The following is a 72089-nucleotide window of genomic DNA, read 5'->3' as shown; positions in this document are numbered from 1 at the left end:
GTGCAGTTGATAGTGGCTTTAGGCTTGAAGAGTCTTTTTTTTGGGAGAATTATTAGAGCTTTTTTTTTTTTTTTTTTTTTCCAAGTAAAATACAAAGTTAAATAAGAACACAAGGAAAAAGAATAACATCCTGAGTTCTTTTTTTTGTCTTTTTTTTTTTTTCCTGTTTAGTCACTGCAACTGCATTCTGCACAGAGAATAACCAGTTGAAGAAGAGTTTACATTTTTTTTATCAGTAAATGAGTGTGGTCTATTGCTGTTATTTTGTCCAATATAGTTTTTTTTCCCCCTCTTATGAAGTCTTTGAGAACCATAAAGTCTCAAGTAATAAAGACAAGGAAAAGTATATATAAGCCATCAAAGATACCAATGTGACTCAACTCCTGTATTAATTGTTTCATCCACTTTTGTTTGTTTATTCGCCTGAAGTAGGACTATATAATTTTCTAACTATTTTAGTAAATAAAAATACAAGTAACTACTCTTGTACCCTTAGTTTCGTTAGATTGTAGATATGTTTTTTTAAACTTTACAACAACATCTCCAATAGAAAATACAGTGTAATATAATTTTTAAAAATAGTTAAGAGTTAGTATAATGTTTGAAGAATATCAGTAATGTTTTTATATAATTAAAAAGAATTAGTGAAAGGGATAGAAAAAGAAGGAAGTTATGTGCTATTTCACCGCATCTAGAAAATTAGTGTCAGTGGAGTTTAATCTGAAGATTTAGGTGAGCAAAGACTATTCCATGATCAAGTAAATTACGTATCAGTTAGGAATACATACAATATCAGACAAAGTCACTTTTCTACTACATATGAAAGATATTTAGGATTGAGAAAATTGGAACACATTCTTTCCTTTAATTTCGGCTGAAAAAAGCTCTTAACTAGTGGAGCATGTTTTAGGTTTGTTCCACAAATTATAACTAACTTATAACTTTTTTTTGTTCGACTAAAGTAAAAGAGATTAGCCGTAAATTAAAGATTTTAATTATATATATATATATATATATATATATATATATATATATATATTTATTTTATTATTATTATTATTATTATTATTATTATCAGTACCTTAGACGAAATCTCACGTTATAATAATATTATAATTAAATTATTTTGCTTATAGTATTTATTTTTTTTAACTTTTAATAAATATTAGATTTTAAAGATGATAAAAAAATGCAAAATTAACTATGAATTTTAAATTATAATTACTTAAAAACAATTTTTATGGATAAAATAAAATTATAAATGAAAAATTACTCCTGACAATGGGAACACATAATTTCCTTTATCTTTGATCGAAAATATCTTAATAAGGTGAGCAGATTTTGTTAAACACGTGTATTCTGTTTGACTTCCTCTCCGACATTGTCACAAAGATGACTTAGATACCCCTTGCCCCTCTCCCAAAAAAAAAAAAACAATCTCAACGTGGATTAAAAAAATCACCGAAGATTATTTTTTGGTAAATAATCATAATTTACTGTATTAGGAGCTTTTATGAAGGTATTTTGGATATTTTATATTGGTTAAGGATGTGACATAAATCACAATGACATAAAATGCCTATATATTTTATGACAGGTAAACACTCCACATAGAAAGTTTATTTTGTATGTCGAATGGTCAACATACATTATAATAAGGATATAATGAGATAAATTTTAATACATTGACACTCACATTTTATGATAAGTGTGACGTTACTCGTCATAAAATGTACACCTCTTATGACGGGTAATTTCATATTCGTTATAGAATATGTAAACTTTTTAATATTCTATTTGTTTATTGAATTTTTTAAAACCTGTACAACAAAAATACATATCAATCAGTTCAAAATAACATATTGTTGTTCAATTTAATACAAACCTATATAAAATATAATATTTATCATTTAAATAGAAACAATGTACAAATTAAACTACATAGCAAACTAAGAGAATTAACACTAAAAATAAGTTTAACAATAACTGTTATTAATAATAACAACGAACAATTACTATAATAATATATGAATGTCATCAAATAACAATGAATATAAATTAAACAAGCTAATGTACAAAAAAACCAAATATAGAAAAACATAAATCAACCCTCAATTTCCTCAAGAGCAAAAGATGTTTATCTTTTGCAAATATCTTCCATGTCTTCATGGGCAAATGGAGTTATATTTTTGAATGCTTACACAATTTATCCAAAATAGAGATAATTTAAACATTAGTCGATAATTAAACTTTTGCATAATCATTTAAAGTAATTAATTTGATTTAAAAATGTATTACTTCTATCCATGACTTTGTAATATTGTCGGTAATGATGGTGAGCATGTGTTTCATCACGTAATAGTTGCACTTATGATTACCAGCTTGGCATGGATTCATTTCATTTATAGAGCAAGCTTTTCGTCCCTTAACATCGTAGTCACTTAAGTTGTCATAGGCAAAAAATTCATTGATTGTGCAAAATAACATGGCACGCATGTTAAAAGTTGTTCCAAAAAATCTGTCAAACACATTAACTTTTTCCTCCCACAACATCCTCAAGTTGTCAACCAAGGGGCTTAGATAAATATCAATATCATTTCTTGGATGTCTTGGACCTAAATTCATCATAAATAACATCACATATTTATGATTCATGCACAACTACAGAGGTAAGTTGTAAATCACTACCAAGACAAGCCATGAACTACTTTTACTGCTTAGGTTACCATATGGATTCATTCCAAATCTTGAATCATTGCCAAAATCTTGAAACATGAAATCTATTTTTTTTTTCCATTGTAAAGAATCAGTTAGATGCCTTAATTGACCATCTTTCTTCCATTCAATTGCAAGTCCGCTAATGTTTTTGGCATCATGAACGTTGGCGAACATACGCTTTAATCTTAGAACAATAGGAAGATACCACAACACCTTCATTGGAAGACCTTTGCTCACCCCACTTTTAGAGTCTCATTCCTTCAGTTCGTAACGTGATAACCTACATTGTAGACATTAATGTAAGCTATCAAACTCTTTTTTGTACAAAACGCAATTGTTGGGACATGCACGATTTTTTTTTATACTCCATACCCATCGGACACAATATCTTCTTTGCATCATAATTATGTGTCAGTAATGTATTACCTTCAAGCATGTCATTTAGCAACTCAAGTAATTTTGTGAAGTTTTTATTAGTCCATCCATTTTTTGTCTTAAAATTGAATAATCTTAACACCACAAACTACCATGTAAAATTTGAGTAGTTTAGATACAAAGGTTTTTTCATATCATTGCACGAACTATCATACAAATATGTGTGTTTGAAAGAATTTGACCTAACATCACGAATCATGTCCCTTAGTCAATTGTCCATCTCTAAATTGACTTGTTCCTTTTATGTTTGACACACTTGTATGCGTGACATGTCTAACAATTCACCATGTCATGTCCATACTATGTAGCTTTTGAGAAACCCGTCACACAAAACTTATTCTCGCATAATGTCTATTGGCTGCCTTTGCAAATTAAAATGATTCACACAAGGACAGAGAACGTTTCATTACTGTCTATAACATTACTTTGCGTAAACTAAAGAAATTCTTCCACTCTATTCTTATATTCAACACTTGTTTGTAAACAATTCATCCAGCTTCGATCCATTATTGTGTTCATCTAACATAAACTATGTTAACCTCACTTTTTAATGCAAGGTGTGACCTTATCCATTAGAAAGATAATTCTTTATACTTGATTAATACATAAAGGAAAAATATCATACATTAAATTTGTCAAAATTTTGACAACATTACACATTAGTCTCCAGGTAAACAAAATGAAAGTAGTTACATCAAATTCACCACAGTCAAGTATGCATATATAGAATAACAAAAAATACAGTTAACCAAAATCTTATCAAATTTAAAATGAAACTTAACCTCTATGCATATATTAATCAATTATAAAAAATATGTATTTTTCCAAACTTTCCTAATAGATAATTCAAGATTCAATGTGATGATTATACATTAATTACGTAACTATTATATTCAATCTCAAAGGAAACTAAAGCTCACACACATTCGATCAATATTCCTAACAACTACAATATAACACTTTGAGATAACTACGTGTGCATTTATTATAATTAATACATTTATGCTAGTATGATTAAATAATATACAAATTGTTAGTTACACAATGTTAGGCAATAAGAATTTAAATAAAAATATATAAGATTAGTGTTATTAGTCCATTTAAAAAATATAGATTAAAAATAAAATTTATAATTAAAAAATAGTTTTGTTACACTATAAGCTAGTAATAATTAAATGAATACTTTAATTATTACTAATTTTATTTTTGTTGTGTTGAAATAGTTAATTACATTGTATATTATATTGTTAAATTTATATGAGTTTTAACTAAGAAAAATTATATGCTTAGTTATCTCAAAGTTTTTCACAAATCCTAATAACATGGAAGAACATCCACAACATAACCACAAACCCACATTGCATAAAACATAAACTAGAGTAATCATTGATGAGACGAGATGACATTGGAACGAGGTTGTTATGGAAGTGAGGTCACTATGGCGGGGACTACCTGAACAACATGGGAGAACACCCACAATATAACCACAAACCAACATTGCATAAAGCATAAACCAGAGTTCTCATTAAGAAGACAAGACAAACTTGGAATGAGGTTGTTGTGGAAGTGAGGTCGTTGTGATAGGGATATCTTGAACAACGTCGTTGCGACAAGGAATGGCTGAATGAGATCATCGAAAATCGTCAAGAGGAGGAATGCTTGTGCTCATTGGAAATCACCTTAGTCACAAAGAAAAAGACAAAAAAGTAGAAAGTGTGAACTAGGTTCGTGCTCTCAGTGATGTTATAATAAGACATTTTGTAGTAGGTGACGATTTATCCATCATAAAATATTTCTTTCTCTGATAGGTGAGTTAGAACCTGTCATACAAAGGTTAGAGCTAAAGGTTGACCAACACATTCTATGACGGTGTTGACTTACTCGTCATGGAACATTCTTTTTATGATAGGTAAGTTAACACTTGTCATAAAATGTTTTGACATATTTAGAAGTTTGTCATCATGCCACTTTCTATGTCATGTGAATCACACTCAACACAAAAAGTGGGTTAGCAAAACTTATTTTTGCACTATTATAGACAAGCAAGAAAAGGGGAAATTACAACTATAGAAACAACACTCCTATAGGATATGCTTAAGGGAGTGGTTTTAGAGCAAGTGGTGGTGAGTCCTATAATACTCTATTTTTGATAAAATATAATACAAGTATTTTTTCAATAATGTTGATATTTTATTTTTATTAATAGGAGTTGTTTAATATTTATTTAATTATTTGATATGTTTTGAAATATAATATAAGGTATTTTAATTAAAGGTTTTATTTTAATATTTTATTTAATTAATTGAGGGAAAGGGAACTAGTAACTAAAGTTAAGTGTTTTAACTAAATGAGAGTTAAGGATGGAAAGGGAACTAGTAACTAAAGTTAAGTGTTTTAACTAAATGAGAGTTAAGGAAGGTTAAAAATTTTAAAATGAGGTTTTGATCAATTTTCATACTTATTGTTATCTTCATGTGCGCGCTTGTGCTTTAGAAATTGGAAAACCTGAGGGAGAAGGAAACCACCCCAGAGTCTTGCATTCGTTATCTATTGTTTATCCAGGTAAAGGGGGAGTGAGAAACCTTGCCCTGAGTGTGGGAATGTATAAGATTGGCAACAATCTTGTCTTTGTTGTATGCCTATGTATGAAAGGTTTTTCCCAAAAGTGTTTGTTTTGTTTTTTCTTCTTCTTACACTTTCCTAATGACATGAATTGTTTGAATGATTGATCAATTGTATGTTTTAGATTGTAATTGTATGATTTGAGGTCTCTATAGGTTCCCATGGGAAATTTTAAGGGAACTTATGGTGATAGTTGTGTAAAGATATTGATTGTCTACGTAATTGAGTAATATGGAATGTTAATTGTATGATATAAAACATGTTTACCGATTGAATTATGTGTTGTTGGGCACCATTTGAGGCGCCTCGAATGTCATTGAGGCTAAGAGCAAAGTCTTCTCTTAGGGTCTTTCACGCCAAGCATAGGATGACCCTCATCGGTAGTGAAAGCTTTAGGGGGTTCCCTTTGAAACTTTCATTGGGTGTGAGTTGCTGACTCTCATCGAACGTGGACGTTCTATGGGCTCTTTATCGTGTTTTTGTTGGGCATGAACTCAGTCACACTAGGTGCAGTCTAAACAAAGACCAATGTGGTCCTCTAGAGGTATCATGTTGGGTGTAGGGTGTGTGTTATGCCCTGTTGGGTGTCGTCTTGCCTGAAAATTTCTTGTTATTGTTTTGTTAAATTCCATGTTGGAATTATTATATGGTGATGTTGATGCAGATATGAATAGATATCTATATATGAACATATACACATGAATGATGAGAAATGTGATGTAATGAATATGTGAAATGTGAAACTATGGAGCCATGTGAATGTAATCTACTGAGTCTACTTAGCACACATCATTTGCATAAAAGTATTTTTCTGGGGTACTATATGGATACACCGCTAGTGAAGGTCCCTTGTGTAAAAAATTGGAAATCAACCTTAAAAGTAGCTCAATTTGCAAGTCCTAGTCCTGCCCTCGTGAGCATAGAATGTATCTTGCATAGCTTGGGTTTTTCTAGACCCTGGTAATATGTTCTCTTAGTGATAGTGCACAAAAGGTGTGACCTAACATGTACTCCTAGGCTACTCTATGTGTATTGCTAGTGGCAATGCACAAGTGTGATGTTTTTACTAGTGCCACATGCATGATAATATGTAGTTGTGTCCATTGCATAATGCATTATAATGTCTCTGTTATGGGTTGGTATGCTATCACTGAACAAATATGATTAAGATGTTTATATGTGTATGTTATATCTTATTGTATGCATTGTTTGGGTTTGGCTAACTGGTTTGCATTCCTGCATCGTGAGTCAAAGTGAGATGTTTCTCACTTTCTTTCTTTTGTGTTTTTGTTCTTACATTTTTTGTAGGTGATCATCAACATGGTGTTGAGGATGTTGGTGATAAGACCTAGTCCTCAATGATGGTGTGCTCTAATAGGATATGTGACATCGGAATGTAGTTAGGATTTTCTTAATGTTATTTAGTTTAAGAACTTTTGTTTTAATTCCTTTTTAATTTTGCTTTTCCATTAAGTTTAGTTTATGTCAATAATGTGATTCTTTCTACTTGCATGGATTTTGAGTTTATTCATTATATCAAGGTTATTCAATTTTATATTATTTATGTGTTATGGTATGCAGGGTAGAATGTGTCACATTTAGTGGTATCAAAATCCAATTGATTCAAATCAGACGTGTATGTTATGTGTTTATAAGCATTTTCATGCATTCTCTAATTGTATATATGTTATGTTTGATGTGTTATTTAATTTGTTTGTTGTAGTGTGTCAAAGTTATGGCTAGTAGGAATGATTGTGTTATTGTTGACACTCTTCAAGTGTTAGAAAAAGCAATAGAGATTGACAAGGCTAGAGCTGTGCCTAGCTGGTTATAGCGATTTTAGCGTAACCATTCATCCTCTTTCAAGGGAGGGTTTAATTTGAAAGGCACGATGATCTAGTTGACCAATATTAAGAAGGTCTTTAAAGCTATGAAGTGTCCTACTACTCTAAAGGTGAATTTCACTACCTTCATGTTGACGTATGAGTCTTACATCTAGTGGGAAGGAGCTCTACAAAGGATGATGATTGAAGCAATGCTAGTTAGTTGGGATAACTTCAAAAGAATTTTCCTTGACAAGTATTTTTCTAATGATGTGAGGGGTTAGAAAAAGGTGAAATTCCTTGAGCTGAAGCAAAAAGATGGTACTGTTGCTAAATATGTTGCTAAGTTTGATGAGGTTGTGCTCTATTGCTCTTACTACTACGGTGAGGGGTGGTGAAAGGGCTAAGTACATCAAATTTTTGAGCGACCTTCATTATGAAATGAAGACAACAATCAACTATTAAGAGATCTACCACTACCTAATGTTCGTCAACAAGTGTGTGACTTGCGATCGTGACAACCGCTCATGTACTACTTTCTACAGGGGAGGTAGTCTTGTTTGTGATGGGAGATTTGGTGGTCAGAGTAGGAGTAAGCCTTACTCTCCTCTTTCTAAGTTTCAAGGGAATTGTGTCGAAGGCAGTGAAACAAGTTTGTTGTTGGAGGCTCTTTCGTGAGTGGTGCTGCTAGTGTAGGAGGCTCTATTTCTACACTTAATAGTAGAAGTAAGTAGTGTGGGCAGCATGGGTATGAGCACTACAACTATATCTTGACAAGGAGATCACATGTTTCAACTACAATGGAAAGGGTTTATTACTTAGTTTCTAAGTTACCGAGGCCACGCATAACTAGAGCGGGATCTAGTTCACAATCTAGATGTCCAAAGACTACTAGAAGATTATTTGATCTTAGTGATGTTGAAATTGCTTAGTCCGAGAATCTAATACAAGGTATTTGTTTCATAGTTGAGAATCTTTTTGTTGTATTGTTTGATTTTGGTGCAACCCATTCTTTTATTTCTCTTGCATCTATCCAAAAATTAAAATTTTTTGTGTCTTGCTTGAATTATGATATGGATGTGGAGACTCTCGTTGTTGGTCCCATAACTATTCTTAGTATTTGTCTTAAATTTCCAATTGTTATTTCTGAAAAGTAGTTTTTGATTGACCTTATATGTCTGTCCCTTAGTCAACTATATATCATTCTTGGAATGGACTAGTTATCTTCTAATCATGTCCTACTAAGCTAATTTGAAAAATCCATATCTTTAGGTGAGAGTAAGAGTGCATAATTTTTAAGTGCTAATAAGAGAAAAATGTGTTTAAAAGAAAATGATAGGGTATACATGATTCTTGCCTATTTGAAACTTGAGAAGGACAATGAGCTTAGTGAGATCCATTTAGTGAGTGAGTTTCTTGAGGTTTTCCCTAAGGACATGCCTAGTTTATCACCTAAGAGAGAAAGATCGAGTTTTCCATAAACTTAGTACCTGGTATTGCACTCATATGTATATCACCTTATAAGATGTCCCTTAAGAAGCTAGCTGAACTTAAGAAACAAATAAAAGAGATTTAGGAGAAACAATTTATTAGGCCTAGTGTGTCACCATGGGGAGCGCCTATGTTGTTAGTGAAGAAAAAGGATGAGAGCATGAGATTATGTGTAGACTACTACTAGCTTAACAAATTACCATTAAGAATAAATATCCTTTTCCTAGGATAGATGACCTAGAGGACCAACTGATAGAAAAGAATGGCTCAATCCAAGAGAGGGTGAATTGAATTTATTGACACTTAAAAATTTATCAAAGATTAGGATCTTAGCTTCTAAAACCAATTTCCAATGAAGTATATTGAACCTCTTAGTATATTGGAGGAACTCCTATATGCTTGTTTCACTAATCTTTAATCACCAAGTTTATGACAAAGTTATCATGTAATGCTTATATTCCAATTTAAACCATTTTAATCATACAAGAATACTAATCATAAGTACCCACTTTGACAGTCAATTAAAGATTGTTTAATGTAAAAGATAAGGATGAGAGAAGAATGCAAAGTTATTTACCCTAGTTCAGCCACTCCACATGTGACCTACATCCAGTCCTCAATCATAACCTGATCAAGATTTGTTTCATTATCTCAATGAAGAAGTTTTACAAACACCCCACACATGCAAACACTTTAACACACAAGATAGACCCTTTCTTGCACCCAAGAAAGTACTTCTTGTAAAAACTCACTACAAGAACTCCTTACCACTTGAGAAACCTACTCAAGATTTTTACCACATTACACAAAAAGATTTAAGTAACGAATTCACTTGAAAGTTTGAATAAATCAGACAATGAATTCTCGACAAATCTTAGTCTTTCTCTCCAATAATGTAGTGATGATGATGAATTTTCTAAAAATATTTCACAAAGTGTTTTACTTCTTGGTTTCATAAAGAAAACTCTCCAAGAAGATCACAAAGATCAAAATTATATCACAAAGTTTGCACAATATCACTTGCTTAAGTTTCTAAATGAGAGAACCATTTTTATAAAGTTTTTAGACTCAGATAATCGATTATTTTTAAGGATAATCGATTATTTTGTTCTTCATAATTTCTGGAAATCACTCAAGAATAAAATAATCGATTATTTTGTAGGATAATCGATTATTCCAAAGAACACATTCTGGGATAATCGATTATTTCACAAATAATCGATTATTATAGCAAGGTTTCTCAACTATTGAAAAATAAAGCAGAAATAATCGATTATAATTAGTAATAATTGATTATTTTGAGTTTGTTCTCAAAATTCGATTTCACACATCCAGAAACTCTCCAAGTTATTCTCAATCATCATCATATAACCACTCTTAGACAATTAGAATTAAGCAACATAACACATAAACTACTCCTATTACATTTTATATTCATTCATGGTCTTCATGTCTTCTCTTTTGTTCATTCGCGACCTTTGTTATCATCAACACACTTCAAAACTTGATTCACCATCCATGAATCTCAACACCAACTAGTTGGAGATTGTGTGTTCAGTAAGATAGATTTGAGATCAGATTACCACCAAATTCAAGTGAAGTTTAAGGATATCCCAAATATTGCTTTCAGGAAACACTATGGGCATTATGAGTATTTAGTTATAACTTTTGGTGTAACTAATGCACCCAGATTATTCATGGATTACATGAATAGGATCTTTCACCATAACTTGATAGGTTTGTAGTAGTCTTCATAGATGACATCTTCATATATTCTAAGACTAGGGAAGAACATATCAAGCATCTTAGGATAGTATTGTAAACCCTTAAGGATAAGTAGCTATATATGAAGTTTAGTGGAAAACACATAGAAGGGGAGTTGAATGTGTGTGAACGAAGGATTTTAAAAACGTTTTCGCAAATGAGCTTCTTTTCGTCTGAAAATAATATTTCAAGCACTTAGAGAATGTGCAAGATTTGTTAAAAGAAATTTTGCGTCTGAAGATTTATCGTCTGCTCGAAACTAGTTTCTTAAGTCAAACAAATATAATTTCGTCTAAATATTGTTTAGAAAATAAGTGGTACTAGATGAAGTCTTTCAGTGTAATATATCAATATAAGTAAAACTACGTTTGTAAATCAAATAACAATGCACATGGTTTTATACTGGTTCACTCGTCCTGAGCTACGTCCAGTCTCCTTCAACTGAAGGGTTCCACTAATCACAACGGATTATAAGTATTCTTAACTACTTCTGGTTCGTCAACTTCACTTGCTGACGCTAGTATTCTTGAACCACTTCTAGTTACTCGAGTATTCTCAACCACTCCTGGTTTGTCAACTTCACTCGTTGACACTAGTATTCTTAAACCACTTCTGGTTTCCCAAGTATTCTTTTGCTAGCCTCTTCAGGCTTTACAGACGATAGATGTTTTGAGTGTGTATGTAACTCTCATAGAGAGGATAGTATGGTTTCTACACTCACTAAGGTATTCAACCTTAGTTTTACAAGGTTATGTGTTTAGAGTGTGTATGTAACTCTCACAGAGAGGATGACATAGTTTCTACACTCACTAAGATAAACTATCTTAGTTTTACACTGATACTCAAATCTAAACAAGAAGAGATGTGAGTTTGTTTTGGCACTTGCTTTTGCTTATTGCTTGTTGCTTCTCTCCTCTATTCTTCTCTTCTCAGGTCTTGATATTTATAGCCTTGTGATAAATTTGCCCGTTGTTTGAATTTGAATGTGTCCGTTGAGATGGAGCTTTTCATTGGTGCAGATAATCATTTGTTCATAGCTACATATATCTTTTTCATTTAATGCGTTTGATCTTGCATTAAATGCTTGCTTACTGAATCTATGTTACGTGAAGTCCTTTGTGTAATTTGTCCCCTCTTACTTCTGACTTCAATCATGACCTAGGTATGCTTGTCCTTTTTTTGTCATTGTAGTTGTAGAGGCGTTGCCTTTTTCTGAAAAGTATATGTACTTGCCTTAACACACGCAACATTGACTTGTGAATACACGCTCTTTGATTTTTCTCTTTCTTTTCATATCTTTGATAACTCCGTGTGCTTTTCTTATGAATGGAGACGATATATGATCTTCTTTAATGTGACTAGTGGACTTTAGACGCCTTTCAACATGCTTGTGTCTGGAAATTTGAGTCTCCGTCTAAGAGTTATACTTTGACTTTTTCATTTCGTCTGATCAGTCGTGAAGGTGAATGACTTTTATTTCGTCTGGAATATTTCTTCGTCTTGTGTTATCCAATGACTGATGTTTGTTTTGTTTCATTTGATGTTTATTTGGTGCTAAACCAACTTTGACTTGGTCTAGTTTTGCTCTTGTTTATGATGCGCTCTAGGTTGTCCTTGACATATCTTCATTTGATATTCGTTATCATCTGGTGCATAATTCATGATCATTCTATCATTTGACTTGATTTGTCTGATCCTTGTTTTGTTCGACCATGCTTCATGCTCTAGTCTTGCCTGTTCTTATGTATATCTGAAATACTACTACACAGGTTAGTAATAACAATATGTATTATATTTGTCATATTCAAAACCTCGCTAGGAATTGCTTCGTCTGACTTAACAATATGCTAAGTTGTCTAAGTGTGAGTTTTGGTTGAATAGTGTTAGCTTCTTAGGTCATGTGATATATAAGGGAGGGATATCTAAGGTAAAAGTTATTTTAGAGTGGAAAGTACCTACATACGATTTTGAGATTAGGAGTTTCCTAGGGTTAACTAGGTATTATAGAAGGTTTATAGAAGGTTTTTCTAAGTTAGCCTTACCTCTAACCAAGTTGACTAGTGCACTTGTTTTAGTTTTACCTAGCTTTAGTGAGACCTTTGTAGTGTATTGTGATGTCTCTAAGATGAGTTTAGGAGGAGTACATACACAAAAGAGGAAGGTGGTAGCTATGCATCTAGGCAGTTGGAAACTTATAAACATAACTACCCTACCTATGATCTAGAGTTAAATGCCATAGTTTCTGTATTAAAGTTATGGAGGCATTACCTGTTTGGATCTAGGTTTGAGGTGTTTAGCTTAACATGGAGGAAAAACTTTAATGATAACTAAATTCATATTGGCATATTAAAGTTTTGCCTCTGCATGTAAACTTCAATTGTGAATGACATGAAATTAAGTTTTCTTTTGATTTAGTACTCTCTTCGGATATTCAATCACATTCTGTGTGATTTAAGTACTATTTTGTTGCATAGATAGTGTAGAGAGTGGTTTGTAAAATTCTACTTGTTGCCTTATTACCTACCACTTGAATCCTAGATTCAATTTGGAAAACTAACTCATAGAGCGAAGCAACAAATAAGTTAGTTAAAACTTTTTGTAGAACTCGTGTTCTTATGATTGAATGCCTAGTCACTTGAACAACTTATGTTTGAATTGTGTACTTTCCTTAACATTTCAAGGTTGCTGAATTTTATCTTTTTTCACGATAACAAATATCAACATATTTATATAGTTAAGATTTTAATAGGTTTGAAACTGTCTAAGTATAAAACACGTTATGAACATTGTTAATGGTTGATGTATGACAGTAAGGATGCTCTTTAATGATACATTTGCCTGTAGATTGGGTCATGGTTTTGAACAAGAGAAAATTGATTCCTGTGCAATAATTGTCATGGGTTATTATAAGTTGTTACTGTCAAAGTGGAATCGCTTGTATTAGTCCATGATAATTTTTTGTAATTTTGAGGAATGCTTTTGATCTTTGCATGTGATTTTCTGTCCAAAGGGGATGATTGTGTGTTTGGGTTAAAAGCTAAAAATGGATGGAGTTATTGGGGAATGCACTGGGTTAAAGGGATTTGTTTTCCCAAAGAGGACAATTTTTGAGTTCATTATGTGCCCATGTATTAACCCATACGAGATTTTGGCTAAGGTTGTGACCTTAGTTTGTGCATTTTGTCCAAAGGTGAGTGTAATATTAAATTGGCCTCACAATAATAATTTTCTCTTGTCCTACGATACATTCCAATGGATTCGTATTTTGTCTTAACTTGTGAGATGAGGTTATTAGAGAATACATTGAGCTAGGGGTTTGTCTACCCAAATGGTTCAATTTTCTAAGTTTAGTGTGTGTTCATGGATTAACCCATCTAAGGTTTTGACTAAAGTTGTGACCTTAGTTTGTGCATTTTGGTCAAAGGTGAATATGTTATTATATTGGTCTCATAATTTTAGCTTATTTCTCTTTTAAGTTATATCTTCTCCTTTGATATATTTTGATGCATTCATGTTTTGTCTTAACTATGCATTTCTAGGATGAGGTTATTGGAGAACATATTGTGAAAGGAATTTGTCTACCCACAAGGGATAATTTTCTAAACTCCTTGTGTGCTCACAAATCAACCCATCTAAGATTGTGATCTTAGTTTGTGCATTCTACCCAAAGGTGAATGTGCTATAATACTGGTTGCATTGACATCTTATTATATCCTTATTAACTTTTAGTGGGAGGATAATGGTTCCACAACATATGCTTTTGTGCCCCTAAATGAATCATATTTTGTGAAACATAGTTATAAGGGAATATTCATGTTAAAAAGAACTATTTTTTGAAGTAATCGTGAAATTAGTGGGAGATGTCTATTTGCTCTTTGAATCAAGATTTAAATTATTTTTGAAAGATATTTTTTTTTTACCTTAGAGAAATTTTATGGTAAATGTAGTGTCACATGGTTAATTTTGGGACATGCTATTTACGTTGTTTGGTTGGTGAATAACATGATGAGAACATGAGAAATATGAATTATTATGATGTGCTTGGTTAGTGAAAGTATGAATAATGTGTGCCTTCTCCTATATTGGTAAATATTATAATTTTGATTTTGGATATCTGGTGACATTTTCATGTAATATGTTTTTCATTTTATATTGTCATATATGTACGTGAAACATGATAAAAAAAAAATATTAAGCTTGGTGTCATTAGAACTGCTATATTGGTGGTTGACAACATGTTGGAGTTGAGAAATAATTATTTTTAAGCTTGGTGTCATTAGGATCGCTATGTCGATGGTCAACATTATGTTAGAGCTAAGGCATAATTCTTTTTAAGCTTAGTGTTAAGGCCACTACACCAATTGTTGACACCATGTTGGAGGTGATGCATAATTATTCTTAAGCTATAGTGTCATTAGAATTGTTATGTCGGTGGTCGATACCATGTTGGAGTTGAAACATAATTCTTTTTAAGCTCAGTGTTACCATGTTGGAGTTGATGCATAATTCTTTTTAAACTTGGTGTCGATGGGACCATTATGTTGATGGTTGACACAGTTGGAGCTGAGATATAATATTTTAAGCTTGGTGTCATTAAGACTGCTATGTTGGTGGTTGACACCATATTGAAGCTAAGACATATTATATTGAGCTTGATGTTATTTGGATCTCTATGTCGATGGTCGACCCCATGTTGAAGTTGAGAGAGATTTATTTTTTTAAGGCTTGGTACCATATAAGGACTATTATGCCTATAGTCGACAATACTTTGGAGTTGAGACATGATGGTAAAACAACGTAATTTCTCCAACTTTTTGGCATTGGAGAGAAATTGAGGATAAACAAAGAAAATAATAGTGTGACAATTTGATCACATTAACATGTCATTTTTTTGCTACACTCCACATTGATGACTCATCAACAGAATCAATAATATTTGTAATCATGGAAGGTGTTGCATCATAAGGGATGTAGTTGCCACTATGGTTCAATATTGCACGTCTTTTGTTGGATGGAGTTTTAATTAGGTGTTGTATATTGGAATCGTATATTTTCACTACAAGAAATGTTACATATAGTGATATACAAAAAAGTGTCACTATAGGTATAATATATGTAGGTATATATCTATTTGACATACAGTTACACATAATTTTAGTTTTAATTTTGAACGAGATTTAACAACATATTTTGTGTGTCACTATAGCCTATACCCACATTTTTTAACAATATATCAACAAATATTGTATTTATTGTGTAGGTAAAATTAATTTTTAGTGACATACATTGTGTCACTATAAGTTGTGTGTCACTATAAGGTGTGTGTCACTATATGACCATTTTCTTGTAATGTGTGGCCATAGTGAATTATTAGCCTGAAAGTCATTTTCAAAAATTTTCCTAAGTTATGAACTATACAATTGATTTTGTCCACGTGGGAGAATGTTGGAATTTCCTATAAATTATTGTGGACTACAATCAAATGTGAATTTTGATTTTCCAAAAATAGACTAATATTATGATCTATTTGATGATACTTAAACCTGCTAATAATAGGATCAAATATAACGAGCCTTGGCACCTAATTTTAATTTGTGTGAAAAACACTATTGACCTAATCTCAAGACCTGTTCTTACCGGAGATCTGCTGTAGAGATGATCCACCAAGTAAGATTGGTGAGTCTCCTTCACTGGTACGTTGATTCTCCAAGATGGGGGTGGTACCTACAAAAGAGACTCCGATGCTAAAGTTAGGGTTTGTATGAGTATATGTCTCGTATAAGTAATGCACGTACCTTAGTGTGAATTAGGGTTGCGTTGGGCCTTGGGCCTGAGATCAGTTATGATCTAATTAGATAGCGGATCTCGTCTGGACCGAGATCTCCTGAGATCAGGCATGATATGGTTGGATTGCAGATCTCGTCTAGACCGAGATCTCCGAATGCGTGTTCCGAGGTCATTCCACGCTGTGATGTGTCGCCACCCGCCGAAACGGACCTTGGCATTCGCGACGATGGTTGGACTCTTTTTAAGTTTTGAAAAATGATGGATTGTTAGAACGACTTATTCTCAAACTGAGACCTCATCGAACTAACAATTTTATTAAATGATTCACCAATCCATGTTAATCCCAAGCGGGACCCTCCATGGATTAGTGGTTTTCGCAAAAAGAAGGGTTCTTGGAGTCGCCACCAATGTTTTACTCAAAACATTGGAAAAAGGGATAAGGCAATTGATTTTCGCAAATCAACCTTGGCCATTACAACCAGAGTTGGGTAAGGGAGTCGGTTACGTGCGGGGAAGGTGTTAGCACCCCACAACGCCCCTTTCGGGTTCCCTATGACGGATTATTTCATAAATAACAGTGTAAAATTACTAAATTACCCCTATTTATTAGAAACGACTATAAACGAGATATCTACATGATGAAAAATGCAATGCAACAATCAGAAAGCAATAAAAGGAAGGATTTGAAAAAGAAACCTTTGAAGCGTGCTTTTATATATTCAAACAGACGTTAGAAGGCTTTTTGGCGCTCCTTCCCACTACACGCTTGCTCGCTCCTTCCCTAAAGATTAATTTTTACTATGGAAATCAAAAAGATTTCCCTTCGACTAGTTCGAATCCTCAAGCTAAATGCTCAGAACTCAAGAACTTTGTCGGATCGGCTCTCGGAGAGACTTCTAGGGCAGAACACTGCTCAAAAACCCCAGAATACTCAGCCAGAGGGTCCAAAAGTATGGAAAAAGTGTCCAAATGTGTGGAATGACGTCCAAATGACGTCCTATATATAGGAGTGAGGCGCAGTACGGCCTCTGACATCAATACGGCCCGTACTGAAGTTTTGAACTACAATACGGCCGTATTGAATTTAGTACGGCCGTACTAAAGTTCAAAAACTTCAGTACGGTCGTATTGGTTTCAGTACGGCCGTATTGTAGTTCAAATTGTTCAGTACGGCCGTACTGAACTTCTAGGAGGCCGTATTGAGCTCCAATCCTCCCACATCCTTATTTTAAGCTACTCTAAGACTTCTAAACCTATGAAGAATCATCCTAGGGTCTTCCAGGGTCTTCCAGGAGTCCTTTCGGCTGACTTTCCTTCGGTCTTCGAGAGTCTTCGAGTCTTATTTCCGACCTGGACAATTTTAGGGGTCTACAGCTGCCCCCCCTTTACTTAGTCAAACGGCTTTTTGGTGTACCGGTTGACAATAAAGAAGTTGACCCAATTGTCCGGGGAATAAGCCATCCTTCCGACTTGTAGTGTCTTCCGGTGGAAAATTGTTGAGTAGCCTCTCCAGGTTGAGTATTAGTCGTCGCCTCTCCAGGCTCGTGCATACCTCGGTGTTTTTGACAACCTCGGTAGCTGAGTACCGCCTCTCCAGGCTCTGCCTCCGTGTTTCTGATGACGTTAGCAGTTGCACACCTCCGTGTTTCTGACGACGTTGGTGGCTGAGTACCGCCTCTCCAGGCTCTGCCTCTGTGTTTCTGACGACATTGGCAGTTCCATACCTCCGTTGTTTCTGACGACGGGGTAGCTGAGTACCGCCTCTCCAGGCTCTGTCTCGGTGTTTCTGACAACCTTGACAGTTGCATACCTCCGTTGTTTCCGACGACGGGGTAGCTGAGTACCGCCTCTCCAGGCTCTGCCTCAGTGTTTCTGACAACCTTGGCAGCTGAGTTTGCCCTCTCCAGGGTCTGCGGTTTGCCCTCCCCAGGGTTGCATACCTCCGTGTTTCTGACGACGGGGTAGCTGAGTACCGCCTCTCCAGGCTCTGTCTCGGTGTTTCTAACAACCTTGACAGCTGAGTTTGCCCTCTCCAGGGTCTGCGGTTTGCCCTCCCTAGGGTTGCGTACCTCCGTGCTTCTAGTCACTTTGGTAGCGTGAGTTTGCCCTCTCCAGGGTCTGCGGTTTGCCCTCCCCAGGGTCTGCCTCCGTGTTTCTGACGACGTTGGCAGTGTGAGTTTGCCCTCTCCAGGGATTTGTGATGATTTTGTCTCCAGGTTGAGTATTAGTCGTCGCCTCTCCAGGCTCGTGCATACCTCGGTGTTTTTGACAACCTCGGTAGCTGAGTACCGCCTCTCCAGGCTCTGCCTCCGTGTTTCTGATGACGTTAGCAGTTGCACACCTCCGTGTTTCTGACGACGTTGGTGGCTGAGTACCGCCTCTCCAGGCTCTGCCTCTGTGTTTCTGACGACATTGGCAGTTCCATACCTCCGTTGTTTCTGACGACGGGGTAGCTGAGTACCGCCTCTCCAGGCTCTGTCTCGGTGTTTCTGACAACCTTGACAGTTGCATACCTCCGTTGTTTCCGACGACGGGGTAGCTGAGTACCGCCTCTCCAGGCTCTGCCTCAGTGTTTCTGACAACCTTGGCAGCTGAGTTTGCCCTCTCCAGGGTCTGCGGTTTGCCCTCCCCAGGGTTGCATACCTCCGTGTTTCTGACGACGGGGTAGCTGAGTACCGCCTCTCCAGGCTCTGTCTCGGTGTTTCTAACAACCTTGACAGCTGAGTTTGCCCTCTCCAGGGTCTGCGGTTTGCCCTCCCTAGGGTTGCGTACCTCCGTGCTTCTAGTCACTTTGGTAGCGTGAGTTTGCCCTCTCCAGGGTCTGCGGTTTGCCCTCCCCAGGGTCTGCCTCCGTGTTTCTGACGACGTTGGCAGTGTGAGTTTGCCCTCTCCAGGGATTTGTGATGATTTTGTCTCCACAGTCCACGATGCTGCTTCGACGATTGTTTTTGATTTTTGTGCCACTGAGGGCTGGATAACGCAGGGATCCGTCTAGGGGATGTGCAGTTACTCATAGGTTCTTGTGTCCCAACTTTCCATTGCGTAGTTGGTGCCCACTGGGGAATTTCTGATTCCTTGGGGGTGCAGACACAAAGATGCTCCTTTTGAGGTGAGCGATGCCTTATGATTGGCTGACGTCCTTTCGACGTTGGTGGAGTATCCCGGTTATCCTTATTCGGGTGACTCTTTTTGATTTTCTGGTTTTATTGCCTCTGCGTAGGCTGTTATCTGCTGGGGGATTCTATTGTGATGATTTTGTCTCCACAGTCCACGATGCTGCTTCGACGGTTGTTTTTGATTTTGGTGCCGCTGAGGGCTGGATAACGCAGGGATCCGTCTAGGGGATGTGCAGTTACTCATAGGTTCTTGTGTCCCAACTTTCCATTGCGTAGTTGGTGCCCACTGGGAAATTCTGATTCCGTGGGGATGCAGACACAAAGATGCTCTTCCTGAGGTGAGCGATGCCTTATGATTGGCTGACGTCCTTTCGACGTTGGTGGAGTATCCTGGTTATCCTTATTCGGGTGACTCTTTTGATTTTCTGGTTTTGTTGCCTCTGCGTAGGCTGTTATCCGCTGGGGGATTCTGTTGTGATGATTTTGTCTCCACAGTCCACGATGCTGCTTCGACGGTTGTTTTTTGATTTTGGTGTCGCTGAGGGCTGGATAACGCAGGGATCCGTCTAGGGGATGTGCAGTTACTCATAGGTTCTTGTGCCCCAACTTTCCATTGCGTAGTTGGTGCCCACTGGGAAATTCTGATTCCGTGGGGATGCAGACACAAAGATGCTCTTCCTGAGGTGAGCGATGCCTTATGATTGGCTGACGTCCTTTCGACGTTGGTGGAGTATCCCGGTTATCCTTATTCGGGTGACTCTTTTGATTTTCTGATTTTGTTGCCTTTGCGTAGGCTGTTATCCGCTGGGGGATTCTGTCGTATTGATCTTGATTGGCCTCTTCTGTTAGGCGGATTATCTTGATGTTCGGTGATTGGCTGAATGCCGAATTCCGCTTGGGGAATGATTATTGATCTTTTTTGGATTTTCTCTTTTTGAAGGAGTGCCTCTGAGTAGGCGAATTATCTTGATGTTTGGTGTTCGGCTGAGTGCCGGATTTCGCTTGGGGAATGGTTATTGATCTGTTCGGATTTTCTTTTTTTTGAAGGAGTGCCTCTGAGTAGGCGAATTATCTTGATGTTTGGTGTTCGGCTGAGTGCCGGATTCCGCTTGGGGAATGGTTGTTGATGTTTTTGATTTTTTTTTTTTTTGAAGGAGTGCCTCTGAGTAGGCGAATGGGGATTGAAGATCTTATGTATCCCAGAGTATTATTTAGAAAGCCTCTTCAGGCTTAGCTTCACTCGTCGCTCGAGTTGGAAAGCTATCTTCCACTGAGGAAGTCTGAGTCCTTTGACTCGGATATTTCGTTTGGATGATCATTGCTTCCATTGGGGGATCTTACTGATCTTGCTTTGATAGCTCTTACTGGGGATTTGGTCCAAGAGTGTGAGCTGAGATGTCTCTGGGGAGTATTATTTCGGCAAGCCTCTCCAGGCTCAGTTATTCTGTACGATTGGGGAGTATTATTTCGGTAAGCCTCTCCAGGCTCAGTTATTCTGTACGATTGGGGAGTATTATTTCGGCAAGCCTCTCCAGGCTCAGTTATTCTGTATGATGAGGGAGTATTATTTCGGCAAGCCTCTCCAGGCTCAGTTATTCTGTATGATGAGGGAGTATTATTTCGGCAAGCCTCTCCAGGCTCAGTTATTCTGTACGATGGGGGAGTATTATTTCGGCAAGCCTCTCCAGGCTCAGTTATTCTGTATGATGAGGGAGTATTATTTCGGCAAGCCTCTCCAGGCTCAGTTATTATGTATGATGCGGTTGATTTTCTGAATTTTTGCCTTTTTTGTCGTTTTTTGGCTTTTTCTGTTGACTGCTGTCATACACAAGCAATTTTTTTCTATTTTTCTATTTTATGCGATTGCCTCATGATAAGGTCTTTAAATGTGCAACTAAAGGCCAATACGGCTGTATCCATTTCAGTACGCCTGTATTGAGTTAAAAATTTGTTCATAACCCTAATTTTAGTACGGGCGTACTGAACATGGTACGGGCGCATTGTTTTTCTGAAGTTTGATTTTTTTTTGATTTTTGGTTTTTTCAATAAACAGAGAATAAGTGATCTTCCAGTACACCTATCATCTGTATGCATGTATGTGGTATGATGCACCTAATTCTATTTGATTTATTTTTTCAAAAGAATTAACCGATGCGTTTCTTTGCTTGGATTTTGCCATTCCTCTAGACGGGCTGTGCGCTGCCGATTTCTGTAACCGAGGAATGATGCGTGTTATATCGAGATTGGTGTCATCAACCAAGTGATCCTTCCCTTCCTTTAGAAGACATGTCAACCCTCCTATTGACCACTATATCTCCATGTTTCCACTAGATTATTCTAAAATCGTTTGGGACAAGAGAAAAGAAAGGAAAGATATTCTTTTTGTTCAAAAGTTTGTGTTTTAGAGGGGATTATTATTATTTTGAAAATGGTTTTTGTAAGAATGGCTGGCCAAGGTAGGCTCATGTGTTTAGGCTTGTTTGATTAAACACTTATGAAGTTAAGAAAGTCTTGTTATTTGACGTTGTGATTTGACAACTTAGATAACTTTCCTTGAACCTTTCTTTTTGAATTCGGTTCATGGTACCATCATGGGTTTCTTTTGCTTTTTTGATTGTCCTTATTTTTGCCTAAAACACCCCTTTGTGGCGTCTTAGCGGACCTTTGTTTTTGTTTATTTTTGCAACCCTAATTTTTGCCTAGGTCACCCTTTTGTGGGATTCCTAGCGGGTTCTTTGCTCTTATTTTTGCGCAGCCCCCTTTTTGGGTTTCCTGCCGAGCTTTTTGTTTTTAGGATTTCTTTTTTTATCCATGATGGCACCTGTCGAGGCCAAGGAAAGGTGCTCCAAGTTGTCACGCACACTTCCACATAAAAATGATGCGGGTTTATTGTTATTAAGACAATTTTAACCTCATTCATGCTTATTCAAACAGGGTTAAAAATAATGTGGTTTAGAATTTTATTATAAGCAAGAAAAGAAGCAGTAAGAATTAATGAAGAATGATTTTATTATAATTATAGTGGAAACATGTGCCCTATCGAGGCTCGGGGGTCGGGCTGTCCCCGAGGAGTAATCTCTAACAGTCATCAGGTCTATACATCCCTATCGGAAGGAGAAGAGCACTTGATGACGACGACCGGCCTTGACGCTTGTGAACCGGCCTTCCTAAAGATCTGGCTTAAAGAACGTCGAGAAGGATCTTGGTTCCTCTTCGTCCTTTGATCTTTATTAGGGTTGTATCCTAACCCTTGTTTCCCCGGATTATCCTTGATAGTGGGTAGCTCGGGAATTCCTTGGGAATCCTTGCCAAGTCCTTGTCCCGGCAAGTATCCGTTCTTGGTGAGCATATAGGCTACCTTCTTCATTTCTCGGGGAAACGTTTCAACATTGGCAATCTCCAATGCTTGGAAGGCGGTTTCTAGAGCTTCCTCTGCTGCATCCACGTAAGGTATGGTGGATGGCTTGCTGATGAGTATGTCATCTTCAGCTTGTACAGTCACCAGTTTGTCACCCACTATGAATTTGACTTTCTGGTGGAGCGTAGAGGGAACAGCTTTCGCATCATGAATCCAAGGTCGGCCGAGGAGACAGTTGTACGCGGGAGTAATGTCCATCACTTGAAATTCGACATTGAAGATGGTGGGTCCAATTTGGATTGGAAGATTGATTTCTCCCACCACTTCTCTTTTAGAACCGTCGAAAGCTCGGACGATCATGTTGCTCGGGCGCATTTGGATTCCCTTGATTGCCACTTGATCAAACGTTCTTTTTGGCATTACATTCAAGGAAGATCCGTTATCCACCAAGAATTTAGCGATGTGATACTCCTTGCACTTTACAGAGATGTGCAAGGGCTTGTTGTGATTCGGTCCCTCAGCGGGGATCTCTTCATCGGTGAAAGAGAGGTGATCACTAGCCGTGATGTGACTAACAATCCCCTCAAACTTGTCTTGGGAGATAGTGTGCGACACATATGCCTCGTTCAAGACTTTCAACAGAGCTTGTCGATGCGGTTCGGAGCTTAGGATCAACGACAACAGAGTGATCTTTGCTGGCGTCCTATGAAGTTGATCCACGATGGAGTACTCGCTCTGTCGGATATACTTTAACAGCTCATCAGTCTCCTCCTCGGATTCTTTATTTTCCTCGGTTTTCTCTTTTTCTTTTCCTTTATTCTTGGGATCTTTGTCATGAAGATCTTCGGGAGTGTAGATCCTGCCACTCCTAGTCATGCCCCCAAGTCCAGCGATGTTAGAGATATCGCTGTCGGCAGAAGAATGGATGTCGTATATCCACGGCACAGCCTTATTTGATTCGTAGGGAAAAGGTCTTGGATCAGTGATCCTTAACGGTGTCGGACCTTCCCCTTTATTCGTCTTGATTACCAACAACGGAGTTGATGTGTGTTCGCTTGGCGCGGTTGTTGGTTTGCATTTAATAACAAACGGCGTGCGATCCATTCTGAACATACGCATCGCTTAATCCTTTCTTTTTATTACTGTTATTAGTAAATTACTAGGAGGGATGTATGAAATGCAAACCTAGATCCCTCCATGATCTTTGATAAGAATGCATGATATGAGATGATGGCGTTGAATATGCATGCATTGTGTTTATTCAACTAAGCATTATCATGTTTTCAGGATGCTCCTAAGATGATGCATGATATTGCTTGGTTTGGATAAATACCTTTTTCTTTTTTTTGGATATTTTGTTTTTTGTATTTTTTTGGGTGAAAAGGGAAACTACCTATATGAATGTGATGAAGGTAGATGTTAACACCATGTAATGGAAGATTCTTATTCCTATTTATTCTTATTTTAAAAAGGAATGTTGTATGTTTAAAGAATGCAATGTATGCTCAAACAATGTCACATAAACAATGCACAAACAATTCACTCATCCACGAACAGTCACGAGCGAATCACGAGGTAGGGGTATCCTGCAGAAAAGTGCATATTCAAGGAGGTTCTAACTGTTCTCACTGGTCTGAGGCCCCCAAGGTGCCCCCATTATAGGGACCTAATTCCTCTCGTCGTAAGTCGATGGAAAGTTCCAACGCACTGTCGGACTCGAGTTCATGGTTATCACCTTGAGTGATGCTTTCCGACAACGGTCTACGGGCACCTATAGACCCATTCGACAACCGGCCGTACTAACATCCACTCCCTATGGCTTTCCACTCATGCCCCCGGGTATAGAGGGAACTGTTGTGTGCAAAGGTTTGTGTGCAGTTTGTATTTCAAACAATTGCAAAAATTTAAACATTCAACAGTTATTAAAAGCCACATAGATAAAACATATTATCATACAAGCGAGGGGTAATGAAGTAATTTTAAACTATTATTTTAGAAATAATCCATCACTAAATGGGACTGACTCTCGAGGCTTCCCCAGCTGAGTCGCCATCTGTCGCCACCCGCCGAAACGGACCTTGGCATTCGCGACGATGGTTGGACTCTTTTTAAGTTTTGAAAAATGATGGATTGTTAGAACGACTTATTCTCAAACTGAGACCTCATCGAACTAAAAATTTTATTAAATGATTCACCAATCCATGTTAATCCCAAGCGGGACCCTCCATGGATTAGTGGTTTTCGCAAAAAGAAGGGTTCTTGGAGTCGCCACCAATGTTTTACTCAAAACATTGGAAAAAGGGATAAGGCAATTGATTTTCGCAAATCAACCTTGGCCATTACAACCAGAGTTGGGTAAGGGAGTCGGTTACGTGCGGGGAAGGTGTTAGCACCCCACAACGCCCCTTTCGGGTTCCCTATGACGGATTATTTCATAAATAACAGTGTAAAATTACTAAATTACCCCTATTTATTAGAAACGACTATAAACGAGATATCTACATGATGAAAAATGCAATGCAAAAATCAGAAAGCAATAAAAGGAAGGATTTGAAAAAGAAACCTTTGAAGCGTGCTTTTATATATTCAAACAGACGTTAGGAGGCTTTTTGGCGCTCCTTCCCCCTACACGCTTGCTCGCTCCTTCCCTAAAGATTAATTTTTACTATGGAAATCAAAAAGATTTCCCTTCGACTAGTTCGAATCCTCAAGTTAAATGCTCAGAACTCAAGAACTTTGTCGGATCGGCTCTCGGAGAGACTTCTAGGGCAGAACACTGCTCAAAAACCCCAGAATACTCAGCCAGAGGGTCCAAAAGTATGGAAAAAGTGTCCAAATGTGTGGAATGACGTCCAAATGACGTCCTATATATAGGAGTGAGGCGCAGTACGGCCTCTGACATCAATACGGCCCGTACTGAAGTTTTGAACTACAGTACGGCCGTATTGAATTCAGTACGGCCGTACTGAAGTTCAAAAACTTCAGTACGGCCGTATTGGTTTCAGTACGGCCGTATTGTAGTTCAAATTTTTCAGTACGGCCGTACTGAACTTCTAGGAGGCCGTATTGAGCTCCAATCCTCCCACATCCTTATTTTAAGCTACTCTAAGACTTCTAAACCTATGAAGAATCATCCTAGGGTCTTCCAGGGTCTTCCAGGAGTCCTTTCGGCTGACTTTCCTTCGGTCTTCGAGAGTCTTCGAGTCTTATTTCCGACCCGGACAATTTTAGGGGTCTACATGATGCCGAGCTCGAGCTCGGCATGGCGGTACGGATAGTACACTAGCCCCCCGAGCTCCGAAGACCGTGGGTCGAGGAGTTTAAGACCAAGCTCGTTAGGGAGTAGTGACCTTTCACGTACGCCTGCTTGTTGAGATGCCATGTGTCATGACTGGTCATTTCCCGAAAACGTGCAAGTGGCATGTTAATGGGAGTGACGGTTATGTAATGATGGTTTGCATTTGTCATAATGGTTTTCAATTAATGTGTCGTCAGACGTGCCCCTTGGCTGACACGTGTCGTGACCGTTTTGAATTTGGAAAAAACCCTTTTCTCTCCCTTGCGCCTTTTCCCTCTTCACTTTACACATTTTTTGCTCTTTCAACTTCTTGTGCACGCTGCTTCTCTCATTTCCGTTTGCCTTCTTTATTTCCGTCGCCGTTCCCGACAACTGGGTTCCGCTCCTTCTCTATTGCTCTTTCTTTTATTGAAGGGGTACCAAGTACTTCTATTTCTCCGTTCTCTCTTCCTTCTCCAATCTTCTCCTTCTTCGAGTCTTTTTGTTTTCTTGATGGCTGGAGAGGGTGGTGCTGGGTCCTCTGCGCCTTCCAAGGGCAAGGGCAAGGCGCGGGGCAAGGCGGTGGCTTCCGGAACGGTCGCCGCCGAGAAAAAGAAGGTGGAGAACCCACCTAAGGACCTCATTCCAAGCATTCTTGGGTACGATTGGGTTCGGCGTGAGATGGGTGAAGCCCAGAGTGTGTTCCGATCTTTCCTTGAGGTCAATGCGATTTGGAAATCGCATAGAATCTGTGACCCTTCCTTCTCCCAAATGATCCGGCTCGAGCCTTGTCGGGCTGGAGAGGGCGTGTACATGGGGAAGTCTACGGACCCTCCCCATTTCTATGTCTTCCAATGTTTCTTTAGGGATTTAGGTGTCTGCCTTCTCTTCACACAATTCGAGTGTGACTTTTTGAATTTTATCAACTCAGCTCCTTGCCAGTTGCACCCCAACAGTTAGGGTTTTTTGAGGGCTTTCCAGGTTTTGTGTTCAACTCTAGGGATAGACGTGTCTCTTCCCGTCTTTCTTCATTTTTACCAGTTGAAGATAGGCGTTCCAACTTACGGCATATTGTCTTTGAGTGGGAGCAGGGATGGAGGTTTATTCACTCTCTTCTCCCAGTCGTATAAAAACTTTAAACAAGAGTTTTTCTGGGTTGCTCTTGTGGATGTCGACCCGCTGGAAGATGGGGCGTTTTACTTCGGCGGGTTGCCAAAATTCTCTTTCTATTGGTGCCCCAAACTGTCTAGGTTTCATGGGGTGGGCCAATTGAAACTGACGGCTTCGGAGGCGGCCGCCGTTGAGAACCTCGCAACGCTCCCTCGTCCGCTGGATTGCAAGCTCGTTCTGTCGCTTGCGAACTCAGCATACAAGGAGAGGGGCCTGAAGAGTGAGTATCTCGTCTTCTTTAAACTGTTAGGGTTTGCGAAACTTTCTTTGCTGATGTTTTTATTTGCTGTGTTTGCAGGCATAATGGGCAAAAATAAGTGGCGCGAGTTGAAGCACCACTACAATGTTGCCGAGATAGAGGTCCCGGAGCCTCAAGAGGAGGAGATCTCCCCCTTGAAGATCAACCGAAAAAGAAAGAGGGGCGAGAAAGAGGTCGGGGGAACCTCTGCCCCTCGCGGCACGGAGGAGGTGACTTCTAAGGCTGCGGATGCCGACGCAATCGACCTCACTGGGAGCCCTCCGTTTGGGGAGGTTCCCCAAGTGACTGTTGCGGGGACTGCTGAGCAGGTTGTTCCCTCTGCCGAGGTAAGTGTGTTGTTCGCTTTAACTTTTATTCTATGTTGATTTTGCTTGGTTTGTTGAGGTATTATCGCTTTGTGCAGGCAGGGATAGTTGCTGAGGTGGGGGCTCATGTTGCTAAGCAAGTCGCCCAGGCCGCCGCAGTTAGTACCTCGTTTTTCGTTTTTCTGGTACTTTTTATGTTGTTCTTTTGTCCTCTCATATGCTGTTCTTTTGTAGGTGGGGGATGTTGTTGAGACCCCGGCGGCTTCGAGCTCGGCGGTGCCCGAGGTAGGTGCCCCTATTGTTGAGCAGGGGACGTCGACTGCCGCTTCCGCTGCTGCTGAGGTTCGGGGCAAGGGGCCAAGTTTCAAGGTCCCTACGGTGACGCCTGCAACCTCTACACCGTCGTCAGGTCTGTCACAAGGGGCCTCCCAGAGCTGATATATTGTTCACCGCTTTGGGAAAGACCGTTCTGATGTGCGCCTGGACCACATGAGTGCCTCCGCCGACATGAATTCGCTGTGGAGTGCGGGGGTGACGCCGAGAGGTTCTTCCCCAAGGGCTCGCTGAGCTTGGAGGATCAAGAGATGATCGAGGAGGCCGGGCTCGTGGAGAGCTTTGATGCTGCTCAGGTCCTTCTACAGAGGGCTACGACCATTATGGACCATTGGAAGCATATGTGGTCCAAGCAGCAGGAGGATCTGGTTAAATTGAGGGGCTGAGTTCAACCCCTGAGGGACGAAAACAAGGTCCTGAAGGAGGAGAACAAGGTCCTTAGTGCTTCCCTCGGTGAAGCAAAATTGTAGGGTGCCGAGCTGCGAGCCGCGAGGGGGGATCTTGCGAGGGTGCAGAAGTCACTGGAGATTGCCTTGCGCTCCAACGAGAACTACGCTTCCTAGGTGGGCGAGCTGCAGGGTCTTGCCGCCTCGTCCCGAAGTCGGGTGCGCTTCCTTGAAGATGAGGTGACGTCTTCCTGTGGTTGGGTTCGCCCCTTGGAGGATGAAGTAACCTCCCTGAAGAGTGAGCTGGTGGCAGCGGCTGAGAAACGCCTCTGCGACGAGGTCGTCCTTGGTGGCAAAGAGGAGGAAGTCGCCTCTTTGAGAGTGGAGTTGGCGAAGCTGGAGGAGGCCAAGGCGGGGCTGGAGAGGAAACTCGAGGAGACTGAGCGAGCTGTCATCTTTGAGCATAAGAGGGGTTTCCGCACGGCTACTCGCCAGGCCCGACTCCTTGTGCCAGGGTTTGACTTCTCGGCCATGCACGTGGAGAAGGTTGTCCGCTTCGGGAAGCTGATAAAGGAGGATGACGTCGAAGACAGCTCCAGCGACAATGCCTCTGCGTAGGCTAAGTGTGTAATTTTTTTTGCTTTGTTTTTTCTTTTTCTTGAAGTCATGTGTTGAACTCGTGAATTTGTTGTTATATATATGTTGTTTTTTCAAGATTTCGATGACTTTTTTGCTTTTGGACTTGTGTGTTTTGCGCTTTTGCGGGGCTCGAACTTGGCCTGATGTGAATGTTTTGTCCTGAGGTTCGAACTCAACTTTTGGCTTAGGATAAATTGTACGAGGTTCGAACTTGACCTCTGTTTTAGAGTGAAATGGATCTTGCCCAAGTTCGAACTCGACCTCGGGTAAGGGTATAATTAAGGTTCATATTCGACCTTACATTAGACTAAGATGAATTTTATCCGAGTTCGAACTTGACCTCGGATAAGCGTATTAAGGTTCGTACTCGACCTCGGATTAGAGTCAAATGAATTTTATCAAGGTTCGAACTCGACCTCGGATAAGTGTATTAAGGTTCGTACTCGACCTCAAAATTAAAGTCAAATGAATTTCATCAAGGTTCGAACTCGACCTCGAATAAGTAGAATGAATTGTACGAAGGTTCGAATTCGACCTTATATTTTCGTTAAGTAACTCGTTGTGAAGGTTCGAACTCGACCTTTATTTAGCATAAAACGTAAAATAGTGCGAAAAGAATATGAGTTGAACAGAATGAGTCATTTTATTGATTATGTCAGTGTGCCTCGTTAAAAACCCTCTCAGCCAAAACCCATTTTTCTATTTTTTGGGATAAAAGACTGAGGCGGAAAAGAGTGCACAACTCATTCATACAAAATTCAGCTGAAATAAAACTTGAGATACGTAGCATTCCAAGTTCGGGGTATAGGTTTTCTACTGAGTTCTTCTAGTCGGTACGCTCCATTTTCCAAGTCTTCTGTAACTCGGAACGGGCCACCCCAAGTGGGTGTAAGCTTCCCATTTGATGTGTCTTTCCGTGCTTCACCTAGCAATTGCCACACCAAGTCACCAACTCGGAAAGAGCGAGGTCGCACTCGGGTGTTGTATCTTCGGGAAGCTCGGAGCTTGCAGGCTTCTTCGTGGATTTGAGCTTCGTCTATAAGCTCGTCAACCAAGTCGAGGTCAGCTGCCAACTCTCGAGCGTTCTGCTCGCTGTTGAAAATTGGCGTCGGTGGGACGTTTCTCCAACTTCCGCTAGGATCATTGCGTCAGCTCCGTAGGTCAGTTTGTAAGGCGTCTCTTGCGTGGTTGACTGGGGGGTACAATGATACGCCCAGAGGACGCTGGGAAGTTCGTCGGGCCACTGTCTTTTGGTATTCCCTAGCTGCTTCTTAAGTTCTCGGAGGATGACCTTGTTGGCTGCTTCGGCTTGGCCATTGGTTTGGGAGTGTTCCACCGAGGTCGGAAGATGCTTGATACCGAGCTCGCGGAGGAAGTCCTCGAATCCCTGTGCGATGAATTGTCGGCCGTTGTTAGTAATGAGGGTGTGAGGGATTCTGAATCTGCAAATGATATTCCTCCAAGTGAACCTTTGTACATTCTCAGTGGTGATTTTGGTGAGTGGGCATGCCTCAATCCACTTGGTAAAGTAATCGATCACCACTAAGAAGAACTTGAGTTGACCTTTCGCAGGGGGGAATGGCCCGAGGATATCCATCCCCCACTGGGAGAAAGGCCACGCCGACATCATATGGTGGAGTGCTTCGGGCGGTTGCTAGTGTGTGTTTCCGAACTGCTGGCACTCTTTGCATTTTTGTATGTAGTCCTGACAATCTGACTTCAGAGTGGGCCAGTAGTACCCAGCTTGGAGTACTCTGGTCGCCATTGAGCGTGCTCCGGAATACATGCCACATATACCCCGGTGAATTTCCTCGATGACGTAGGCTGCCTGAGGCGTAGTCAATCATTTGAGCAATGGAGTGGAAACACCACGTTTGAATAGCTCATCCCCGATAATGATGAACTTCGCTGATCTCATCCTCATTTTCCGAGCTTCATCCTTGTCTTCGGGCAAGATTCCTTCTTTCAAGTAATTTCAGATGCCTGTCATCCACCCCTGGTCTTCGTTGTTATTGACGTTGACGACTTTGCCGTCCAAGCTGGGTGAGTGCAAGGTCTCCTAGATGATAGTTCGGTGCTGTCCAGGCCTTTTGGTGCTGGCGAGCTTTGATAAGAGGTCAGCTCGGGTGTTTTGTTCTCGAGGCACATGCTGTATGGTGAACTCGTCAAAGGACGAGATCTGGTGGGACGCGACGTGGAAGTACCGTTGTAGAAGAGTGTCATTTGCCTGGTACGTCCCACTAAGTTGCTCCACCATGAGCTTCGAGTCATTGTTGCAACTCACTCTTCGAGCTCTAAGGTCGCGGGCTAGCCTTAGTCCTATGAGGAGTGCCTCATACTCCGCCTGGTTGTTGGTCACCTTGAAGCTAAACTTGAGGGATTGCTCCAAAGTGACTTGGTTTGGCCCTTCTAATATGATACCTGCACCACCACCCTTAGAGTTGGAGAACCCGTCAACATGTAAAGTCCATACCTGAGGTTCCTCGGCAGTAGTAGGCGTAAGCTCGGCTACGAAGTCGGCCAGGCATTGAGCTTTCAGGGGTTCGCGACTTTCGTACTGGATGTCGAACTCAGACAATTCTACTAACCACACAATCATCCGTCCGGCGAGCTTGGGCTTTCGCATAATTTTCTTGATGGGGTAGTCGGTTTTGACTATCACCTGGTGACTCTGAAAGTAGGGTCGGAGGCGCCAAGCTGCAGTGACAAGTGCCAATGCTAGCTTCTCGATCATTTGGTACCGCTTTTCCGCGTCTTGGAGAACTCGGCTGATGAAGTAGATCGGCGTCTGCATTTTTTGGTGCTCTTGCACTATAACTGCGCTGATGGCGCTTTCTGCTACGGCCAAGTAGAGGAGGAGGTCAGTTTTGTGATCCGGCCTCTGCAGGATTGGCAGAGTCGTGAGGAAAGTTTTGAAGCTTTGAAAAACTTCTTCGCACTGATCCGTCCAGTGAAAGTCTTTTGGCTTCCGTAGCAGAGTGAAGATCGGCCCTGCCTTCTCTGCGAGTCTGGGGATGAAGCGGGACAGTGAAACTAACCGTCCGGCTAGGCGTTGGACCTCTTTCACCGTTTACGGACTTTGCATCTAGATGATGGCTTTACATTTCTCGGGGTTAGCCTCGATTCCTCTGCTAGTGATCATGAAGCCGATGAACTTTCCTCCTGGACGCCGAAGACACACTTCTCTGGGTTGAGACGCATGTTGTGTCTCCGGATCTGGGCGAACACCTCGGCGAGGTCGGTAACATGGTCTGTTGCCGAGGTGGTCTTGACCACCATGTCGTTGACGTAGACTTCCATGTTTCGCCCGATCTGCTGGTGGAAAACCTTATCCATCAGCCACTGGTAAGTTGCCCTTGCGTTTTTGAGACCGAAGGGCATCACCCGGTAGCAATAGTTGGCATGGTCGGTGATGAAGGACGTATGCACCTCGTCGGGTGGGTACATCATTATCTGGTTGTACCCGGAGTAGGCGTCGAGGAAACTGAGGAGGGCGTGCCTGGACGCTCCATCGACCAGCCTGTCGATGCTCGGCAAGAGGTATGAGTCCTTGGGGCATGCTTTATTCAAGTCGGTGTAGTCGACGCACATGCGCCACTTCCCCGAGCTCTTCTTCACCAGGACCACATTTGCCAGCCATGTGGTGTATCTGACCTCACGGATGAAGCCAGCGTTCAATAACTTCTGTGTCTCGGCGATGATGGCCTCCCGCCTTTCACCGCCGACCTTCCTCTTCCTCTGGGCCACTAGCCTTGCCTCGTTGTGTATCGCTAACCTGTGACATATGAAGTCAGCGTCTATACCTGGCATGTCGGTGCTGGACCAGGCGAAGAGGTCGGCATTCTGGAGAATCTCAGCTTCGAGCTGCTGCCCGCAAATCCGGGTTCAACTGCCTGCTGATTTTTGTGAACTGCTCGGGAAGTTTCCCGATATGGAGGTCGTCAAGCTCGTCAATAGGGCTTGGTCTCTCGTCATGGGAGTCGGATGTCGGATCATGATCAGTGATTTCCACGTGGGTGACGTGAGCCACAGTGGGGGGGATCCTTCTTGCTTTGCTCGCCAGACGAGGAGATCTTCAGACTCTCGGTGTAGCACTGCCGGGCTGTCTTCTGGTTCGCTTTGACGGAGATGATTTTACCGTCATTACTTGGGAACTTCATGGTGAGGTGTGGGGTGGACACCACCGCTCCAAGCTGATTCAACGTCGGCCTTCCAATGATGATGTTATAGGAGGTGTTGGCTTCCACAAGGAGGTATCGAACCATGATTCTCCTTGTGTCCAGAGAGGTTCCAAAGGTGGTCAGCAGGTCCACGTATCCCCGAGTGTGCACTCGCTCTCCTGCAAAACCGACTAGGGGCTTTGTGTGAGGTTGGATGAGAGAGTGGGGGATGTCTAACCTGAGGAAAGTCGGCCAATACAGGACATCTGCTGAGCTCCTTTGGTCTATCAGCGTCTTGAGAACCTCCCAATTGGCTACCTCCACGGTTATGACCATGGGGTCATCCTGGTTGGGGCTGACGCCAGCATAGTCGCTGTCGGTGAAGGTGATCAGCGGAGAGCTTTGGTGCGAAGCCAAGGTAGCGGAATGGACACTGTTGATATTGCCCAGGTGTCTCTTCTGGGCCGAGCTGGTGGCACCTCCTCCTACGAAACCACCTGCAATTATGTTGATTACTCCCCGTAGGGTAGCTGATCCTGTTTCTTGGCTCACCTCGGCTTGCACTGCTCCGTCGGCATTTTGCTGAGAGCCAGAGGGTTGGTCCGTGCGAGCTCCTGAACCACGACCTCTACCTCGTCCTCGTCCACCATAACCTCCTCGGTGACCTTGCTGTCGCTGGACATATTGGCCGAGGTGGCCTGCCTAGATGAGTTCTACAATACGGTCTCGGAGTGTGCGACACTCTTCAATGGTGTGACCGTGATTCCTGTGGTACCGACAGTGTTTGGATTTGTCGAAACTTTTGGGGGTGTGACCTGGCGGTGGCAGGGTGAGCAAGTTGCTGTTACTGGCCTCCTCCAGGATATGTACTCGGGGTGTGTTCAGGGGAGTATAGAAGTCATATCTCCCCCCTCTGTTTGCCCTAGCCGACTTCTTGAATTGACTGTCATTGTTGACTTTGACCTTGTCCTTGTGACCCTGTTCCGGCTTCATTGGTCCTTTTCCACGAACTTGGTCACGGAATGCGGAATGTTCTTCCATCTGGATGTAGCCCGCAGCACGGGCGCGGAGCTCGTCCATGTCGCGAGGAGCCTCACGACACAAGCTGTTGACAAAGGGTCTGGGCTTGAGGGCCATGAGCATGGCATGCAGGGTGACCTCGGGATTCAGATTTCTGATCTTGACCGAGGTGGCGGCAAATCGCTCCATGAACGCCCGGAGTGGCTCGTCATCGTTCTGTCTGAGACTGGCCAGGGCGGCTAAAGTGATGTGGTGAGGCCAGCTCGTTGCATACTGCGCCGTGAATTGCCTGACCAGAGTGCTGAAGCTGTCGATTGACTCAGCGGGAAGTTGAGTGTACCAGTTGAGCGCGGCCCCCTTCAGTGAGGTTGGAAAACCCTGCACAGTATAGCATCCTCATTAGTATAGAGGTTTACTTGTGTGGTGTACATGTCGATGTGCTCATCCGGGTCGGTCGTGCCATCGTAACGGTCGATGTGGAAAGGCTTCCACCCGAAAGGGAGAGGTGTCTCCATGATGCCATCCACGAAAGGATGACGGTGGAAGGTCGCCTGATGTCCCGTGTCGTGGGCAGGGACGTTGCTGACATCTTGCGCCGACCTGTGCGTCGGTACATGAGACCGATGTGAAGCAGGTCTGGGAGTTGGAACCCTAGTCGTGGCTGGTGGCTGAGAGACTGAATTGCCTTCCTCCTCGTGCAGGTGACTCGGCTGACGGGGTTGATCAGAGGGACGTCGAGGGAGTTGAGCGCAAATACGCTCGTTCTCGGCGCGCAACGCCGCTAGGTCAGCTTCACTAGCGGTCCGCATTGCCGCTAGGTCGGTTCCGTGCTTGGCACGCATGTTGCGCAGATCAGCGTCGTGTTGTTGCCGCATTTGTTCGACCTGGTCGATCAGTCTTCTCAATGTGGCTTCGTTATCCATGGTAGTTGTGTGATCTGCATCGTCTGTTGCGCGTCTACTATGGCTTCTAGTGAATACCATAAGCGTGGCCGATAAGAGCTGTCTCGATCGGCCCCACGGTGGGCGCCAAATGTTCTTACCGGAGATCTGCTGTAGAGATGATCCACCGAGTAAGATTGGTGAGTTTCCTTCACTGGTACGTTGATGCTCCAAGATGGGGGTGGTACCTACAAAAGAGACTTCAATGCTAAAGTTAGGGTTTGTATGAGTATATGTCTCGTATAAGTAATGCACGTACCTTAGTGTGAATTAGGGTTGCGTTGGGCCTTGGGCCTGAGATCAGTTATGATCTAATTAGATAGCAGATCTCGTATGGACCGAGATCTCCTGAGATCAGGCATGATCTGGTTGGATTGCGGATCTCGTCTAGACCGAGATCTCCGAATGCGTGTTCCGAGGTCATTCCACGCTGTGATGCCGAGCTCGAGCTCGACATGGCGATACAGATAGTACAAGACCCATGATGGGAGGTGCCTAGGGTTAATTAAATATTGTGGCTATATCTCTTTGTTGTCACAATAACAAACAATTGTTCTCTAAGTTTGTCTAATTGAAAACAGTAAAATATTGGAATGTATGATTAAACAAAGAAAGACTTAGTTTTTCGATTGTAAGAACTTTAACAATGCATAAAGAATTTAAAGAAGTACACCTAATCATGTCTTCAATAAGTAAGTGTATTATTTATCGGTATTGTTGAAATGTTTTTCTTACGTAACTAAGATAATAATTAAAATTATTTTAAACTTTTAAATAGGAAGAACAATTTAAAAAAAAATTGGAATGTTGAAAAAAATATTCACCTACTTTATTCATGATCTCTTTTATATTTTTTACAACCTGAAAAATCTTTTGTCATTTTTTTACAAAACACATAAATTATTGATTCTATTTATATATATTTTTTAAAATAAATCTATTCTCATTTATGTAATTTGTCAAATATGCCAACTTGTTGTTTGTGTTTGTGTTAGGTAATATGTAACAATTCAAAAGAAAAAAATAATAATGAATAGATACAATACAAATGGAGTTTTTGATAAAATAGCCAGGTACCTTTAAAATAGTGATTACCTATATTTAAAAAAAAAAATGAGAGTATTTATTGCGCAAGCATGATTCTATCAAAATGTTTAGTCGTATTATACTTGAAAAAATTTCTATATGATGTATGAGTATATGATGATTATCAGCATGTCATAGTGTTATAAAATATAAAGTTTTACCTTTTCAACCAATTAGATATTATTATTAATTTATTTATTATTTAAAAATCTAACATAAAGTTTGTAGTTAGTTAACAGGATATATAAAACTAATTTGTATTGTCATCACATCACATGTTTTCTATTTAGTTTATATGTAAGAATTCACATATTCTAAGAACAACACTAATTTAATCAAATAATTGATTAGTACTGTAGTAACTAGTAACAGTAACCATCCAATGATAAAAGAAATGTAAAACCATATTTTCTGCATAACATGTGTACTACATATATAATATTATTGTTTAATTTTGCGTACGTTTTAAGTCTTCTTATTTAAGACGATTTTTTTTCTTCTCAAACGCATTATACCTACTAGCTAGTCTAGGAATATGTTTCAAGTTTGCACTATAAAGCATATATATATCATGTTTATTTCAAATAACATTTAAATACAGTAAAAGTTTGGACTAATGTAACTATTAGAAGCCAAACTAGTTTTCCTAAAACGTGGCAAATAATTCAGATTCTCTTTGATAAAGTATTTATGTATTTGACATCTTTTTATAAAAATAAAAAATAAAGCTAGGCAACAAAAACTCTCCCATTCTTTCTACCTTGCCTTTTTCTTTTTTCTTTCTATTTTAATATTTTGGCTGCATACACATACCAATAAGATTAAATGCATGATATAGTAATCATGCCTTTACCAATTAGCTTATAAACTAATCTATCAAAATCATGATGTTGTTCTAATATAAATTAATACCCAGAAGGATCCAGATCGAATAGTCTTTTGCTTCTAAGCCTCTCTTTTGGCATCATGATTAATCGTAAGAAAATTCATCTTGTTCTCACTCGGTGTAGAGATACACATGTAGGAACCCAGAAGGAGACAACATCATCTAAACAAAGAAAAAAAAAATATAAGAAGATTGTGAAAATTAGCAGATCCAAAGTCCAATTTTCCTTTCAGAATTATTCAAAACCACTAAATAGTGAGTGCTAAATGACCTCACCGTGAGAAAAGAGAGAGGGAGAGACTATAAAATAAAATAATTGAATGAAGAGTAGTGAGAGAGAAGGAAATGAAGGACACCTCACTACAATATTTTGTGTACTATATCTCCCTTGGCACTGTTTAATAAATAATTGAACACGACATGTCTTGCTATTGGCCAATTATATTTTATAAATGTCACAATCGGTTAAGGTTTCAAAGTACAATGATTATAATTTCCAGCTTTATTTCATCACATATACACAAACAACTATACTAATTGTACATGACCCACAGGTAATATGTGTATTTTAAATTAGCTTCCAAATGGCATAAGAAAATATACCAAGACTATCACCCAAATTACGACTAAACTCAAAATTCATGAAAGCGACAAAAACTAAAATGAAAGGGATGATGTCTATATGTTGAGACAAGATATCGCTAAGAATTATTACGATCTTTCTTTTGTGATTATGACTGCTAAAGACGGAATTAACAACCACAATAATATCATTGTTGATTATATGATAACTGTCTTATATAATCCTCTCGTTCTCGTGTATGAAAACAATTTTATTAAGGAAAAATGATTAACAATTAATTTAATATCGATATTAACTTTTAATAATTTAACCATTAAATTAAAAATATTTTCAAATAAATTAAGTCAATAAAATTTATAAAATTTGAAAATATTTTTATTTCGTTACATTAATTCAAATTTACGTATATTTATAAAAGTATATTGTATATTAATTTGAATCTTTATAATAAAATATCATATTATCACCGACTCTAATTATAAAATTATTTTAACTAAATTAACCCCCTTTAAAAAAATTAGTTAATTTAGTCAACAATATTAAATTTGTTAACAATTTAAATTATTTTCCCAAAATTATTCACTTACATCTCTTAAATTAATCTTTTCTCTTTCAACTAATCATTTTCACCTAATTAAGTAGTGTGTGTTAATCTTTTCTCTTTCAACTAATCATTTTCACCTCATTAAGTAGTTTTCACCTCATTAAGGCCGAGAAATGATGGAATAACACTAAGGCCGAGAAAACCAAGAGGTGATATATTAAAGGAGGCAAGAGGAATGGGTTAGTGAGGCCACTTTTGGACCTTAGCTCCTAAGTTCTTTTTAATCATAGAATTTATTTTACTTGTATTTCCAATTTTACCCTTGTATTTTGGGGTGTTTAGGACTTAGAATTTATTTTCCCTTGTATTTCCCTTTTTACCCTTGTATTATGGGGTGCTCTAGATGATTAGGGTTTTTAATTTTGGGCTAGGGTGTTAACTAGAAGGGTGACACATTTTTTTGGTGTTCATTGGATCTATTTTTGGTGTTAGAAAGACTTAGGCCCAAGTGGAGGGCAAAGGTTGCATGGTCTTATCATGCACCTAGATATAGCCAATCTAAACCCAAAGATTCCATCCTTGGCCACCAAGTTGCATCTAGGGTTCATTTGCATTTCATTTGGAATGCATTTGCCTACTCCAAATGCAACCCTATATGCCTCCCCTCCTATAAATACCCAACACCCCACACCTTGTAAATACTTTGGATATTGAATATAAAGAGAGCCTTTAGTGCCTTTATATCTTTCCTTAGTCACCCTTGGCTATTTTCGGCCAAACCCTACCATCTCCACCTTGAGAGAAACAACCCTAGAAGTGGCCTTCATCATCATGAAGTGAGCCAACCCTAGAGTACCATTCTCAAGCATTTCCTCAAACACCTTCTACCCAACCTTCATTTTCGTCCATTCCATCATCATCCACCCTAAAACCTTGGTCCACCTTTGAAGAACTTGATCCTTGGAGAAGGCGTCCTCCTCGTTGCTCATCATCTCAAGTTCATGCAAGTAAGGATGCCATCAGTGTGTGTGTGTGTGTGTGTGTGTGTGTGTGTGTGTGTGTGTGTGTGTGTGTGTGTGTGTGTGTGTGTCTCTGTGTGTCTCTGTGTCTGTGTGTGTCTCTGTGTTCGTGCGTGTGTGCGTTCGTGCGTGTGTGCGTTCGTGCGTGCGTGCGTGCGTGCGTGCGTGCGTGCGTGCGTGCGTGCGTGCGTGTGTGTGTGTGTGTGTGTGTGTGTGTGTGTGTGTCTGTGTGTGTCTCTGTGTCTGTGTGTGTCTCTGTGTTCGTGCGTGTCTGTGTTCGTGCGTGTGTGCGTTCGTGCGTGCGTGCGTGCGTGCGTGCGTGCGTTCGTGCGTGCGTGCGTGCGTGCGTGCGTGCGTGCGTGTGTACGTGCGTGCGTGTGTGTGTGTGTGTGTGTGTGCGTGCGTGTGTGTGTGTGTGTGTGTGTGTGTGTGTGTGTCTGTGTGCGTGTGTGCGTGTGTCTGTGTTTGTGTGTGTGTGTGTGTCTCTGTGTGCGTGTGTGCGTGTGTCTGTGTGCGTGTGTGTGTGTGTGTCTCTGTGTGTGTGTCTGTGTTTGTGTGTGTCTGTGTTTGTGTGTCTCTGTGTGTGTGTCTGTGTTTGTGTGTGTCTGTGTTTGTGTCTGAGTGTATGCACATGTGCGTGTGTGTGTGTGTTTATTTATCTTCTTCAATCCTGATATGAGAAGGGTTTATCCAAATAATTTCAAGCATTCATTATCTTTTGTCTAAAAGAATTGTTAATTAAATAAGGATATTTTAGAAAAGATATATTTAATGCAACTAATAATTAGAAGAGAGTCTTATAAAAAGGGACAAGCAAAAAAGTTACAAAGGTCTTCTATATAGGGACGAAGGTAGTATGCTTTTCTAACTTTGTAAAACTTTATAAACTTGATGAATTCATTAAGAACATTTAATTTAACAGTTGGATAATTGAAATTCAATATAAATCGTGAGTTATTGAGTGAAATAACTCTTGATAGACTTTCTCTTAAAGTCATTGGATTCCTCCCTTATATATTTGAGTAAAGATAAAGTTAATCTAAAAGTAGTTATATGTTCATTTAAAGTTAATCCATGATTTCTTCTGAGTGTTTTTTGGGTTGCCTAGTTGAGGTGTTTGAGCAATGTTATAAGGTGAACTTTATTTGTTTGCCTTTAGTGGGATTGGATGTGATTCTGGGGATGAGCTAGTTGTCTACTGTAACGACCCGCCATGGTCTCTACACTTAGTGGAATCGCACTACTACTAGTGAACTAAGGAAAATATTAAATTGGATAACTCATACATACAAGTATAGATAAGAATAAAAATAACCAAATTCTTTAAATACAAAATAAAATGCCATATATGTACAGTCATCCCAAAAATAATATTTCCTAGTGCCGGTCAAACAGACAAAAATCGCTACCCAAAATGGTAACCCTAACACGAGGATCAAACTCCCCGTCTCGCAGCGGTCACCTCGACTCCAAGCTAGCCCTGATCTGCTCCCATACCAAGTATGATCATCGCAGTTCCACCACATGGAAACAGAAGGGTAAGCTAGAATTCACAAATGAATCATAATAATCTATATTACACAATCGTATTCATAGAGTCACACCATACACTCTATCCAATACTACTCATGCATAAAATACAATCCACCAATCATGAAGTCAAACACCACACTTCATCATATTAATAATCATGCAATAAATGCATCTCATGACAGATATCAATGCATATCAATCATCTAATGCGTCGTCACGCATACACCTAGGAGATCTCCACAACAATAGAGCTGTATAAGTGACATTCCATCCTACCGAAACCACCCCAACCGTTTTCACGCCCAATGCGTGATGGCATCCTTACTTGCATGAACTTGAGATGATGAGCAAGGAGGAGGACGCCTTCTCCAAGGATCAAGTTCTTCAAAGGTGGACCAAGGTTTTAGGGTGGATGATGATGGAATGGACGAAAATGAAGGTTGGGTAGAAGGTGTTTGAGGAAATGCTTGAGAATGGTACTCTAGGGTTGGCTCACTTCATGATGATGAAGGCCACTTCTAGGGTTGTTTCTCTCAAGGTGGAGATGGTAGGGTTTGGCCGAAAATAGCCAAGGGTGACTAAGGAAAGATATAAAGGCACTAAAGGCTCTCTTTATATTCAATATCCAAAGTATTTACAAGGTGTGGGGTGTTGGGTATTTATAGGAGGGGAGGCATCTAGGGTTGCATTTGTAGTAGGTAAATGCATTCCAAATGAAATGCAAATGAACCCTAGATGCAACTTGGTGGCCAAGGATGGAATCTTTGGGTTTAGATTGGCTATATCTAGGTGCATGATAAGACCATGCAACCTTTGCCCTCCACTTGGGCCTAAGCCTTTCTAACACCAAAAATAGATCCAATGAACACCAAAAAAATGTGTCACCCTTCTAGTTAACACCCTAGCCCAAAATTAAAAACCCTAATCATCTAGAGCACCCCATAATACAAGGGTAAAAAGGGAAATACAAGGGAAAATAAATTCTAAGTCCTAAACACCCCAAAATACAAGGGTAAAATTGGAAATACAAGTAAAATAAATTCTATGATTAAAAAGAACTTAGGAGCTAAGGTCCAAAAGTGGTCTCACTAACCCATTCCTCTTGCCTCCTTTAATATATCACCTCTTGGTCTTTTCGGCCTTAGTGTTATTCCATCATTCCCTCCCTCTTGAAAAGGATTTGACCTCAAATCAAGAGGTTCCTCATGGTGGGCATCATGACCAACAAAAATATAAAAATAAGCATTAGAGGTAATAGTATATGATAGAAATGGAAAGTGTATCCTAAGAGGAGTTCTACTAAAAATGCTAAAAAGATTGTCTAAATTAAAAGGACTAGACTTTCTAATGTTAAGGATAGGATCCTCCCCACGGTGAAGTCTAGGTGTATAACTAAAACCTAAAAAGGTAAAAAGACTAAAACTATAGCACACTAATGTATTAGTCCTAAAAACTAAAATATCTTGTTGGAAGTGCCCAATGTAATGACCTAGGTATGTATTGGAAAATAAAGAAAACTTAACTAAAAAATTACCTAAACAACTTTGTATTGCATAATTTGTTAGATACATATGAGAAAAAGGTGCTAAGAGGAGTCTAGGAAACTCATATAATCTAAGTTTGTCTTGTAGGAAAGTATTCAAGTTAAGTTCAAATAAGTTTGAACTTCCTTCAAGATCAAAAATAGAAGATACAACACCATGAGATGTATCCAACAAACCATACAAACCAAAAGTTGGGTGCTTTATGAAGAAAACTAAAGTAGAAAGAGTCTTAAAGAAAGAAGGCTTATCTTCCTTGGGCACCACCAAGGAAGTAGCACAAGAAGTGGGACTAAGTGAAGTCCACTTCTTCTTCACTAAATCTTGAAGTTGAGATTCTTTTTCTTTAAAAAGGATTTGTTTTTGAATCTCCACTTCATGACTAGTGGCAACGTGAGAGAAAGAGTTAAGGTCTTGATGAATGAAGAAAGTCTTTTTAAAATCATTTTCAATGGGAAAGTGACTCTCTTCAAGCATAAGCCCTTTGGAAGAAACATTATCCTCCTTACTCTTCTCTAAGAGTGTTGGTTGTTGTTTTTCATTTTCTAGCCACTCTTTAACCTTCTCTATACTTTTCTTTATTTTTTCTTTCTTTTCTATTTTCTTTTCTTTTTCTTTCCTTCTAAGTTCCTCCTCTCTTGTTGTATTTTCTTGCTCATGCATACTCCTAGGAACTCTAAGTTCTTTGCCTTTTTGAGATCTAGTTGGAACAATCCTAGGTTGGGATCCACTAGTTTCTCTCCTCTCAACTAATTTTGCAAGTAGTTGTTTTATTTCCTCATTATTTTTTTCAAACTCTTTTTCTTTTCTCCTCAATTCTTCCTCTCTTTTTATATTTTCCGCTTCTTTTTTTCTTAGGTACTCTTTGAGTTGCCTAATTTCTTCCCTAACACTAGACCTAGTACTACAAGAGTTATGACCATGGACACTAGAATGATCACTCATCTTTGATCCAAAAAGGTTTTCACAAAGTGTTTTCAAAAAGGTTTGAAAAAGTTTTCACAAAGAGTGAGTGATAAAAGGGTTTTCACAAAAAAGGATTTTCAAGGTGCAAGATAGGTATGAAAAGGCCTAAGTGTACAAAGTGAACTATCAAGGGAGGTGGACTACTAAGAATCACTTAAAAACCAAGCCTTTTCAAGTAAAAATCACTAAGCCTTTTCACACTTTTTTCACAAAAATAATTTTCACAATACTAAGGTGTGTGATGTGCACGCCCCCCTAGTAGGCAAATGAAGCCTTCTAAACGAAACAAATAAACAATGTAAAGTCCTAGGCAAATATACTACCAAAGCTTTAAAGCATGCAAAGGAAAGCACTTAAAGCATATGCTAGTCGGTTTCCTAGGTGAAGGTTTTCAAATCACCTTCAAACTACACGAAATTACTACCCAGAAAAATGAAGAGGTTTAAAATGGCCAATTACAACCCAAAATGGAAGAAAGCAAAGGCCAAATACAAGAAGGCCAAAAATAAAACAAGTAAAAAAACGAAATTTTTGAATCTCCAAGTCTTCAAATCTCCACCCCTTCACAATGAACACCCAAGCTTAGCCTTTCAATGGTGTTTGCACTCTTTGATTTGGTGTGATCCTCCAAAGTTCCTTGAACTTAAATCGGACAGCCCCTCCACTCAATCCACCAAGAAAGTGTGTGGTGTTTAAAAGCTTTCCTCACCTAGGTCAAGAAGAAAACACAACCCAAGAGTACAAGAGGCCAAGGAAGAAAACTAAAAAGGCTAAACTCAAGTGGATTTGTTGAGACAAACTTAAGAGTAGAGAGAAAGACTCAAAAACTAAAATTAAGGCACATTAACAAAAGGCAAGCACACAAAAGAGTAAGTCCTAGAATGGCACTAGAATAGAATTTATCAAATAGGCTTAAAAGAAAGTAATGCACTTAATGTGTTTGATTAAATGTCTCATAAAGTCAATAAGCATTGTCCAAAAGTCCAAGAATAACTCCAAGTGCCAAGGTATGAAAATTTGGTCCAAAACTCCACAAGTCTAGCAAAGGTTCCCTTTTTCTTTTGTCTTTGATTCTTTTGATTTTGTTTCTTTTGTTTCTTTTGACACTTGACTAGGTCACGATTTTGAGGTCCAAAAGTCCAGCCAATACTCTTTTTTTTTTTTGAATTTTATAGTTCTCCTTTGCTTGGGTTTTACACTTGTGTTTGTTAGTTTGATGAGTAAGTCCTTGGAGTATCCTTTTAGCAACTTACAATGGCTTAAAGAGACAAGTTTTGAGTGTCTTCTTAAGGTTTTTAATGTGCAATGTCCAGCAACAAGAACTTGCACATAAAAGGAATTTTCATACTCAAAACATCAAACAATACATAGGCATGTTAAGTGCACCAAGGAATACACAAAGTGGCCGAAAATTTTAAAGCAAGTATGTGCAAAGAAATTAATCACACATGATATTTTAGGAATGTAGAACATGCTAGAACTAATTAGCATGCATGATTGACTCTCTAAAGCACATCAAGGACTCACGGCCATTTTATCAAACAAGTGGCGTGCATGTCATTTTTTGTTCATTTCAAAGGCTAAACATAAAAACTTGGAATTTCTTTCAAGGTAGTTCAAAGGAAACAAGCTTATGACAAAACCATATGGATTATAAAATGAAAAACATCATTATATCATGCAGCCCAAAAATTTCCAGCAACTCAATTTTAAAGAAAAAATGGTAGGAACCCTAGCAAGGAAGCCTAAAGCACCAAGATGATTCACAAGAATGATGAGGCATGAATCAATACATGAAAAGGAGGAATAAGAATCATGACATATGACAAGATGAGGACTCAATCATGCACAACAATTTAGACATTCAAGGAGACACAAATGACATGACCGAAAATACCAAAGATGGAAAAGTTACCCTTGAAGAACCAAGGCTCTAGATACCACATGATGGCATCCTTACTTGCATGAACTTGAGATGATGAGCAAGGAGGAGGACGCCTTCTCCAAGGATCAAGTTCTTCAAAGGTGGACCAAGGTTTTAGGGTGGATGATGATGGAATGGACGAAAATGAAGGTTGGGTAGAAGGTGTTTGAGGAAATGCTTGAGAATGGTACTCTAGGGTTGGCTCACTTCATGATGATGAAGGCCACTTCTAGGGTTGTTTCTCTCAAGGTGGAGATGGTAGGGTTTGGCCGAAAATAGCCAAGGGTGACTAAGGAAAGATATAAAGGCACTAAAGGCTCTCTTTATATTCAATATCCAAAGTATTTACAAGGTGTGGGGTGTTGGGTATTTATAGGAGGGGAGGCATCTAGGGTTGCATTTGTAGTAGGTAAATGCATTCCAAATGAAATGCAAATGAACCCTAGATGCAACTTGGTGGCCAAGGATGGAATCTTTGGGTTTAGATTGGCTATATCTAGGTGCATGATAAGACCATGCAACCTTTGCCCTCCACTTGGGCCTAAGCCTTTCTAACACCAAAAATAGATCCAATGAACACCAAAAAAATGTGTCACCCTTCTAGTTAACACCCTAGCCCAAAATTAAAAACCCTAATCATCTAGAGCACCCCATAATACAAGGGTAAAAAGGGAAATACAAGGGAAAATAAATTCTAAGTCCTAAACACCCCAAAATACAAGGGTAAAATTGGAAATACAAGTAAAATAAATTCTATGATTAAAAAGAACTTAGGAGCTAAGGTCCAAAAGTGGTCTCACTAACCCATTCCTCTTGCCTCCTTTAATATATCACCTCTTGGTCTTTTCGGCCTTAGTGTTATTCCATCAATGCGCCCGCTCGGTCACAGCTAAACAGGATATATAATCCTCCCTCGGGTTTACTCGGATGATGTCACTTACACAATTGGAAGTCCAGATCCACCGTCAGGTATAGCACAGCTGGGTACGGGCTTACCACGACCTTGGCATGCATTAACCAAGTCAATTGTGGAGTTCGCCCACCGACTATCCGCAAGGATCCACGCACCTTCCCGAGTACTTGGTTAAGGGAATAACCCTCGACCTCATACCCCGCTCCAACACTAGCTAAGGACTTAGAGGAGACTCACCCAACCCAGTGGCCTATCTGAGCACCACTCTCCCAAATCCAGTGGCCTCCCAGAGCACCACTCTCATATATCAGTGGTCTATCCAAGCACCACTCTCAAGAGACTCTATGTGAGCTCTTCCAGTTCGAAAATATTTTTCCTCTCCTCAAGTCCTAGGCTAGACTCATGCCATAGGCATCACATGCAATCATGCATCATACATCATAATGGTCTGCCCACCATCATGATCAACAATCATACACATGTCATAAGACATCACATGCAATAATGCATCATACATCATAATGGTCTGCCCACCATCATGATCAACAATCATACACATGTCATAAGATATCACATGCAATAATGCATCATACATCATAATGGTCTGCCCACCATTATGATCAACAGTCATACTCATATGAACATATACGCATGTCATATCATATTCAAACATTCATACGTATCATCACAAAGCATACATATGAATCACACCTCACCATACATCATATATCATACATACATGATCTAAAACTTTAACTTTAAACATGCATAAGCATCAATTCATTCATAAACTTATTCACGCTCGGCGTAGCCTGAGCTCGCCCAGCCTAATCCCAGCCTGAGAGTCCCAAGACTCATCCACGCCTAGCGCATTCAACCTGCGCCCGGCCTAAATTCCAATAACAGAGTTCACAAACTCTCATCCAAACCAACAAATCCAGTCACATGCAAACACAAAACACAATACATAGGCTCCATACAACTTAAATAAACCTAGAATCAACATGCACCCATCTGATGCATCAAATTCACCAGAAACCCCATTTTTTTTCCAAAACTTTGAACAATTAGCGAATTCTCCGATCCAGCCATGGATCCTCAACTTCCATGCGTCAATTGAGTTTCTAAACTCACATGCAACTTAAATAACAAACATTCTAGCTTCCCTTACCTGAAGATTGGCTCAGATAGCCAAAGACTGAACAAAAGTATAATTTCCCCTCGAGGCTCAACTCGGAACTTCAGTCCTCCCAAAACAAGCTTTCTAATCTGAATTTCAAGAAAAGTCAGAAGGAGTTAGTGATCTAGAGGAGAAAAGGAGTCAAACAGAGAAATATGGGAGAGAAAGGAGCTCACTGACCCAGAGACCTTCTCTCTAAAACTTCTCTCTAAAAACTCCAAAACTCCTGAAGGCCCCCAACCCCCTATTTATAGACTTTCGGATTGGCCCAGAACGGCCCGTACCGAATTCGGAACGGCCCGTTCCGAACTCCCAAATCACGCACAAAATTAACGCCCAGAACGGCCGGTTCTGAAATCAGAACGGCCCGTTCCGGAACTCATCCGGAACGGCCCGTTCTCCCTCCAGAACGTCCCGTTCTCCCTCCAGAACGGCCCGTTCTCCCTCCAGAACGGTCCGTTCTCCTTCCCAGAACGGCCCGTTCTCAACTACAATATGTAGTTCAATTCAGTAGCTTGGAACGGCCCGTTCCAATTTGGGAACGGCCCGTTCTGGGCTACTGAATCAGCCTCTTCTTTTTTTTTTTTTTTTTTTTAACAATGTTACAATACTCCCCAACAAATAGGAATTTTCATCCCCGAAAATAGGTCTACCTGAAGAGAGGAATGGATACTGTTCCTTGAATTGACTCTCCACCTCCCAGGTAACCTCACCAGTAGCTGCATCCCAAACAATTCTCACCAAGCTGATGGATTTGCCACAAAGTTTCTTCAACTTGTGATCAACCACAGCTACCGGTCTCTTCTCATAGGTCAAGTTCTCTCTAACTTGCACCTCATCCATCTCTACCACTTGACTCAGATCTGGGATTTACTTCCTCAACTATAAAATGTGAAACACATGCTCTCCCTCATCAAATTCTAGAGGTCTCCTCCTCTTATCGGCATAGGACTTTCATCAACTCTGGGTAGCCCTCAACCTTTGCTGAATTTATCTCACCATCTCAGTAATCTGAAGAACTAACTCTGGACCAACCACTACTGGCTCACCCTCTTGATACCAACATAATGGAGTCATACACCTCCTGCCATATAAAGCCTCAAAAAGTGTCATGCCAATAATCAAGTGATAACTGTTATTATAAATAAACTTTACCAATGGTAACACCTCTTCCCAGCTACCCAGATGATCCAACACATAAGCTCTCAAGAGATCCTCCATTGAATGAATTGTCCTCTCCGACTGACCATCTATCTGTGGATGATAAACAGAGCTCAACCTCAACCTTGTTCCCAAAGCCTGATGCAGAGTCTGCCCACCGGGAAGTAAACCTTGGATCTCTGTTAGAGATAATACTGTAAGACACTCCATGCAACCGTACTATCTCTCTGATATACAACTGTGCAAGCCTCTCCAAGGACCACCTCTTGATAGGAAGAAAGTGCGCACACTTTAACAACCTATCAACAATCACTCAGATAGAGTCACTGTTCCTAGCTATCCTAGGCAACTCAACCACAAAGTCCTTAGTGACACTATCACACTTCCACTTGAGAATCTCCATCAGCATTAAGCTCAAAGCACTAAGCTCAAAAACAGCTTCCCTCTTAATACCAAGCAATCCCAAAATCCTCAACAATTCTAGATCATGTAATTGCTTAGTTCCCACCTGTCTTAAGAAATCATTAGTTATGGTGATCATACCACAACTAATGTGATCTTGGACAACCTCCACTTCTAGTCTCAAATCTCTAAACTACTCAATCAGCTCCAAGTCCTTAATCAACATAACCGACACATGAATGAATTTCCTACTCAATACATTTGCTACCACACTCGCCTTTCCAGGATATACATCAACTTTGAAATCAAAATCCTTTAGGAATTCCATCCACCTCCTCTGCCTCATATTCAAACTCCTTTTTATCCTTAAATACATTGAATCTCGCATCATACAGATAGTGCCTCCACGACTTCAAGGCAACCACCATAGCTGTGCAAGCTCCAAATCATGAGTAGGATAATTCCTCTCATGAGTCTTATGTTGCCTCGAAGCATACACTACTATTCTTCCTTCCTGTATCAACACACAGCCCAACCCCTGGTGAAAAGCATCACAACACACATCAAAATACTCACCAGTATTAGGTAACACCAAAACTGGAGAAGTATTCAATCACTCCTTCAATTCCTGAAAACTCGGCTCACAAGCGTCCATCCAAACTAAAAGCTGATCTTTCCAAGTCAGTTAAGTCAAAGGCATTACTATTCGAGAGAAACTCTTCATGAATCTCTGATAGTTACCCATTAACCCAACAAAACTCCTAATCCCCGTAACAGTCCTCTGACGCTCCCACTGGATCACAGCCCCCACCTTGGCTGGATCTCCTGTAATCCCCTCTATCGATATCACATGCCCCAAATCTCACCTCAGACAGTCAAAACTCACCCTTGGACAGCTTGGCATACAACTACCTCTCTCTCAGTACCTGTAAAACCAACCTCAAATGCTCATAGTGATCCTCCAAAGATTTAGAATACACCAATATATCATCAAAACATCGAAGCTCCCCTCAGTGGATCCATCAACTCATCAATTCTCAAAAGCGGATACCTATTCCTTATCGTCAATTTATTCAGTTACCGATTGCCGATAATCACACAAACGGGCCCCACCATCTTTCTCTACTAACAGTACCAAGGCACCCCAAGGAGAAACATTGGACCTCACTACTATTTCTCCAACAAATCCTCGATCTGTTTCTTCAGCTTTACCAACTTAGCTTGAACCATCCTATAAGAAGCCACTGATACCGATCTTGCACCCAATACCAGGTCAATGCTAAATACAACATCACGCATAGGTAACAATCCCGACACATCATCTGGGAACACCTCAGGAAACTCACTGACAATCTCAATCCCAGTGATGGCCCTCTCCATCTCAATCATTCAAAACGACAAACAACATGAAGCACTCAGCTCCATCTTTCATCAACTACTCAGCCTGGCCCGCTGACAACAACACCTCATCCTCCAACTGAGGAAATACCAATCTTCTCCGAGCACAATCTATAAGGATGTGATGGGCAGATAACCAATCCATCCCTAAGATTATGTCGATATCCACCATGGGCAACACAATCAGGTTCACTCGGAACCTCCTACCAGACACCTCTATCGGGCATCTCACACACATCTCCGACGTCACCACAGAAACTGAAGCCGGAGTAGACACAAACAAATCAACATGCAAGGAAGATACTGACAAACCCAATCTCTTCACACAATCAACAGAAATAAAAGAATGCGTGGCTCCAGAATCGAATAAAAATAAAACATCCTCACCTGCTGCCTTCCCATTTCCCTTCACTAAGTCTGATGAAGTAGAAGCCTCTGCACCTGACAATGCAAACACTCTCCCCCCAGCTGTAGGTCTGGGTGGCCTCGGGGCACTCCTAGATGAAGTCGCAGGTGTCTGACAATCTCTAGAGATGTGGCCTGGCCTACCACATCTGAAGCAAACATTCCCCGGAAGGGAACAATCTCTCACCATATGTGCTCCTCCACATCGATAACACTGCACCGACTGTGCTCCGCCCTGAGGAGTAACAGGTCGAGGTCCCCTACTAACAGCTCCTCTCTGAGACTGTACAGGTCTGTCAAAAGGGCCCCTCTGCTGGCCTCCCCTCCTGGACCCAGATGATCCCTCCTGAACTCTAGCAGCCTTACCGCTGCTACCACCACTCTCCAAACTCTCAACAGTCTTTGCCTTCTCAACCAAGGCAGGAAACTCTACTATGGACATGGGGACTATAACCCTCTTCAGCTCGTGCCTCAATCCCTCTGCAAACTTTCTACATCTCCAAGCCTCAGATATGGCCTGAGAGAAGAAACGAGCTAGATGCTCAAACCTCATAGCATACTCAGAAACAGACAAGCTCCCCTGATGTAATCTCATGAACTCTGCCTCCTTAGCGTATCTAACGCTATCCGGGAAATATTTCTCCAAAAAGACCCTCCTGAAGCAATCCCAGTCAACAGGCACACCCCTGCTCTCTAACATCTGCCTGGTGCCTCTCCACCAGTACTCAGCCTCGCCCCCCAGCATGTAAACTGCATAAGCCAACTTTCTCTCATCAGAAGATCCTAAAACACTAAAGATCTTCTCCATATCCCTCAACCACTGATCCGCCACATCAGGATCTGAATCCCCTCTGAACTGAGGAGGCTGACATCCCCTGAACTCTGCTAAATCTCTCCCCTCCTGAGAGACCACCGGTCTAGCTGCATCAGCCGCAGCTCTAGCTGCCTCAGCCGCAGCTCTACCTGCCTCCATATGAGCAAAGTGAGCACTCTGCTGCTGCATCGCCATGGCTATCATCTCCATGGCCCTAGCAATCTGGTCATACTGGGGTCTCACCATACTACAAGAATTCAAACATCCTATTAGTAACATAATACCCCCACAATTCACCAAAGGCTAACACATATCAGAGATATGACACAACAGAAACCTAGAAGGATCACTCCCCACATAGTATCCTAAAAGACTCGACCGGCTCTGATACCATAAAAGTGTAACGACCTGCCATGGTCTCTACACTTAGTGGAATCGCACTACTACTAGTGAACTAAGGAAAATATTAAATTGGATAACTCATACATACAGGTATAGATAAGAATAAAAATAACCAAATTCTTTAAATACAAAATAAAATGCCATATATGTACAGTCATCCCAAAAATAATATTTCCTAGTGCCGGTCAAACAGACAAAAATCGCTACCCAAAATGGTAACCCTAACACGAGGATCAAACTCCCCGTCTCGCAGCGGTCACCTCGACTCCAAGCTAGCCCTGATCTGCTCCCATACCAAGTATGATCATCGCAGTTCCACCACATGGAAACAGAAGGGTAAGCTAGAATTCACAAATGAATCATAATAATCTATATTACACAATCGTATTCATAGAGTCACACCATACACTCTATCCAATACTACTCATGCATAAAATACAATCCACCAATCATGAAGTCAAACACCACACTTCATCATATTAATAATCATGCAATAAATGCATCTCATGACAGATATCAATGCATATCAATCATCTAATGCGTCGTCACGCATACACCTAGGAGATCTCCACAACAATAGAGCTGTATAAGTGACATTCCATCCTACCGAAACCACCCCAACCGTTTTCACGCCCAATGCGCTCGCTCGGTCACAGCTAAACAGGATATATAATCCTCCCTCGGGCTTACTCGGATGATGTCACTTACACAATTGGAAGTCCAGATCCACCGTCAGGTATAGCACAGCTGGGTACGGGCTTACCACGACCTTGGCATGCATTAACCAAGTCAATTGTGGAGTTCGCCCACCGACTATCCGCAAGGATCCACGCACCTTCCCGAGTACTTGGTTAAGGGAATAACCCTCGACCTCATACCCCGCTCCAACACTAGTTAAGGACTTAGAGGAGACTCACCCAACCCAGTGGCCTATCTGAGCACCACTCTCCCAAATCCAGTGGCCTCCCAGAGCACCACTCTCATATATCAGTGGTCTATCCAAGCACCACTCTCAAGAGACTCTATGTGAGCTCTTCCAGTTCGAAAATATTTTTCCTCTCCTCAAGTCCTAGGCTAGACTCATGCCATAGGCATCACATGCAATCATGCATCATACATCATAATGGTCTGCCCGCCATCATGATCAACAATCATACACATGTCATAAGACATCACATGCAATAATGCATCATACATCATAATGGTCTGCCCACCATCATGATCAACAATCATACACATGTCATAAGACATCACATGCAATAATGCACCATACATCATAATGGTCTGCCCACCATTATGATCAACAGTCATACTCATATGAACATATACGCTTGTCATATCATATTCAAACATTCATACGTATCATCACAAAGCATACATATGAATCACACCTCACCATACATCATATATCATACATACAAGATCTAAAACTTTAACTTTAAACATGCATAAGCATCAATTCATTCATAAACTTATTCACGCTCGGCGTAGCCTGAGCTCGCCCAGCCTAATCCCAGCCTGAGAGTCCCAAGACTCATCCACGCCTAGCGCATTCAACCTGCGCCCGGCCTAAATTCCAATAACAGAGTTCACAAACTCTCATCCAAACCAACAAATCCAGTCACATGCAAACACAAAACACAATACATAGGCTCCATACAACTTAAATAAACCTAGAATCAACATGCACCCATCTGATGCATCAAATTCACCAGAAACCCCATTTTTTTTCCAAAACTTTGAACAATTAGCGAATTCTCTGATCCAGCCATGGATCCTCAACTTCCATGCGTCAATTGAGTTTCTAAACTCACATGCAACTTAAATAACAAACATTCTAGCTTCCCTTACCTGAAGATTGGCTCAGATAGCCAAAGACTGAACAAAAGTATAATTTCCCCTCGAGGCTCAACTCGGAACTTCAGTCCTCCCAAAACAAGCTTTCTAATCTGAATTTCAAGAAAAGTCAGAAGGAGTTAGTGATCTAGAGGAGAAAAGGAGTCAAACAGAGAAATATGGGAGAGAAAGGAGCTCACTGACCCAGAGACCTTCTCTCTAAAACTTCTCTCTAAAAACTCCAAAACTCCTGAAGGCCCCCAACCCCCTATTTATAGACTTTCGGATTGGCCCAGAACGGCCCGTACCGAATTCGGAACGGCCCGTTCCGAACTCCCAAATCACGCACAAAATTAACGCCCAGAACGGCCGGTTCTGAAATCAGAACGGCCCGTTCCGGAACTCATCCGGAACGGCCCGTTCTCCCTCCAGAACGTCCCGTTCTCCCTCCAGAACGGCCCGTTCTCCCTCCAGAACGGTCCGTTCTCCTTCCCAGAACGGCCCGTTCTCAACTACAATATGTAGTTCAATTCAGTAGCTTGGAACGGCCCGTTCCAATTTGGGAACGGCCCGTTCTGGGCTACTGAATCAGCCTCTTCTTTTTTTTTTTTTTTTTTTTAACAATGTTACAATACTCCCCAACAAATAGGAATTTTCATTCCCGAAAATAGGTCTACCTGAAGAGAGGAATGGATACTGTTCCTTGAATTGACTCTCCACCTCCCAGGTAACCTCACCAGTAGCTGCATCCCAAACAATTCTCACCAAGCTGATGGATTTGCCACAAAGTTTCTTCAACTTGTGATCAACCACAGCTACCGGTCTCTTCTCATAGGTCAAGTTCTCTCTAACTTGCACCTCATCCATCTCTACCACTTGACTCAGATCTGGGATTTACTTCCTCAACTATAAAATGTGAAACACATGCTCTCCCTCATCAAATTCTAGAGGTCTCCTCCTCTTATCGGCATAGGACTTTCATCAACTCTGGGTAGCCCTCAACCTTTGCTGAATTTATCTCACCATCTCAGTAATCTGAAGAACTAACTCTGGACCAACCACTACTGGCTCACCCTCTTGATACCAACATAATGGAGTCATACACCTCCTGCCATATAAAGCCTCAAAAAGTGTCATGCCAATAATCAAGTGATAACTGTTATTATAAATAAACTTTACCAATGGTAACACCTCTTCCCAGCTACCCAGATGATCCAACACATAAGCTCTCAAGAGATCCTCCATTGACTGAATTGTCCTCTCCGACTGACCATCTATCTGTGGATGATAAACAGAGCTCAACCTCAACCTTGTTCCCAAAGCCTGATGCAGAGTCTGCCCACCGGGAAGTAAACCTTGGATCTCTGTTAGAGATAATACTGTAAGACACTCCATGCAACCGTACTATCTCTCTGATATACAACTGTGCAAGCCTCTCCAAGGACCACCTCTTGATAGGAAGAAAGTGCGCACACTTTAACAACCTATCAACAATCACTCAGATAGAGTCACTGTTCCTAGCTATCCTAGGCAACTCAACCACAAAGTCCTTAGTGATACTATCACACTTCCACTTGAGAATCTCCATCAGCATTAAGCTCAAAGCACTAAGCTCAAAAACAGCTGCCCTCTTAATACCAAGCAATCCCAAAATCCTCAACAATTCTAGATCATGTAATTGCTTAGTTCCCACCTGTCTTAAGAAATCATTAGTTATGGTGATCATACCACAACTAATGTGATCTTGGACAACCTCCACTTCTAGTCTCAAATCTCTAAACTACTCAATCAGCTCCAAGTCCTTAATCAACATAACCGACACATGAATGAATTTCCTACTCAATACATTTGCTACCACACTCGCCTTTCCAGGATATACATCAACTTTGAAATCAAAATCCTTTAGGAATTCCATCCACCTCCTCTGCCTCATATTCAAACTCCTTTTTATCCTTAAATACATTGAATCTCGCATCATACAGATAGTGCCTCCACGACTTCAAGGCAACCACCATAGCTGTGCAAGCTCCAAATCATGAGTAGGATAATTCCTCTCATGAGTCTTATGTTGCCTCGAAGCATACACTACTATTCTTCCTTCCTGTATCAACACACAGCCCAACCCCTGGTGAAAAGCATCACAACACACATCAAAATACTCACCAGTATTAGGTAACACCAAAACTGGAGAAGTATTCAATCACTCCTTCAATTCCTGAAAACTCGGCTCACAAGCGTCCATCCAAACTAAAAGCTGATCTTTCCAAGTCAGTTAAGTCAAAGGCATTACTATTCGAGAGAAACTCTTCATGAATCTCTGATAGTTACCCATTAACCCAACAAAACTCCTAATCCCCGTAACAGTCCTCTGACGCTCCCACTGGATCACAGCCCCCACCTTGGCTGGATCTCCTGTAATCCCCTCTATCGATATCACATGCCCCAAATCTCACCTCAGACAGTCAAAACTCACCCTTGGACAGCTTGGCATACAACTACCTCTCTCTCAGTACCTGTAAAACCAACCTCAAATGCTCATAGTGATCCTCCAAAGATTTAGAATACACCAATATATCATCAAAACATCGAAGCTCCCCTCAGTGGATCCATCAACTCATCAATTCTCAAAAGCGGATACCTATTCCTTATCGTCAATTTATTCAGTTACCGATTGCCGATAATCACACAAACGGGCCCCACCATCTTTCTCTACTAACAGTACCAAGGCACCCCAAGGAGAAACATTGGACCTCACTACTATTTCTCCAACAAATCCTCGATCTGTTTCTTCAGCTTTACCAACTTAGCTTGAACCATCCTATAAGAAGCCACTGATACCGATCTTGCACCCAATACCAGGTCAATGCTAAATACAACATCACGCATAGGTAACAATCCCGACACATCATCTGGGAACACCTCAGGAAACTCACTGACAATCTCAATCCCAGTGATGGCCCTCTCCATCTCAATCATTCAAAACGACAAACAACATGAAGCACTCAGCTCCATCTTTCATCAACTACTCAGCCTGGCCCGCTGACAACAACACCTCATCCTCCAACTGAGGAAATACCAATCTTCTCCGAGCACAATCTATAAGGATGTGATGGGCAGATAACCAATCCATCCCTAAGATTATGTCGATATCCACCATGGGCAACACAATCAGGTTCACTCGGAACCTCCTACCAGACACCTCTATCGGGCATCTCACACACATCTCCGACGTCACCACAGAAACTGAAGCCGGAGTAGACACAAACAAATCAACATGCAAGGAAGATACTGACAAACCCAATCTCTTCACACAATCAACAGAAATAAAAGAATGCGTGGCTCCAGAATCGAATAAAAATAAAACATCCTCACCTGCTGCCTTCCCATTTCCCTTCACTAAGTCTGATGAAGTAGAAGCCTCTGCACCTGACAATGCAAACACTCTCCCCGCAGCTGTAGGTCTGGGTGGCCTCGGGGCACTCCCAGATGAAGTCGCAGGTGTCTGACAATCTCTAGAGATGTGGCCTGGCCTACCACATCTGAAGCAAACATTCCCCGGAAGGGAACAATCTCTCACCATATGTGCTCCTCCACATCGATAACACTGCACCGACTGTGCTCCGCCCTGAGGAGTAACAGGTCGAGGTCCCCTACTAACAGCTCCTCTCTGAGACTGTACAGGTCTGTCAAAAGGGCCCCTCTGCTGGCCTCCCCTCCTGGACCCAGATGATCCCTCCTGAACTCTAGCAGCCTTACCGCTGCTACCACCACTCTCCAAACTCTCAACAGTCTTTGCCTTCTCAACCAAGGCAGGAAACTCTACTATGGACATGGGGACTATAACCCTCTTCAGCTCGTGCCTCAATCCCTCTGCAAACTTTCTACATCTCCAAGCCTCAGATATGGCCTGAGAGAAGAAACGAGCTAGATGCTCAAACCTCATAGCATACTCAGAAACAGACAAGCTCCCCTGATGTAATCTCATGAACTCTGCCTCCTTAGCGTATCTAATGCTATCCGGGAAATATTTCTCCAAAAAGACCCTCCTGAAGCAATCCCAGTCAACAGGCACACCCCTGCTCTCTAACATCTGCCTGGTGCCTCTCCACCAGTACTCAGCCTCGCCCCCCAGCATGTAAACTGCATAAGCCAACTTTCTCTCATCAGAAGACCCTAAAACACTAAAGATCTTCTCCATATCCCTCAACCACTGATCCGCCACATCAGGATCTGAATCCCCTCTGAACTGAGGAGGCTGACATCCCCTGAACTCTGCTAAATCTCTCCCCTCCTGAGAGACCACCGGTCTAGCTGCATCAGCCGCAGCTCTAGCTGCCTCAGCCGCAGCTCTACCTGCCTCCATATGAGCAAAGTGAGCACTCTGCTGCTGCATCGCCATGGCTATCATCTCCATGGCCCTAGCAATCTGGTCATACTGGGGTCTCACCATACTACAAGAATTCAAACATCCTATTAGTAACATAATACCCCCACAATTCACCAAAGGCTAACACATATCAGAGATATGACACAACAGAAACCTAGAAGGATCACTCCCCACATAGTATCCTAAAAGACTCGACCGACTCTGATACCATAAAAGTGTAACGACCTGCCATGGTCTCTACACTTAGTGGAATCGCACTACTACTAGTGAACTAAGGAAAATATTAAATTGGATAACTCATACATACAGGTATAGATAAGAATAAAAATAACCAAATTCTTTAAATACAAAATAAAATGCCATATATGTACAGTCATCCCAAAAATAATATTTCCTAGTGCCGGTCAAACAGACAAAAATCGCTACCCAAAATGGTAACCCTAACACGAGGATCAAACTCCCCGTCTCGCAGCGGTCACCTCGACTCCAAGCTAGCCCTGATCTGCTCCCATACCAAGTATGATCATCGCAGTTCCACCACATGGAAACAGAAGGGTAAGCTAGAATTCACAAACGAATCATAATAATCTATATTACACAATCGTATTCATAGAGTCACACCATACACTCTATCCAATACTACTCATGCATAAAATACAATCCACCAATCATGAAGTCAAACACCACACTTCATCATATTAATAATCATGCAATAAATGCATCTCATGACAGATATCAATGCATATCAATCATCTAATGCGTCGTCACGCATACACCTAGGAGATCTCCACAACAATAGAGCTGTATAAGTGACATTCCATCCTACCGAAACCACCCCAACCGTTTTCACGCCCAATGCGCTCGCTCGGTCACAGCTAAACAGGATATATAATCCTCCCTCGGGCTTACTCGGATGATGTCACTTACACAATTGGAAGTCCAGATCCACCGTCAGGTATAGCACAGCTGGGTACGGGCTTACCACGACCTTGGCATGCATTAACCAAGTCAATTGTGGAGTTCGCCCACCGACTATCCGCAAGGATCCACGCACCTTCCCGAGTACTTGGTTAAGGGAATAACCCTCGACCTCATACCCCGCTCCAACACTAGTTAAGGACTTAGAGGAGACTCACCCAACCCAGTGGCCTATCTGAGCACCACTCTCCCAAATCCAGTGGCCTCCCAGAGCACCACTCTCATATATCAGTGGTCTATCCAAGCACCACTCTCAAGAGACTCTATGTGAGCTCTTCCAGTTCGAAAATATTTTTCCTCTCCTCAAGTCTTAGGCTAGACTCATGCCATAGGCATCACATGCAATCATGCATCATACATCATAATGGTCTGCCCACCATCATGATCAACAATCATACACATGTCATAAGACATCACATGCAATAATGCATCATACATCATAATGGTCTGCCCACCATCATGATCAACAATCATACACATGTCATAAGACATCACATGCAATAATGCATCATACATCATAATGGTCTGCCCACCATTATGATCAACAGTCATACTCATATGAACATATACGCATGTCATATCATATTCAAACATTCATACGTATCATCACAAAGCATACATATGAATCACACCTCACCATACATCATATATCATACATACATGATCTAAAACTTTAACTTTAAACATGCATAAGCATCAATTCATTCATAAACTTATTCACGCTCGGCGTAGCCTGAGCTCGCCCAGCCTAATCCCAGCCTGAGAGTCCCAAGACTCATCCACGCCTAGCGCATTCAACCTGCGCCCGGCCTAAATTCCAATAACAGAGTTCACAAACTCTCATCCAAACCAACAAATCCAGTCACATGCAAACACAAAACACAATACATAGGCTCCATACAACTTAAATAAACCTAGAATCAACATGCACCCATCTGATGCATCAAATTCACCAGAAACCCCATTTTTTTCCAAAACTTTGAACAATTAGCGAATTCTCCGATCCAGCCATGGATCCTCAACTTCCATGCGTCAATTGAGTTTCTAAACTCACATGCAACTTAAATAACAAACATTCTAGCTTCCCTTACCTGAAGATTGGCTCAGATAGCCAAAGACTGAACAAAAGTATAATTTCCCCTCGAGGCTCAACTTGGAACTTCAGTCCTCCCAAAACAAGCTTTCTAATATGAATTTCAAGAAAAGTCAGAAGGAGTTAGTGATCTAGAGGAGAAAATGAGTCAAACAGAGAAATTTGGGAGAGAAAGGAGCTCACTGACCCAGAGACCTTCTCTCTAAAACTTCTCTCTAAAAACTCCAAAACTCCTGAAGGCCCCCAACCCCCTATTTATAGACTTTCGGATTGGCCCAGAACGGCCCGTACCGAATTCGGAACGGCCCGTTTCGAACTCCCAAATCACGCACAAAATTAACGCCCAGAACGGCCGGTTCTGAAATCAGAACGGCCCGTTCCGGAACTCATCCGGAACGGCCCGTTCTCCCTCCAGAACGTCCCATTCTCCCTCCAGAACGGCCCGTTCTCCCTCCAGAACGGTCCGTTCTCCTTCCCAGAATGGCCCGTTCTCAACTACAATATGTAGTTCAATTCAGTAGCTTGGAACGGCCCGTTCTTTATATGGTGCTATATTTTATATACAGAAACTTAATTATTTCGATCTTTATATTTATGCCTGTATGTATGTGTTATCCAGTTTAATATTCTCTTAGTTAACTAGTTGTAGTGCGATTCCACTAAGTGTAGAGACCGTGGCGGGTCGTTACATCTACTAACTGGATCCTAATTGATTGTGCTGAGAATGAGTTGATTTTCACTGATGAGGACAAAGATGGTTTGGTTTTTGCTAGACCAATTGAGGTGTTGATGAGGGAAGGAGCTAAGTGAACAATTGGTGGAGGCAGTGGATGTGGTGAGGAATTTTCTGGAGGTTTTTCTTGATGAAGTTCCAGGATTACCTCCTAGAAGGGAAGTGGATTTTTTCATTGATTTGGTCCCAAGTGTAGGTCCACTCTCAATGGCTCTATACAGGATGGCTTCGACGGAGTTGGATGAGTTGAAGAGACAGGTGGAGGAACTCTTGGAGAAACAAATGATTAGACCTAGTTTGTCTACGTGGGGTGCACCAATTCTATTAGTCAAGAAGAAAAATGATAGTGTTAGGTTGTATCTAGACTACTAGTAACTGAATAAGTTTACCATTAAAAACAGATATCCACTACTTCGAATAGATGATTTAATGGATTAACTGAGAAGGGCCTCTGTTTTCTCCAAGATTGACTTGAGGTTGGGTTACCACCAAATTAGAGTCAAGGACAATGACATACCTAAGATTGTTTTGAAGACTAGGTATGGGCACTATGAATACGTCGTAATGTCGTTTAGAGTGACAAATGCCCTTTCAATTTTCATGGAGTATATGAATTGGATTTTTGGCAATTTTTAGATGATTTTGTTGTTATATCTATAGATGACATTCTTATTTATTCTGGTTCCAAGGAAGAACACATGGAGCATTTGCGATTGGTGTTGGAAATTATGAGAGGGAAATAGTTGTCTACCAAACTCTCTAAATGTGAGTTTTGGTTGGAAGAGGTGAGATTTATAGGCCATGTGATTTCTTCTGAAGGAGTTGTAGTGGATCCAACTAAGGTTGAGATGGAGCTTTAGTGGGAGCGACCTTAGAATATTTTTTAGATTCAGGGTTTTGTGAGATTGGCAGGTTACTACCAAAGGTTCATGGAAGGGTTCTCTAAGATAGTAATGTCATTGACTCAATTAACAAGGAAGGATTAGTTGTTTGTATGGACAAATGCCTATGAGATGAGTTTTCAAGAGCTAAAACAGAGATTAACCACTTCTCTAATTTTAGTGTTACTCGACCACAATGAACCTTTCAACGTATTTTGTGATGCCTCTCACTAAGGGTTAGGTTATGTGTTAATGCAGCAAAAAAGAGTGGTTGCATATGTTTCAAGGCAATTGAAGGTGGGTGAAAGGAATCACCTTACTCATGACCTAGAGCTAGCAACATTGGTCTTTACCTTGAAGATTTTAAGACATTACTTGTATGGTGCCAAGTTCAATGTCTTCAATGATCATAAAAATAAAAAATACTTGTTTGATCAAAAGGAGTTGAATATGAGGTAGAGGTGGTGGATGGAGTTTTTGAAGGATTATGATTTTCAGCTAATGTATCACTTAGGGAAGGATAATGTAGTGGCGGATGCACAGGAAGTCCATCCATGTTTCTTCATTGATGATCAAAGAGTAAAAGTTGATTGAGCAATTTAGAGATTTGAATCTCAAGGTAGATTTTTCTCCAGATCGCATTAGTTATGGGTTGATTACCATAGCCAATGAGTTCTTGAGGCTAATTGGTGCAAAGTAGTAGCAAGATCAGGAGTTGTTGAAGATCCTAGGGTTGCTTGGTATAGAGAAGGCGATAGGTTTTAAGCTGGGCGAGGATGAGATTTTGAGGTTCAATGGTCGAGTTTGTCTGCCTCAAGATTCATAGTTGAGAAGAGTGGTGTTGAAGGAGGAACATAAGAACCGACTTAGCATACATCCCGATATGACTAAGATGTATCAAGATATCAAGCATAATTGTTTGTAGCCTGGTATGAAGAGAAATATTGCGAAGTTTGTCGTAGTTTATCTGACTTGTCAAAAAGCTAAGCTTGAGCATAAAAAACAAGGAGGGTTGTTGTAGTTGATGGAGATATAAGAATGGAAATGGGATAACATCACTATGGATTTTATAGTGTGGTTTCCTAGATCTGCTAGGAACAGTGATGTTATTTGGGTGATTGTTGACAATTGTGCCCATTTTCTTCCTGTTAACAAGAAGTGATCCTTGGAAAAGCTCTCTCAATTGTATGTCAGGGTGATAGTACAGTTGCACGGTGTGGCTTCTAGTATTATCTCTAATAGAGTTTCAAGGTTTACTTCTAGGTTTTGGCAAAATTTTCACCAAGCTTTAGAAACAAGGTTGAGGTTGAGTTTCGCTTATCACTAAGGATAAGAATAGGCCAGACCTTAAATAAGGGCTTATGTCTGGCCTCTTTAAAGCCTGGTTTGGCCTATTTAATAAAAAGACCAAGTTTAGACTTTTAAAAAAGCCTATTTATATAAAAAGGTCAGACTTAGACTTATAGAAAAGCATGTTAGGCATAATAGATAAGCTTATTTATTTATATATAATAAAAATTGATATATATATATATATATATATATATATATATATATATATATATGTGTGTGTGTGTGTGTGTGTGTGTGTGTGTGTATTATTAAAAATATAAATAAATAGTGAATTTATAAACCAAAAATAAATTATCAATATTTAAAATATTATTTTTATACAGTTTTTTCATTATAGATTTATAAGTTTACAACCTGTACATGAGTATACATCAACATACATGATTACACATGAATTGTTCCTTCAATAGAGAATTATTCAAATTTTCTCCTATATTTCTTTTAAAATTTAAAATTTCATAATATTTAGTAAATTATATTTTAAAAATCTTTTTGTTGGTTTTTAAAAATTAAGTTTATTGACCTAACTAACATTAATAATTTAAATAGGCTTTTAAATAGACTAATAGGCTAGGCTAGACTTTAAAAAGATCAAGTCAGGTCAGGCCTAAAAAAGAAGCCTATGATAGATAATAGGTTAGACTTAGCCTTTAATTTTGCATAACAGACCTAACTTATATATGCAAAGCTTGGTCTGGCCTAACCTATTTTCATCCTTACTTGTCACCCACAAAGAGATGGTCAGTTTGAAAGGACGATCTAGTCACTTGAGAACTTTTTGAGAGCTTGTGTTTTAAATCATCTTGGTAGCTAGGAAGAGATGTTGCCTCTGGTGGAGTTTGTGTATAACAAAAATTTTCATACAAGCATAGGCATGACCCCATTTGAGGCGTTGTATGGTAGATGATGCATGACTCCTCTATGTTGGTATAAAGAAGGTGAGTCAGTTGTTGTTGGATCAAAGTTAGTTCTATAAACAACAAAGAAGGTAAAGTGGTCAGGAGAGAATGAAGATTGCCTAGAGTAGACATAAATCATATGTTGATATAAGGCAAAAGTCCCTAGAGTTTGAGGAAGGGGAACATGTGTTTTTGAGGGTGACACCTATATTTGGGGTGGGAAGGACAATGAGGTCCAAGAAATTGACGCCAAGATTTATTGGGCCTTATCAAATCTTTCGCCATGTTAGTCCAATGACATGCTAGTTGGCTTTACCACCGTTTTATGTTCAACCTACACAACATGTTCCATGTTTCACAACTGAGGAAGTACATTCATAACCTAAGTCATGTGGTGGAGCACAATGCGATTCATGTGAAAGAAAATCTAACTTATGAGAAGTAACCAATAACAATTGTGGATCGTAAGGAGAAACAATTAAGGGTAAATCATCCATCTTGTCAAGATCGTTTGGGATGTGACCACTAGTGAGGCTACATTGGAGTTGGAAGACAAGATGAGAGATCATTATTTGTTTCTCTTCTCAAGTGAGTTGATTTTCGGGGACAAAAATCCTTTTTGTTAGGGAAAATTGTATCGTTGTTAATTTTATAAAATGTTGTGTTGATTAAATAAAATTTTGGTGTTTAGGTGTCAATCGTTGTTGAGAATTCTGGGTTAAGGGACTTGAGAGTAAGTTGGTCTCTAAGTAGTTGAACCAGATATAAGTAGAGTTAGCTTAGGAAGGTATAAAAGGATTTCTTATGTTTCAAGTATCATAAACTCAAGTTTTTGTTTTTTTTTAAATAATAAGGAGATAGACTAAAGAGAAGTTCTATGAAAGAAAAACCATATTTTTTCTCCCTTTCACTGAGAAGTCTTCTTTTTCTTCCATTCCTCAGCTGATTCAACTTAGTGGTAGTGAAGATCCTAGCTTCTGGGGTTAGAACTTCAAGTTAATGGTGTATGGAGTTGCCTTCTTCCCCTTTTTCTCTTGTTGATTTGATTCTTTAAGAGGTAAGGAAGTTTTGATTTCAAAACCTTGTGTGCATTGAGTGGTTGTGATATTGAGATGAATTGATTCTTGATTTTTATGAAGAATTGTGTGATGGAAATGATGAAGTTAGGAGGGTTTTGAAACTTTGAAGTAGAGTATGAAAATTAAGTTGATTCTTGATTTATTTTAGTTGCATGTGATGATTTAAGCTATTTTTGAGTTATACATGATGTTTATGTGTTGTATGTTATGAAGTATGTTTGTTCTGAACTTGATTTTTAGATGGAATGGTCAAAATTGGGATTTTCCCAAGTGAAAAATATTGTGACACCATCTACCCCGCATACCATAACACATAAATAATAAAATTTGAATAACACAATCTTTCATTTTTAAAATACCAATCGTGTTCAGATAGAGAACACCACATCCATGACTTAAAAAAATAACATAATCAGTAGAAATTACAAAAGAAATAAGGCTAAGGTTTTCAAAATAATTTAATAGAGACAACATCTTAATCTAATCCTATCCACACCCCGATGTCACATATCCTATCAGAGCAAAACCCAACATTGAAGCCTAAGCTTCATCACCAACATCCTCAGCCTCATGTTGATGATCACCTGTATAACAACCAAAGGAAAATAATACAAAAGAAAAGGGAGTGAGAAACATTTCACTCAGGTTAAGGTGTAAAAATAATGGTTAGGCAGCACACACACAAATCATAATAAAGCACAACACAAAACACATGTTAATCAAGCACAACTCAGTCATACATACATTAGTAGCACATATATAGTCATTCATTATGCAATGATGCCATGGATTCGACTCACAAATGCATGCATGTGGCGCTAGTCACATATCACATGGTGCATTGTTGCTAGCATCACACGAAGAGTAGTCTGGGAGTACATGCCGGCTCAACTGTTCACTCTCAACTAGAAGGATGTACTACTAGGGTCTCGTCGGGATAGTGAAGTCGCGCAAGATACGTCCCATGCACACAAACAGGCCTAATTGGGCCTTCTAAACTGCACTATCCCCTAATACTCCTCCAAGATGTTTCACACTCGGAGGGCCTTCCCTATCGATGTACTCCATATCATACCCTGTCACATAAATGCATATGATGCATGTCACACATTCACAAACTCATGGACTCGTCACTTTACTTGTCATGGAATTTCATGTCTTATCTCATTTCATCACGTTTCACATTCTCATAGTCATAGTGCTCACAATAGCACTTCATTCACATCATGTCTCATGTCATTTGTTCATATTTCACATAGTCATACTCATAAGATTATCATTTGGAGATTCTTATCATCATCATGTCATATTCATTTTTCACATTGCCTTATAATCATATTCATAATTGTTCCTCAGAGGGTTTTGCACAAGAACCCACATAACACTCTAATTCATATCAAAACATGTTCAAATTCAAATTAAATATACACTGATGCTCAACATTTAGCAAGAAACACAATAGAATACTTAGAAGTCAAAACAGAAAACATAAAAAAGTGGCTTGTTTCTCATAGGGTTTCTTGTAGGAACCCATAGAGCACTCTAATTCATATCAAAACATTTATTCTCAAAATTAATCACATATTCACACATCACATCCAACAAGGAACACAATAGAACAATTAGAAGGAAAAATAAAAAACATTCATATTTTGCCTATTCTAAGAAGCATGCATCAGGCAAGGGATTGGGGGCCGATCATACTACCCAACAATTATTCCCACACCCCCGAGCGAGGTTTCTCACTCCCCCCTTACCTGGATAAGCAGAAGACGAAGCTAGAGCAAAATCTGGTTGATCTCCTTCTCTTGGTTCCCCTTGGTCTTCAGAGAGTGTGTTCAGGAGCAGTGCTAGAGTCTGTTATTTATAGACTTCAAGAGTGGCCAGAATGGCCCGTTTCAGATCCGAAACGGCCCGTTCTGGACTCATTCATCATGTGTAAAATTTACATCTAGAACAACTACCGTTCTTAAACCAGAATGGCCTATTCTAGGGTTATGTTTTAACACATAACGACCATGTTTGGAATGACCCATTCCCAACTAGGGTTATAGACCATTTTAGTAGTTTGGAACTGCCCGTTCCAGTTTGGGAATGACCTGTTCTGGACTACTAAATCACCCTTATTATAGTAGTTTGGAACGGCCCATTCTAGTTTGGGAACGACCTGTTCTAGGCTACTAAAATTCAAAATATTGGGCTTTGAGCCTTCATATAATTCGTGATAATCAGGGTTTACAAATATGATATTGCGTCAAGGGCGCCTTCAAGGCATCAAGTGTGACTCCAAAGAGGGGTCTTTGTCTTACTCACATCGGGCGCATGATCAATAGTGTTAAGCACGAGGAGAGAGAATTGTTTTGAGTTTGAATCATGTTAGGCATAGGTTGAATGGCATTGAGTATGAGGAGAGAGACTCGTCTCTACTTAGATTCACGCCTGATGCTAGCAAAATGGTGTCAAGCATAAGTCAAGCAGAGGTCTTGTACTTGATTTTTTGTCGGACGTGGATTTTACCACACCAGACACGAGAGAGTGGGAGACTATCTACCATAACCATGTCGGGCGTGAGTAGTTTGGCATTAGGCATGGGCGAGACAAAAAAGCCCCCTGCCTTAATGACACTAAGTGTCCTTATAAGGGCGTCAAGCGTGAGTTTCATGACGAAAATTGGTTGTTTAAAACTTTTTCTAGTTGATTGATGATGAATAAGTTGTTTTGGATGATATTGTAAGATGATATATATGCATGTATATGTTGATATTTTGTAAGTTGAATGTGTTGTAAAGTTCTGAGTTGTTTTAAATTGGCTAAGATAATTGCAGTTATCATTCTATTAAAGTTGCTCATATTGTAAAAATGTATAATGTTTAAGATGTTAAGTTGTTAGGCATGTGGTTGAGATACATGTCATATTTAAAGATGGATAAAAACTAGAGGAGAGTAAATGATGACTTCAAAAACTAAATATTCCATTGTGCGAATATGAGACGTGGTGCTCCAAGAGCCCAAATGTTGAAAAACCTTCTGTATGTGAGTTGATTGTTGAATGGTAAGTTGTATGTTGTCTCCTCTAGGTTTTATGTGGTATCCGTGTGTGGGTAAGGTCAAGACACACATGTATAATGCAAACAATTGAGTAAAGTATCGGGTCAAAAACTTAGTCTCTAACCTAGTATTAGAATGGTATAGTACTCGGAAGGTAGTCAGTAGGCTAATCTCATAGCTAACTTAGTGATGCAAGCTAATGTTGTGGTAGGCTCATACCCAAATTATGTTTCCTTGATAGTTGTACTAGACTTCTTAGTTTAAGTTGCAAACTTGTGAAATCAAATTAAATTGTTAGTTAACCTAGTTGAGATAGGTCACACGTTATGGTTTGGTAGGGTATAGCCACTTAAATTATTCATCCTATGTTGTAGGAGATCTCCGTAGTTGATATATGTGACAATGCATTAGATATAATAATGTGTTATTGTATTGAATGTGTTGAAGTTGATTAAATTTTTGTGCAGAGATTGTTGTCATGTTGTGGATTGTTATATTTTGACGTGATGATGTTATTGATTAGTTGATTATGTCATAATTTCCAAAAGGTGCTTTATTTTGGTTATATGTTGAATTCTTTTCACAACTTTACCCTATGTCTTTCTTGTGATTAGAACGACAATGGTCATACATGGTATGAGAGTAGAACAAAATTAGCAAGATGACTTGTGCAGTCGGTGGTGAGTCACATTAGAAGTGGCTAGGTTTTGTTGATGGTTATTCCAATGTAGTCAAATCTTGTATAAACGCTTGACCGATGACTTAGGATCTATTTATAAAGAAAATATTTACTCATTATGCATGTATTGTATATGTATAAGATCAATATATGTTTCTTCTCTCTTTACATATTACTATATGTATGAGACTATTTACTTGTTACATGATAACCCTAGGCTAGATGTATGATGTATAATCCTCCATTGCATAATAGTTGAATTGTAACAAGTGTAGTGATCAGTCGAGTCATTACATATATCATATAAAAAAAATAGTTTCTTCTAAAATAAATTAGACTCAATTTTATAAAATTTATCATATTAATTTTCACATCTTTTTTAGTGCTAAATTGTGAGACCCGTAACTTCCACCCCCTCTCTCATTTTTCCTTTTCTTTCTTATTCTCTCTCTTTTTCCCATTTCCTTCTCCCAAACTTCTTTCATTTCTTGTTGATTCTTAAGGTTGCTGAGCAATTGGTGTGCTAGGGAGCTTTGAAGCCCGGAGTCAGATTTACATTTCATCTTCTTCTTTTTCTTCTTCTTCAACCTCGGAGTAGCTCGAAGTTTATCGTTCATTCCGTTTCGAGGTAAGAGAAGATAGAACTAGAATCATTATTGTATTTTGGGTTGCATGTAATTGGATTATCAATTGGGACGTGATTTGGGGCTGAGTAGTTGAGTTGGTAGGTTGCCTGTTATTTGGGATGTGGGGTTCTTAGATGAGTTGGGGAAAATGAGTGATTCATGGAGTTTAATGCATGCATGTTGAAATTTGTATGGTTTTTGGGTTTCTTGAATGAATGTAGTAGTAATCATGGGCATAGATCATGTTTAGAGGGATGATTGGTGAAGGGAAGGTGAAGATCGAAGGTGGAAGCCATGGAAATGTAGAAAATTCTACACCCATTGCTCCAGCCATGGGGTAAAAGAGAGGATGACAGAAATCCAGCGCTGTAGCCATGGTTCATGGCCGCAGCCATGGAAAAGAGAGAATGGCAGAGATCCACCGCGGTAGCCATGGTTCATGGCTATAGCCGTGGGAATGAAACTAAGCTGATAGAAATTCAGCGCTAAAGCGCTGATTTAAGCGCTTCAGCGATGAGGATAAATGACCGAATTTGGTCTTGAGTCTTCTTTAAATTTGTATCCTTGGATGTTAGATTTCCAATGGCGCTGGAATCACCCAAAAAAAAGGTCTAGAACTCCAGATATGGCAGTTTTACTGAACAGGGGTCAAGCTGTCAGCATTAGTTATAGCTGTTGCGATTTTTAGAATATTTAACAAGGTAGATGATGGAATTAGGACTTGGTTTCTTCATGAATTGTAGAAAAGCTTCTTATCTTTGATATTAGATAAGAATGAGCATGATAGAAGTAGTATAACTCCATAGATGTTTTTTTATGTGAAGGCTGACATTTCACAATAAGTGATTTGGTTAAGTTGAAAGTTATTTTGGGTGCTTAGGTTGATTTAGGTTGTTTATGTCTGTAAGTTGGCATGATAAATGAGTTGTAAATATGTAGTATGAGTTGTTTACTGTCCGTACCGCGAAGCCGAGCTCCAAGCTCGGCATCACAGCACAAGATGAGGTCGGGCACGCGCTATGCGACGTCAGCTCGGCATTTAAGCAAATCATAACTGATCTCGAGGGATCTCGTTTCAGACGAGATCCACTAGCTAATCTTATCATATCTTATCTCAGGCCCAAGGCCCAAAGCAACCCTAATTCATACTAAGGTACGTGCATTACTTATACGAGATTCATACTCCCACAAACACTAACTTTAGCATTGGAGTCTCTTTTGCAGGTACCACCCCCATCTTGGAGCATCAAGCATACCAGCGAAGGAGGCTCACCAATCTTACTCGGAGGGTCATCTCTACAGCAGATTTCCGGTAAGAACATTTGGCGCCCAACGTGGGGCCGATCAAGACAGGGTTTTCACCAAAAGCCATAGTAGACGCACAACAGACGACGCAAACCACTCAACCACCATGGACAACGAAGCAGCGTTGAGGAGACTAATCAATCAGGTCGAACAGATGCGGCAGCAACATGCCGCCAACCTACAAAACATGCGTGCCAAGCACGACACTGACCTAGCGGCAATGCGTACCGCTAATGAGGCCGACTTGGCGACGCTACGCGCTGAGAACGAGCGAATCCGCGCTCAACTCCCTCGACACCACTCCAATCATCCTCCTTATACGAGCAACCATAATGGAGAGGAGGAACACTCAGTCTCCCAATCCCAGACTGCAACTAGGGTCCCAACCCCCAGACCTGCTTCACATCGGTCTCATGCACCGACGCACAAGCCGACCCATGAAGTCAGCAAGGCTCCTACTCATGCCGCGGGGGATCAGGCAACCTTCCGCCGCCACCCTTTTGTGGATGGCATTATGGAGACACCACTCCCTCATAGGTGGAAGCCTCTCCACCTCGACCGCTACGATGGCACGACGGACCCAGACGAACACATCGACCTGTACACAACACAAGTAAATCTCTACACCAACAACGATGCTATCTTGTGTAGGGTGTTTCCGACCTCACTTAAGGGGGCCGCGCTCAACTGGTACACCCAACTGCCTCCCGAATCCATCGACAACTTCGGCACCCTAGTCCGGAGGTTCACTACGCAATATGCGACGAGCCAACCTCACCATGTCACTTCAGCCGCCCTGGCCAGTCTCAGGAAAAACGACGACGAACCGCT

The 72089-nt window shown here is 40.4% G+C and overlaps 3 protein-coding genes across 3 annotated transcripts in view; 1 reads left to right on the top strand and 2 right to left on the bottom strand.

Annotated features, from left to right (window-relative positions):
* LOC109795317 (ethylene-responsive transcription factor ERF035) overlaps positions 1-364 on the top strand; it is a 1390-nt gene extending 1026 nt beyond the window's left edge. The window contains exon 1 of the mRNA XM_020354774.3: positions 1-364. This exon is cut by the window's left edge and continues 1026 nt beyond it. Coding sequence (XP_020210363.1) covers positions 1-56 — 56 coding nt within the window. The 3' untranslated portion in view covers positions 57-364.
* Positions 365-40685: 40321 nt separating this feature from the next.
* On the bottom strand, positions 40686-52238 carry LOC145955659 (uncharacterized). The gene is made up of 2 exons (XM_083070636.1): positions 47771-52238; positions 40686-41207 (listed from the first exon to the last, which is right to left on the bottom strand). The coding sequence occupies exon 1, from the start codon at positions 52236-52238 to the stop codon at positions 50778-50780; it is 1461 nt and encodes a 486-aa protein (XP_082926762.1). The 3' UTR covers positions 40686-41207; positions 47771-50777.
* A 278-nt stretch (positions 52239-52516) lies between these two features.
* Positions 52517-60521, bottom strand: LOC145955661 (uncharacterized). Its single transcript, XM_083070637.1, has 2 exons — positions 54213-60521; positions 52517-52644 (listed from the first exon to the last, which is right to left on the bottom strand). Exon 1 carries the CDS (start codon positions 58678-58680, stop codon positions 57220-57222), a length of 1461 nt encoding a protein of 486 aa, XP_082926763.1. The 5' UTR covers positions 58681-60521; the 3' UTR covers positions 52517-52644; positions 54213-57219.
* Positions 60522-72089: the final 11568 nt, after the last annotated feature.

Source organism: Cajanus cajan, chromosome 3 (assembly GCF_000230855.2).
Source record: "Cajanus cajan strain Asha chromosome 3, NIPB_CcT2T_4, whole genome shotgun sequence".
NCBI lineage: Eukaryota > Viridiplantae > Streptophyta > Magnoliopsida > Fabales > Fabaceae > Cajanus > Cajanus cajan.
The sequence above is the reverse complement of the archived record's forward strand: the minus strand, read 5'-3'. Positions and strand labels throughout refer to the sequence as shown.

Excerpts from the sequence above, each read along its gene's own strand:
- LOC145955659 (XM_083070636.1), bottom strand. The coding sequence starts at position 52,238 with ATGTTACTAATAGGATGTTTGAATTCTTGTAGTATGGTGAGACCCCAG.
- LOC145955661 (XM_083070637.1), bottom strand. The coding sequence starts at position 58,680 with ATGTTACTAATAGGATGTTTGAATTCTTGTAGTATGGTGAGACCCCAG.